This window comes from Jaculus jaculus, chromosome 15 (genome assembly GCF_020740685.1).
Source record: "Jaculus jaculus isolate mJacJac1 chromosome 15, mJacJac1.mat.Y.cur, whole genome shotgun sequence".
Lineage (NCBI taxonomy): Eukaryota > Metazoa > Chordata > Mammalia > Rodentia > Dipodidae > Jaculus > Jaculus jaculus.
Genome location: NC_059116.1, coordinates 40671943 through 40744031, shown reverse-complemented (window position 1 = coordinate 40744031; position 72089 = coordinate 40671943). Strand labels below are relative to the sequence as shown.

Below are 72089 nucleotides of genomic sequence, written 5' to 3'. Positions count from 1 at the left end.
AACTTTTCACCTTCAAGAGATCCCAATGTTTGAGTGATTGTTTATGTTACTGGGCTACTGGCATTTTGTTCAGGAAATCTCTTCCCATTCCTATATCATGGAAGTTCCTCCTATTTTATTTTTTATACCAGTGGTAGCAGAGTTGCTAGTCATATGTTGAGATCTTTGATCCATTTGGACTTGATTTTTGTACATAGTGAAATGTGTGGATCAAGTTTCATTTCCCTGCATATAGTTATCCAGTTTGTCCAGCACCATTTGTTGAAGATGCCATCTTTTTTCCCTCCTACAATGTTAGGACCTTTGTCCAATATCAGATAGCTGCACTTACTTGACTTAAAGTCCTGGTGTTTGATTCTGTTCCATTGGACTACAATCCTGTTTTTATGCCAGTACTATGTTGTTTTTATTACTATGGCTTTGTAATATAGTATTAGATCAGGTATGGTGAGGTCTGCAGTGGTGTCTTTTTTATGGAGGATATGATTGGGTATCTGATGCCTTCTGCCATACCAAATGAATTTTGAAATCATTTTTTCTATCTCTGTGAAGAAACATGTTGGGATTTTTATTGGAATTGCATTAAATCTGTATATTGCCTTTGGTAAGATTGCCATTTTCACAATTGTAATTCTGCCTATCCAGGGGCATGGGAGGTCTTTCCATTTTCACAAGTTCTCCTCAATTTCTTTCTTGAGTATTTTTATGTTTTAATTTTGTAGATCTCTCTCATCCTTGGTTAATATTATTCTAAGTTTTATTTTATTTTATTTATTTATGTATTTATTTATTTATTTATTTGTTTTGTTGCTATAGAAAATGGGACATTACTTTTTTCTCTGCATCTTTGTGTTTTGCATATAGAAATGCTACTGCATTTTGTGCACTGATTTTGTATCCTGCTACTTTGTTTTAGGAGTTAATCACCTTTAAGAGTTTTGAGATGGAAGCACTTGGGTCACTTATGTATAGAATCATGTCCTCTGCAAGTAGGGCTAACTTAACTTCTTCCCTTCTAATTTGCATACATTTTCATTTCTTTCTCCTCTCTTATTGCTTGAGCAGGAACTTCCAGTAGTATGATGAAGAACAGAGGTGAGAGTGGACACCAAGATCTTATTCCTGATCTCAATAGGAGTTCCTTCACTCTTTCCATATTAAGTATTATTTGGGCTTTTGGAGCTTTATATATAGCCTTTATTATGCTGAAATATAAACAGTCCATGACTACTCCCTCCAGTGTTTTGATCATGAAGTGATGTTGCATTTTGTCAAAGGATTTTTCTGCATCTATCAACATGCCCATGTCTTTTTTGTTTTGTGGTTAAGCTTATGTATGTCTTTATTACATTGACAGATTTCCTTACGTCTAACCAACCCTGCATTCCTGGGATGAAGCCTACTTGATCAAGGTGGATAATGCTTTTGATGCATTGTTGAATTCAGTTTGTGAGGATTTTATTCAGGATCTTTGCATCTATGGTCATCAGGGACATAGGCCTAAAGTTTTCTTTTATTGCATCATATCTTCCTAGTTTTGATATTCGGGTGATACTAGCTTCATAGAAGGACATGGGGAACATTCCCTGCTATCTGTTTATGTGGCACAGTTTGAGAAAAAAGTGGTTTAATTTCTTTCATGAAGATTTGGTAGAATTTAGCTGAGAAACCATCAGATCCTGTACTCTTCTTTTGTGACAGGTTTTGGATTACCTGTTTAATCTCCATGGGTAGGGTAGGTTTGTTTAGAAGATTATTCTGCTCTGAGTTTAGCTTTCATAGGTAATATGTGTCAAGAATTTATCAATCTCCTCCATATTACCCAGTTTTGTGGAGTAGAGGTTTTTAAAATAAGACTTCATGATTCTCCCAATTTCATTATTTCTATTGTGGTATCTCCTTTCTCATTTCTAATTTTGTTAATTTGAAGTTTCTCCTTTTTTTTCTTACTTGATCAAATTGGCCAGGGGCTTATCATTCTTGTTTATTTTTTCAAACTACCAACTTTCTGTTTGATCAAGTTTTCTTAATTGTTTTCTTAGTTTCCAAATCATTAATTTCTTCTCTAGCTTTAATTATTTCTTTCCATGTGGACCTTTTGGGGTTGCATTTTTCTTGTTTTCTAAAGTCTTTAGGTGGATCATTAGGTGGTTGTTTTGGGATCTCTCTGTCTTTGTTATGAAAGTATTTAGTGCAATGAATTTCCCCCTGAAGACCACCTTCATTGTGTCCCATAAGTTTTGGTATGTTGTGTTCTCATTGTAATTAATTTGTAGAAATTTTGCAATTTTATTTTTTTAATTTTTTCCACTACATATTTATTGTTTAAAAGTGTTTTCTTCAGTTTCCAGGAGCTGGTTGGATTCCTGATGCATCTTTTGTTGTTAATTTCTAGCAATACAGCATTGTGATCTGATATCATGCAGAAAATTATGTCGATCCTCCTGAATATATGGATGCAGTGTTTATGACCCAGTATATGATCTATTTTAGAGAAGGTCCCATGGGCTGCTAAGAAGAATGTGTACTCTGTGGATTTGGGTTACAATATTCTGTAGATATCTGTTAGGTCTAATTGATCTATGTTTTTGTTGAGCTCTCTTACTTCCCTGTTAATTTTTTTGTCTGAATTATCTGTCTATTGCTGATAGTGGAGATGATGGTATAGGTAGTTATTTCTGTTTCATTTTCAGATAGGTTTTGTTTCATGAATTGTGGTGCACCTGTGTTTGGTCCTGTTGGACCATACCCTTTAAAAGTAAGAAGTGTCCTTCTTTGTCTTTTTTAATTACTTTTGGTTTAAAGTACTTTTTATCCAATATTAGTATAGCTATGCCTGCTTCTTTCTAATTTCTGTTTTCTCAGGATATCCATTTCCACCCTTAAATCCTCAGGAGGTATCTGTCTTTAGTGGTGAGGTGGGTTTCTTGAACATAGAAGATTGTGTGGTCTAATTTTCTGATCCACCTTGTTAGCTTATGTCTCATGATGAGTGAATTAAGGCTATTAATATTTAGGTAATAATTGTGTGGTTTTATCTAATCCCTGATGTAGCAGGTAGCTTCAGATTCTCTGAGATGAACTTCCAGAAAAGACACAGTTATGAAGGAAGGGATTTATTAAAGTTCACACATTCAGGGGAAGTTCCCTAATGGCAGAGGAAGCTGGCCTCCTTTCACAGGACCAAACACAAAGAGAGAAGTCTAAAAGCCAAAAACCACACAGCACAGCACACTTCAGGAATTCCAGCTAGTCACACTTTTCATATCTATAGATTGAAATCTCAAACCCACCACCACACCTTATCATTTTCCACTCTTTCACCCTGAGGAGGTATCTGTCTTTAGTGTTAAGGTTGCTTAACACTAAACTAAATCTGCTTAACAGCAGATTGAGGGTGCTAATTTTCTGATCCACCCTGTTAGCGTCTGTCTCTTAATGGGTGAATTAATGTCATTAGTATTTAGGGTAATGACTGTGCGGTTTGATTTAATACCTGCCATATTGTGGTGTTTATGTGGTTTGGTGTTTTCTTGGACTTAATGGGTTTTTTTTTTTTTTTTGCTTTTTTTTTTTCTTCTCTAAGTTTAGTTATTGTTATCTACTTCTTGCAGGCACTTGAGGATGGAGTCCATACTTTGCTCCTCCACACCCTCCCACTGGAAGTCTTCTAGTATCATTAAACCCCTAAATGTCCCAATGAACCTTAACGTTTTTACCTTTCTTTCCCCATGAAGGGAGGCTGGGTGAGGTGGGTGCCATTTTGACTAGAAGACTCTTGTTTCCTTGATAGTAGCCATTCTCACAGGAGTGAGATGGAATCTCAAGTGAGTTTTAATATGCTTTTCACTGATGGCTAAGGATGCAGAAAAAATTTGGATGTTTGTAGTCCATCTATATTTCTTCTTTTTAAAACTCTCTATACAGTTCCATGAACCATTTTAAAATGGGTTGTTTGATTATAGATTATTAAGTTTTTTGAGTTCTTTGTATATCCTGGATATTAATCCTTTGTCAGATGTATAGCTGGCACAGATTTTCTGCCATTCTCTAGGTTGCCTCTTTCCTCTATTCAGTGTCCATTGTTGTACAAAAGGTTTGCAATTTCATGAGATCTCAGTGTTTGATTAGTGGTTTTATTTTCTGAGTTTCTGCTCTGATATTAGGGTGTTTGATCCATTTGGTCTTAGTTCTTGTGCAAGGAAAGAGATAAGGATATATTTTCATTCTTTTATATATAGACATGCAGCTTTCCCAGCACCATTTGTTGAACCGGCTGTCTTTTCTTCAATGAGTATTTATGGCACTTTTGTCAAAGATCAGGTGGCTGTAGATGCATGGATGTACATCTGGGTCTTCTATTGTGTTCCATTGACCTATGTGTCTGTTTTATGCCAGTACCATGCTGTTTTTGTTACTATTGTTCTGTAGTATAGGTTAAAATTAGGTATTGCAGTACCACCAGACTTATTATTTTCTTATTCAAAATAAGTTTGGATATTTGAAGATATTTTTTCTTTTGCCTCCAAATTAATTTTAGGACTTTTAAAAAATTTCCATGAACTATGCTATTGGCATTTTGATGTGGATTGCATTAAATGTGTAGATTGATTTTGGCAAAATTGAAATTCTCACAATATTCATTCTTCCAGTCCAAGAACATGAGATGTCTTTCAATTTCCTAGTGCCTTCTGCAATTTGTGTCTTGAATGTTTTAAGGTTTTTATTGTAGAAGTCCTTCACTTTCTTGGTTAGGTTTATTCCAAGGTATTTTTTTTTTTTTGAGGCAATTGTTAGTGGGAATGATTCCCTGATTTCATCCTCCACATGTCTGTTGTTAATATATAGGAAGAGTACTGATTTCTATGCATTTATTTTGTATCCATATACATTGCTAAAAGAGCTTATCAGCTCTAACAGTTTGCTGGTAGTCTTTAGGGTCTAAAAAATAATCTTCAACTTAGTCATATATACTTAAAAATTAACTCAGAATCAGAGTGAATGTGAAATATAAAACTTATGGAAAATGTACTTGGGATTAAGGTGTAAATTCTTAAATGTGGCACAGTTCACACAAGAATGTAGTGATGAGAGCCAGGTGTGTTGGAAAACACCTTTAATCCCAGACCTTTGGAGGCAGAGTAAGAGAATCACTGTGAGATCCAGGACAGTCTTTGACTACTGAGTGAGTTCCATATCAGCCCAAGCTAGAATGACACTTTGTCTCAAATTTGATTTAAAAAAAATGAGCCTTTCTAAAGGCTTGTGGTCTGAGTTTTTGCTTGTGATATATGTTGGTCTTGAAAGTGGCTCTGTTTTATTATACATTAAAAAAAATCTTCCAAGGAAAGTAGTAATTTTGTAAAAACATAAAAAAGGAAACAAAGAAAAAAGACACATTGGGGCTAAAGAGATGGCTAAGCGGCTAAGGTGATTGCCTGCAATGCCTTATGACCTGGGTTTGATTCACCAGTATGTTCCTAAAGCTGGATGCACAGGGTGGCAAATGATCTGGAGTTCAAAGTACCTAAAGACCCTGGCAAACCCATTACTTCCCTCTGATTATCTCTCTCTGTCTCTCTGTTTGTCTTTCTCCCTGCAAGTAAGCAAATAAAAATAAAAATGAATGTAGTAATAAACTGCATTTTATCAGAATTAAGAAGTTTACTCTACGAAAGACTAAATGAATGGAAACACAGAATAGAGTAGAACTTAAAATATGCAAGCTATATATCCACATTTGCTAATAAAACACTACTAACAAGAATTTATAAAGCACTCTAAAATTCAAATAAAAATAAAAAAATAATGAGATACTAGGAATAAATGAAGAAGTTCTTCACTGAAGACAATACATGCATTGAAAACAAACCAACAGGAATATGCCCCCATATAACCAGTCACCTGAACAATGAAAAGTCACACAGCAATGAAATGCCATTACACACCTATCAGAATGACTAAACAAGTAAACATAGCACCAAATGCTGAATAGAATTCAGCAAAATTGAATCAATTAGACAGAAAATGTAAAGTGTTACAATCACACTGGAAAACAGACATGTAGGCTTTATAATAATTTGTGCCTCCCAGTGAGGGTTGTGGTGAAGATCCCATCAGGAGATGTCTTCCCACTATCCACAGAGGGGCCTACCTTTGTGCTCTCTCCAAGGCAAGATGATAATTTTTCCAGTAAAGAAATGTTTCCTCCTCTGCTATAATTCAAAGTTTTCACTGCTAACAACAATATCATTATATTTCATAGATACTTCAGTTTTACTTTTAATCAATATTTTAGTTTGTCATCTACTGAGTCGCTAGTACCACCGTCATACATTGCAGTAGGACTTACAGGACTTGATGCTCACTTTATATATGCTGTCACTGATCTCAGAAGACATTACTCTATCCTTACATTTTATTTGACCCTAAAGTACCATGTGCTACCTCACATTATCTTTTTGTGATGGACATGTAGACAAGCACATCTTAAGTGTCCATCACAGGCAAGATCCCAGGAAGAGGCTGCTTTCGATCAAGATGCAGACAACAGATGATTGCCACTGAAAAAAGAAAGACAGATGTGCTCTATGGTGGTGTACTTTGGAATTTTTCTCCAATAAGGAGAGAGGAGTTTTCATTTTCTTCTGATATATGAAACAACACTGGCTAATGGCAACATTGATTTCATAGTAGCAAATCTACAAGTACCTTATTAAGAATGGGATTTTTCATCCTATGGTTCTCCAAAGGATACTAATAAGCTGCATTGAGCTTCAAGAACAGCAAAATGTGGGGCTGGAAAGATGGTGTAGTGGTTAAAGGCACTTGCTGGCAATGTCTGCTTCCCTGGGTTTAGCTCCCAAGTCACTCATTTAAGAGGGACACAAAATGTGGCATAAGGCATTCAGGGTCAAGCAGCCAGGAGTACACAAACACACACACAGACACACACACACAAATACACTAAATACATAGAAAAGAATAAAAAAGGCAAAGAAAAATTTGCCCTCTCAGTTACTGTTTCCAATATTTCAACTATAACAAGTGATGGCATATGTAAGCATAATGAAATATATAACACATCTGAGTTATGATCTGTCCACGACCAGCAGTGCCTCAGAGAGTGTCCTTCTGGTTGGGGAAACAAGCCCTTCTCAATGATAATGGCTGTGCATGTAAAGAAGCTGGTGTGAAGCCACAGATGGCTCTAAGTCACCGCATGAGTCTCCCTTGTGTCCTTCACTTCCTTTGTAAGCTTCAGTGTCAGATGATCTCCTGGTGACAACCCCTCTGCTTTCCTTACTGACTACAACCAATGACTAATGTATCTTAGAATATCCATTTTTAATGCTGGAAGTTGTGGTGAATGCTGATAATTCCAGTGCCAGGCAGTAGAGACAGATCCTTGGGGATCACTGTGTTCAGTCTAGCCTGGTTCCTGAGTTCCAGTCCAATGAGAAACCTTGTTCCATAAAAGATGATCAGTGTTCTTAGAAATGGTACTCAAGGTTGTTCTCTGGCCTCCACATTATTGTGCACCTATATACACCCATACATACTTGAACATGCACACACAAAGACACACATTCTTTGAAAAGATGAAATGAATTTTAATCATCTAATATCAACCACCCCTGCTTTAAAAGGAAATACCTAGTAAATTCAGCACAGCAATTCTGGAGATCAACTTTCTGAAAATTGTCAATGCTTCAGTGTACATCTATGTGTGATTCATTCATTTTCCCCCTAAATTGGTTTTGCCCTTTAAGATAATTATCTTTGATTTATAATTACATAGCATATATTTCTTTTCTTACCTGTAATTCATTATTGATAATTATAGCAGGTTCAAGATGTAAATACAGTACATGAGAATTGAAGAGAATTGCTTGAGTAACAAGTCTTATATGATCTTACTTCTGAGGGAAATTATTTTAACTGTTTTTGTTAAATAAAATCAAATCTGCATTTTATATCTCCCAACTCAGTGCCTTGGTTTCTGCTGATTCAAGTATCTAAAATTATTTATTGTTCAGATGTGGCTCATCTTAGTTTAAAGCTCACATATTTTTTTTCTCAAGAAAATATTTGGAAACTAATAGGTATATTGCTACATGCTATATGTGTGTGTATGTGACCAAGTATATGTAGAGGACATAAACAATCAGTGTCCTTGTAGCCCATTCCAGGCATCCTGCATTTCATTTCTTACAGTGTTCAGGGATCAGAAAGGGAGAGAGGGAATGAATGAGGCTATGAGAGCCTCTAGCTGCTGCAAATGAACTCCAGATCTGTGTGCCACTTTGTACATATGGCTTTACACGGGTACTGAGGAATTGAACCTGGGTTTTAGGCTTTTCAGACAAGTGCCTTAACCACTGAGCAGTCTCTTTAGTCTCAGAAATCCTATTTTAACAAGTTCTCCAGAAATGTGTTTGGCCGTTGGAGTTTGAGAAACCCTGCATTGATTATACTTTGACTTCAGGAAGTAGTTATGGAGCACTTTCCAAATCAAGGGCTTCTTTCAAGTGGGTCAGCAAGAGTAACAACTAAGTGGTTGAAGTGGATATTTGAATATGTGATTCAGAAAGCATTAGTGAGGATTAGCAATCATGAGGATTTTTTTTTCCAATGGAAATAATTTGTGATATGATAGAAGATTTGGTTATAGAATTGTAGAAGCAGAGAAGGAGGGACCAATGGAATAGACAGCAGTCAGAGAGATGATAACTTGGATGACATGGGCAGGGGATACTTTGGCAACCTGGTTAAGCATGCAAAAATGGCTATTATTAGAACCAAAATTTCCCTGGGCCATGTTGGGTTCATTTTTGGTCTGCTTCAGTGATGAGGTGTTGGGTTCCTCTGGATCTCTGGCTCTCTGATTTGGTAGGAGTTGATTTTTCTCTGTGTTGATCACCTTCCCCCTTGTGCTGGTACCTGGTTCACCAGGAAAACGGCACCCTTGCTTGTTTTGCCAATTTTTCTTAGTTTCAGCTGGGGCCCTTTTGAAGTATGATGGGGTGGCTCTATCCTTAGGATCTTCATCTATCTGAAAAACAGAAGCAGATTCTCCAATGGAGAGTAAGTTAACACCAGGACAAATGAGATAACCCTTACTTTTTTTATATAGAGAATTTAATAGGTGTAGGCCCTCTTGTAGCCCATGATTGATGGTAGCTTGATAATGGAGAGTGGGCTTATGTTTGGATATGGTTTTGACTTGTTTCCCAGCTCCAGCTATGGGTCCCATACAACTGAGGGGATCAGTTAGCCAAATCAAGAGCAGTTGGTTCCCTACCATGGCTGTGTGCCACTATTGCACTTGTGTGGGCATCACACCAGGTTATTTGCTGCTAAGTAGGTTGGGTCTTATAAATTTTATTTATGCATAGTTTTAAACAATTTTTTCCACATTTGGGATTTATTTTCTTTTCAAAAATTTAAAGCATCTCACAGCTAAAATATATAATATTCTCCATAACTGGACATTTTTCTTACTTTTAACTTATACCTATATTTTTTAACTTACTCTCTTAAAAAGATTTTTGATGGGTAAGCCAAGAATATCTCAATAGCCTAGCATATCTGGCTCTGCCATGCACAGTGTGTTTCCCTGCACCTGAGAGACTTTATGGAATTTGCTGAATGGATAAGTAATACTTTTATTTATAGCTTATACAAAACACCAACAACAAACATAAATTTTAACATTGCATCTGGCTTCATGATTTTTTTTTTTAAAAGTAAAGCTTTTGAGAGATGGCTAGTTGTACCATAAAAAAAAAAAAAAATCAATTTCTAAGGCTGGAGAGATGGCTCAGACATTAAGGGGAGTTGCTTGGAAATCTGTTAGATCAGATTTCGTTCCCAAGTACATACGTAAAACCATACTCAAAGTTATGTGTAAGTTTGGCATTTAGTAACAGGAAACTCTGGCATGTACTGGTGCACACCACAAACAGAGAGATTATATTTACTTATGTCGCTGTCTCTCATAAATCCCCGTGCACAAAAGGCCATGAATGTCTTATTGGTTGTGTTTGCTTGGGTTTTTTTTTCCAAGGGAGGGCCTCTCTATAACCCAGGCTGACCTGAAATTAACTGTGTAGTCTCAGGCTGACCTTGAACTCATGGAGGCTCTTCTACCTCTGCCTCTGCAGTGCTGGAATTAAGGGCATGAACCACCATGCCTGCCTTTCACTGTATCTTTAATTGGATAAGTCCTCAAGGAAGAGTTTGAGGTAGCCCAAATTTGAGGAAATCTTAAACACAATACAAAATAGTCATAGCTACAAGAGAAATAAATGATTTGTAATAAAGAGGATATGTTTGTGAGAGTAGCTGGGGTAGGGATTTTATTACCCTGCAGGAAAGACAGTTCTCTGTGGGCAGAATGAACAGAAATAATTGTGATTTTTCATGTTGCTCTAGGATTTGGATGTTTCATTTTGGGAACACAGCGTCTCCATCTTCCATCTTTCCTCCTAGGAAGAGATCAAGTTATGCCTAGAGCTCCAAGACAAACAACTTCTCTGACCTGTTTTTGCTTCTTAGAAGTATGACAGTGATTGTGGATTTATTAACCTTTTATGAATCTCAATGGAGGGATTCTTTTCCTAGAGATTCTAGAACAAATGAAAAGAGAGCAAATGCTGGTTTCAATCATATGTTTTGTGTGTGTGTGTGTGTGTTTGTTTGTTTGTGAAAAATAAGAAAGGGATCATCACCTCAACATGTCAAGTTAATAACAGGCAAATCTGTCCCATACAAAGGGTATACAACTTCATAGTTTTGGAAAACAATCATGGTTGGGGGCAAAGAATAAATTCTTTGACATTTTTCCTTATCTTCTCTTTTCTGTACAAAATGATTGACAGCTCTATTACATACCAGCTGGTTAACCAGGAAGATGAGTTTTTTCATCAGAGAGGCTTATCCCAGAAAACACTAAGCTTGCATGTGCTGTGAGTGGGACCAAACAAGGTGACCTTTAAGATTTCACATCTTCTCTTGCTCTGTACACAGATACATAGTTCATTTTCATACAGAAGGGCTAGCTAACTTTACACCCTCAGATCTTTCCTTGGGGACTTTTTTTTTTAATTTTAATTAATTAATTTATTTATTTGAGAGCGACAGACACAGAGAGAAAGACAGATAGAGGGAGACAGAGAGAATGGGCACACCTGGGCCTCCAGCCTCTGCAAACGATCTCCAAACGCCTGTGCCCCTTTGTGCATCTGGCCAACTGGGAACTGGGGAACCAAGCCTCGAACCAGGGTCCTTAGGCTTCACAGGCAAGCGCTTAACCGCTAAGCCATCTCTCCAGCCCTCCTTAGGGACTTTGAAGCAAGCATGAAGAGTAAAAATTGTCATTTTGAATTGTGTGCAGCCTACACTTTAAAGGATTATACCTTTTTTAAATTATTTGAAAACCATTTACAAGGCACTGGCATATGAGAACACTTTGAACTTCATGGAATTGAAATACTCTTTCCCTGTGATGTTCCATATCACAATTTCAAACTATAAAATCTGATCAAAGTTCTAATATGTCAAGGAGAATGCTAATAAATTATATAGGATCTCTTTCAGTTTCAAAACATCCAATAAATACCTTTATATATCATTTTCACAAACTGGGTTCTCTACCCCCATAACCACCACCCAGATTATCAATGTCAGGGAGAGCATTTTGTCTGATTTGGTGACAGAATCTTATCCTCACAATAAGTGAAGGTTTTTTGGCTTAATCATCACTATTTTATTAATAAGCATGTAGATTGTTCCCTATAAAAAGTCACATAGACCACACGGTCTATTCTGTGCTCAGTGTGGGCTTCAGCAACCTTGAGAAAGAAGGTGCTTTTGCACTGCAAAGCTCAGAAAAGGTACCCTGGGTGCCAGTAATCCACGTCCAGGAGCAAATGTGAGTCACAATGTCCTACCATCCAGACACATCAGTCAAGAGCAGTGAACAATCTCAGTTTGACTCTAGCCAGGCTCCCCCACGTCCAGTGAAGTCTGGCCAGGAAAATGCACTCTGGAGACGTGCAACTAGATAAATTCATCACTATGTGCACATCATAGAACATGTGTACATGAACAAAGAAAGCCATGTCATCCCTAAATTGTTTAAACTATGAGAACCCATTCATAGATCATTCATTACTTAGTTTGTTAAATGACAGTATTGCAAATTGAACTTCAGACCCTGACCATTCTAGGCAAGTCCTCTACCACCAATCTAGACCTGAGGCTTCAGTCCATTATTGATTGAAATGTCTTTATACAACGTACACCTACAATGTCAGAGACTGGTAATTACTTTGGGGTCAGTGACCTAAACCTAGTTTAGAGGCAGTGAGAATGCTGATAATTCTCTGTGTTGAGGAATATGGGTTGTCCATTGTAGGGTTAGCCTTCAGTTATGGGTAGGAGGCAAAGTCTCTGTGTATCATGACCCAACATGTGGCTGACATTCTTTCTGCTCCCTCTTCCACAAATTTCCCTGAGCCATGCTGGGTTCATTTTAGGTCTGCTTCAGTGAAGAAGTCTTGGGAGCTCTGTGTCTCTGGATATCTGTTTTGGTAGGAGCTGATTGTTCTGTGTGTCTATCTCCTTCACTGTTGTGCTGGTACCAGGTTCACCAAGCAAACAGTATTCTTTCTTATTTCCCCCAATTATTCTTAGTTTCAGCTGGGGCCCTTTTGAGGTATGGTAGGTTCATTATCTCCTTAGGATTTGTGTCTATCTGAAAAAGAGAAGCAAATTCTCCAACAGAAAGTAGTTAGCACCAGATAAATTGGATAACCCTTGTTTTTGTTTTTTAGATGGAATGTACTATGTGTAGGCCCTCTTGTAGCCCATGATTGGTGGGAGCTTGATAATGGAGAGTGGGCTTATTTTTGGATATGATTCTGACTTGTTTCCCAGCTCCAACTATGGGTTCTGTTCCACTGAGCAGATCAGTTCACCAAATCAAGAGCAGTTGGTTACCCACCATGGCTGTGCACCACTATTACACTTGTGTGAGCATCATTTCAGGTTGTTTGATGCTGAGTAGCCTAGACCATGAGTTACCTGGACACATATTCATCATGTTCCCCCAGGTGCATATGTAGCACCTTCTGGCACTAGACATACTAACAATCTGGAGACTGACTCTCTTCCAGTTTCCAGCCATATCACTCCATGTTATGTGCCAACAGCATATGGTGTCTTCAGCCTTAGGGACTTGCCATTAAACTTTGGTGGGACATCAAGTACTCTGACAGAAATCTGTCTTCTTTTGGGAAACCTTGTAGGTCTCTCTGATCAAGAACTCATTATGGATGATAGCCACATGCTAGTACTGGGAGTGACAGGTCAGTGTCCAAGGAGTGAAAGAAGAAAAGGATAAGTAACATAAAAGGTATAGAGATGTGGGAGAGTGAAACAGAGAGAGAGAGAGAGAGAGAGAGAGAGAGAGAGAGAGAGAGAGAGAGAGAAGAGAGAGAGACATAAACAGAAGGAGATTAAGGTCAGTCTTCATCTTACACTCTCCAGGGAAGTACAGGTTGCTAAAACCCATTCAGGGCTCACCTCTTGAAACACTTAAACATATACTGAGAAGTGGACCTCCTTCCAAACCCTGTTGAAAGACAAGGGTTATCACACCAAAACAACTGATATTGGTAACCATTTACAATATTTATAGTGATACATGCAATCTTGTTAGTAATTCCCATATTAGTAAATATTTATGTAGATGCATGAGACACATTTATTAATGTTTTATACCTGTACAAATTACTGATGAAGTTCAGCCTACCAAAGGAAAAAATGTAACAAGGAGATCATCTTAGCAATATCTTTCTATCTCTAGTTTTTCCAATTTTCTTTCTAGTTATATAAAATACCAGGAAACAAGTTCTGAAAAATCTGAACCCTCAGAACTTCTCATTCCCTGTTTCCTTGATAGTTACATTATCTCTAATATCCTTAGGGCACACTGAAAACCTGAACCAACCTCTAGTCACTTTGACTACTTCATGATCCTATGTGTAATGTTCTTCTTTATAGCTCTGTGTCAAACTTTGTTTGACTGAAAGTAGATTTAACTTTACTAAGAACTCACATTAATCCATTCATATGATAGACAACAATCATTGGGAACAAGGAAATCTCACTGTGCATAGAAATAAAAGGCATGTTATAAAGAAATACATAAGGGCTGAAGAGATGGCTAAGCCATTAAGGTGCTTGTTTGTAAAGCCTAAGGACTGCTGTTTAACTCTTCAGATCCCATGTAAGCCTGACACACAAGGTGACATAAATTTGCAAGGTTGCACATGCTGCCAAGGTGGAACTCACATCTGGAGTTTGATTATAGTGCCTGGACGCCCTGGCATGTAAATTCTCTACCTCTCTTTCATAAAAATGTACTAATCTGTTATGCTTCCCTAAAATCAGGATGAGAAAATAAAGGTATGTTGTCTTCAATCTACATAGTAATATTAGTTTAATTTTTTTTAAATCTACTTGTTAAAAAACTGGATGTATCCCTAAGTTTCAAAGAAAATTTATATCTTATCTTAATAAAATAATGTAATAATGTAGCACTTGGAGATAAAGATGAAGCTTAACAGCCCAGCACTGGAGGCCAAGATTGAAAAGACTTTCACAGCCACCATGAATTTCCCTTGGCTGCTTTGGTAGACAGGGAGGAAGATGACCCACACACTGCAGAACACCAGAATGCTGAAGGTCAGGAACTTGGCTTCATTGAAGGTGTCAGGCAGGTTCCTGGCCAAGAAAGCCACAGTGAAGCTCACTATGGCCAGAGATCCCAGGTATCCCAGGATGCAGTGGAAGGCAGTGACTGAGCCCTTGTTGCAGATGATGATGATGTGTCCATGTTCAGAGTGTGCATCTGTGTTGATAAAGGGAGCAGAGGTCCCCAGCCACACTGCACAGAGGATAAGTTGGATCAGGGTGCAGGTGGGAATGATGAAGTTAGGTGCCTCTGATACCAGCAGCCCCCTCATCCTTCTTCATGAATTGGTGACCTTGAAGGTGAGGACCACAGTAATTGTTTTGGTCAAGATGGTAATGACAGACACAGTGAAGATAACTCCATATTTGGTGTGCTGAAGGACACAGGTAGCAGTATTGGGACATCTGGTGAAGAGCAAGGAGCAGAGGAAACGGCATTTGAGGGAGATGAGCAGGGTGTAGCTGAGGGTGCAGCTATTGGCCTTCATGATGGGAGGGTGTTGTTGCTTCACAAAGACCCCAAGAACAAGAGCTGTGGGTGCAGAGAAGCCCAGGGCCAGGCAAGCCACAGTCATCCCCAAGGGGTCTTCATAAGTCAGAACAGTCACAGATTTCTGCAGGCAGTAGATTTGCTTTGTGTTGATCTTCTGGACACTTCACATAGTGCTTCAAATCTGATGTAGAGAGCAAATACTCATCGTTACTATTTCATTTTTCTCTCCTTGTCACAGATATCTAACATGAATATGTGCCATATGTTATAAAACTTCCATTCTAGTAGATATGACAGCAATTTAAGTGGATTATCCTGATAATATGACTCAGGATTAAACATTCCCATATATATGTAGAGGACAGCATCCAGAAATCAGTATTCTTTTTGTAGATCTTATATACTATGAAATATTTGAATTTAAATTGTGTGTGGAAACATTCAGAATGGCACAATAATCTAGAAGTTTATTTAAATAACAGGATATTTGACTTAGAGGGGAAAGTATCGAGGATTTTTTTTAAAGAATATTTATCCCTACTTAAAGACAGATAGCCCTACATCTCTCAGTTATGTTTAAAAAAAGCTTCAAGGGCTGGAGAGATGGCTTCGCAGTTAGGCGCTTGCCTGTGAAGCCTAAGAACCCCGGTTCGAGGTTTGATTCCCCAGGACCCACATTAGCCAGATGCACAAGGGGGCGCATGCATCTGGAGTTCGTTTGCAGTGGCTGGAAGACCTGGCATGCCCATTCTCTCTCTGTCACTCTCAAATAAATAAATAAAAGTGAACAAAAAAAATTTTAAAGCTTCAAAATTGTTCATCATTTTACATTGATAGATGAAAATAATAACTTTCCAATAAAACAAAATATGTAAGGATTTACATGTCCCTGAGGTTTTATTTTATTGTTAAAAGTGAGATCAAAATAACTTAGGGGAATCTAAAGATAAGAGCTGAATGAGAATGAAGGTAACAGAGAAAAGTGTTATCTTCACAGAGCCAGTACTTTTCCTCACATCATCTTGTGTGATGTCAACCAAAACATTTTCATTTAGCTTTTTTGTTGTTTTAAAAACACAATTTTTCACAATTTTTTTTGTGCATCTACACCAGCTACTTTATGGGAAATAAAGGAATGAGAAAGATGATAGTGAAAGATTAGGGAAAACTACACTGTAGTAGTCAAGATGTGCCAGAAGCAAACTGAGGGTGTCTAACTGAGGACATATTCTTGGTATATAGCAAAATTTTGGGAAAGAGTATTAGGTTTGCTTTTTAGTAGAAAATTCTGGCCTGTTGCTGGAATAATAGCACATCAATTGTATTTTCATCTTCTATTTCCAACTATACAGGTCTCTCTCTCTCTCTTTTGTTTCTTCTCTCTTTTCATCTTTTTTTTTTTATTAGCTATGGACTTACTTAGTATATAAACAACACATGTTGGTACCATCCTTTCCCTCCTTGTTGCCTTATTTTTGAACAGGCATTCCCCATTGGGGATTCAGGACAACCCATGGGGATTGTGAGTCATCCACTATGGGGTTGGAGAGGCAATGTCTCTGTGCAAAATGTCCCAAGTTGTGGCTCTGACAATCTGTGGTGGTTTGAATCAGGTGTCCCCCATAAACTTAGGTGTTCTGAATGCTAGGTTCCCAGCTGATGGATATTTGGGAAATAATGCCTCCTGGAGGGAGTGTATTGTTGGGGGCGGGCTTATGGGCTTTATAGCCAGTTTCCCCATGCCAGTGTTTGGCATACTCTCCTGTTGCTATGGTCCACCTTACGTTGGCCAGGGGGTGATGTCCACCCTCTGCTCATACCATTGTTTTCCCCTGCCATCGTGGAGCTTCCTCTCGAGCCTGTAAACCAAAATAAATATCCTTTTTCCAGAAGCTGCTCTTGGTTGGGTGATTTCTACCAGCAATGCGAACCGGACTGCAACACAATCTTTCTGCCCCTCCTCTGCAAAATTCCCTGAACCATGCTGGAAGCATTTTAAGTCTACATCAGTTATGGGCTCTTAGGAGCCTCTGGATCTCTGGTTTGGTAGGTGTTGAATGTCCTCAGTGTCTTTCTCTAACATTTTTGTGCTGATATCAGCTTAACAAAGAAAGCAGCACTCTTGCTCATTTCCCCAGTTCCTCTGTAGTTTCACCTGCAGCCCAGATGGAGTGCACTGGATCCATTTATCTCCTCAGGTACAGCTCCCCTCTGAAAAAGAGAAGCAGATTGTCCAATGGAGAATGAGATTAGCACTTAGTTAAATGGGACAACCATAATTCATTTAAGGGAATTAAAAGGTTGTAAACTCTCTTATAGTCTAAGGATAATGGGAGCTAAACAATCATTATCTGGATATGATTGTGACTTGTTTCCCAGTTTCAGATATTGTTTCCTTTCCACTGAGTGGATGTTAGCTGATCCTAAAGCAGCCGGTTACCCACCATGGCTGTGTGCCACTATTGCAGTTGTGTGAGCATGAGGTCAGGTTGTTTGCTTCTGAGTTGCTTAGACTTTGAGTTGCTTAGACAGATGTTGGCCACTTTCCCCTGGTCGCTCATATAGTGCCTTCCAGCACTAGATGGGCTAATTGTCTGGGAATGGCTCTCCTCTGCATTCCAACCAGGTCTCTTCTTGTTCTGTGCCAACAACTTATGTTGTCTTCAACAGTAGTGTCTTACCATTAGCCTGTGATTGGTAATCAAGTGCTCTGACAAAAGTTTATCTTGTTTGTTTTGGAGAGAAATAGTAGGTCTCCCTGATCAACAACTTATTGTGAATATAGATCATATCCTGGTACAGGGAATTTTTGTCTAGTGCCAAGGGAAGAGAAAGACAAAGAAAAAAAAATTGAAACAGGAGAAATCTGAGGTTAGATTTGGTCTCACCCTCTCCAGGGCACTTCGATTCAAGTGTTCCCCCTAAGGTACTTTTGAGGGTTCCACCTTTTAGTCTGATGTCCAGTATATAGGATTTAATGGTACCACTTCAATTAAGGTTCAGTTTTGTGTCACCCACCATCCTTTCCCTTCCCCCAAGCACTATCCTCCCTATTTCTTTTTTTTAAATTATTTTTATTTATTTGAGAGCGACAGACACAGAGAGAAAGACAGATGGAGGGAGAGAGAGGGAATGGGCGTGCCAGGGCTTCCAGCCTCTGCAAATGAACTCCAGATGCATGCGCCCCGTTGTGCATCTGGCTAACGTGGGACCTGGGGAACCGAGCCTCGAACCAGGGTCCTTAGGCTTCACAGGCAAGCGCTTAACCGCTAAGCCATCTCTCCAGCCCACTATCCTCCCTATTGTCTAAGCCTGGAGATGCTATTCAGGTATGCCAGCAACTCCCGCTGATCCAGGTTAGGAACTGCATATGAGTGAGTATGAGTGAGACCATGTGGCAGTTGCATTTCTGTGACTTAGAATGATCTGTTGCAAGTTAGACCCTATTTCTACATATTTCAATGTGTCACTGTTTCCTTACTGCTGAGTAGAATTTCAATATGTAGATACACCACATCTTGGCTATCCATTCATCCAATGACGGGTACCAGGGTGGATTCCATTTTTTAGCTATTATGAATTGAGCAGCTATAAACATGGTTGAGCAAATATCTCTGAACTGAGATGTGTAAATTTTATGGTAAATGCCCAGTATGGGAGTAAATGGGTCTGTTGGTTACTCGATAATCATCCTTTTCAGGAGCCTCCATATTGATTACCATAGTGGCTGTACCAGCTTACATTCCCACCAACAATGAATGAGTGTTCCTATTTCTCCCCATCTTCACCAACATTTGTTTTCATTTGATTTTTTAATGTTTGCTATCCATACTGGTTTTTTTTTTTTCATTTGCATTTACCTATTGGTTAGGTATGTTGAACATTTTCTCAAGGGTGTATTAGATGTTTGTTGTCCTTCCTCTAAGATTTCATTATTTAGTTTTTTACCCCACTTTTTAGAGTGAGTTGTTTGATATTTTTGTTGTTGTTGTTGTTTAGTACTTTTGAGTTCTTTGTAGATTCTAGATATTAGGCTTCTGTCAGTGGTATAGCTGGCAAAGATTTTTCTCCCATTCATTGTGTAATCTATTGGCTCTGTTTATGGTATGTTTGTAGGTACAAAAGCTTTTTAGCTTCATGAGATCTCATTTTTTGAGTACTTGTTTAATTTCCTAGGCTACTGGGGTTTGTTCAGGTAGTCTTTTCCCAGTCCTGTATCATGGATAGTGCCTCCTAATTTTTACTTCAGTAATTGAAGAATTTCAGGTCTTATAATGAGGTCTTTAATCCATTTTGACTTGATATTTGTGTATGGTGAAATGAGTGGGTCTAATTTCATTTTTATACATGTGGTCATCCAATTTGTCCAACACCATTTGGTGAAGATGCTGTCTTTTCTCCAGTCTATATTATTGGCACCTTTGTCAAAGACAAGGCATCTGTAGCTACTTGACCTAAGGTCTGGGTCTTTAATACTATTACATAGTTCTATATTTCGTTTTTATTACAGTACCAAGTTGTTTTTGTCCTTATGCTTTTGTAATATAGCTTTACATCAGGTATGGTGATACTGCCAGAGATGCTTTTGTTTCCTGAGGATATGTCTGGATATTTAAGGCCATCTGCCATTCCATATGAATTGTGACACCATTTTTTCAATCCCTGTGAGGAATGATGCTGGTATTTTATTGGTATGGCATTAAATCTGTATATTCCTTTTGGAAGAATTGCCATTTTCACAATATTACCTATCCAGGACCATGGAAAGTCTTTACAACTTCTCAAATCCTCCTCTATTTCATTCTTGAGTGATTTAATGTTTTCATTATATAGGTTTTACATCCTTGGTTAGTATTTTTCCAAGGTACTAATTCTTTGTTGCTGTTGATAATGGGACAGTATCACTGATTTCTTTCTCTGTATTTTTGTCCTTTGCATATAGAAAGCCTATTGAGTTTTGTGTGTTGATTTTGTATCCTATCACTTTGCTGAAGTAATTTATCACCTTCAGAAGTTTTGAGATGGAGACTTGGTTCATTTATATACAGCATCATGTCATCTGCAAATAGAACTAACTTGACTTCTTCCTTTCCAACTTGAATCCATTTCATTTCTTTTTCTTGTCTTGTTGCCAGGGCTAATCGTTATAGTGCTATGTTGAAGAGCAGGGGTGAGAGTGGGCACCCAGTCTTACTCCCAGTATTTCTGGGAATTCCTTGAGTTTTTCCCCATTAAGTATTATTTGGCCTTTAGGATCTTTATATATAGCCTTTTTTGTGTTGAGATATAAACCCTCCAGGCCTATTTTTTTCCAGTGTTTTGAACATGAAGTAGTATTATATTTAGTGAAAAACCTTCTCTGCATCAACTGAGATGATTATGTGGTTCTTATGGTTCAGTTTATTCATGCACTGAATTATGAAGACTTATTTTTTTAATTTTTTTGTTTATTTTTATTTATTTGAGAGCAAGAGACAGAGAAAGGCAGAGAGAGAGAGAGAGAGAGAGAGAGAGAGAGAGAGAGAGAGAGAGAGAGAGAGAGAATGGGCATTCCAGGGCTTTCAGCCACTGCAGACAAATTCCAGATGCATGCACCCTCTTGTGCATCTGGCTAATGTGGTCCTGGGGAATCGAGCCTTGAACCGGGGTCTTTAGGCTTCACAGGCAAGCACTTAACTGCTAAGCCATCTCTCCAGCCCATAGACTTATTTTATTATGTCAATCCAGCCCCGTATCCCTTGGATGAAACCTACTTGGTTCTGGTGGATAATAAATTTGATGTGTTGTTAAATTTGGTTTGCAAGGATTTTGTTCACGATCTTTTCATATAAGTTCTTTTGTAACATAGGCCTATAGTTTTCTTTCCTTATTGCATCTCTGTCTGCTTTTGATCTTATGGTGATGCTAGCTTCATAAAAGGATTTGGGGAGGACTCCCTGGACTCTAATTATGCATAACAGTTTGAGAAAAAATTATATCAGTTCTTCAATGAAGGTTTGATAGAATTCAGCTGAGAAGCCATCCAGTTTGGGACTTTTCTTTTTGGGAGATTTTTGAGTACCTTTTCAACCTCCATGGAAGTGATAGGTTCAGGAGATTAATATGCTCTCAGTTTAGTTTTGATAGGTGGTATGTGTCTAGGAATTCATTCATTTCTTGCAGATTATTTAATTTTCTAGACTACAGGTTTTGGAAGTATGCCCCAGTGATTCTTCCAATTTCATTGATGTCTGTTGTGAGCTCTTGTTTTTTACTTCTTATTTTGTTAACTTGAGAATTCCTTTTTTTTCTATATTAATTTGTCCAGAGATTTGTCAATGTTTATTTTTTCAAAGAAATGGCTCTTCATTTCATTCATATATTAATTGCTTTCATAGTTTCCAGTTCATTAATTTTTGCTCTAACCGTGTTTATTTCCTCCCCTCTGGAGATCTTTGGGTTGGATTCCTCTTGTTTTTCCAGGTCTATGAATTTTCCCTTTATGACAGCTTTCATTGTGTCACATAAATTTTGGTAGGTTGTGTTTTCATTATCTTTGAATACTTGGAACTTTACAATTTTTTTTTGGATTTCTTCCACAATCCATTCATTTTTTAAAAGTGTGTTGTTTAGTCTCCAGGAGCTGGTGGAGTTCTTGATGTGTCCCTTGCTATTAGTTTCTAGCTTAAAAGTATTGTGATCTGACATGATGTAGGAAGTTACTTCAATTTTCCAGACTTTATGAGGGCATACTTTATGACCTAATATATAGTCAATTTTGGAGACAGTCCTATGGGCTTCTAAGAAGAATGTGTATTCTGTATAATTGGGGTGGAAATTTCTGTTTACATCCATTAGGTCTAGTTGCCCCATGGTACTGTTGAGCTCTGTTATTTCCCTGTTGACTTCTGCCTTGATGATCTGTCTATTGATGATAGTGGAGTATTGAAGTCTCCAACTATGATGGTGTTGTGGTTTATTTCTGTTTGATTATTGAGTAGATTTTATTTTATAAACTGTGGTTCACCTGTGTTTGGCATGTATATATTTTTGATTATGGTATGCTCAGTTTGGATCATTCCTTGATGAGTAAAAAGTGGCCTCCTTTGTCCTTTGTGATTACTTTTGGTATGAACTCTATTTTATCAGATATTAATTTAGCAACTTCCACTTTTTTTTTTTTTAATTATTTCCATTTGCTTGGAGTATAATTCTCCATCTTTCACCCTGAAGAGATGTCTATCTTTACTAGTGAGGTGGGTTTCTTGAAGACAGCAGATAGAAGGGTCCAATTATTTGATCCTTCCTGATAACCTGTGTCTTGTGATGGGTGAGTCAAGAACGTTAATATTTAAGGTTATGACTGTGAGGGTTGAATTAATCTCTGCAATGATGAAGTGTTTATGGGGTTTTGTGCTTTCTTGTGTTTTGTACTATTTTGATCCTGGTTTTGATCTTCTTCTTTTTGTCTCTTGAGATTTGTTATTTGACTGTTCTGTGTGGATTATTCTCCCAAGTATTCTCTGTAGGTTTGGCTTCATATTTGTATAATCATAGGGCTTACATTTGTCATGGAATACTTTTCTTTCACCATCTATTATGAGGGATACTTTTGCTGGGTAGAGTATCTTGGGTTGGAAGCCTTAATTTTTCAGACTTTGAAGCATTCCATTTTATTCCCTCTGGCTATCCTGTTTTCCTTTGAGAAATCTGATGTACTTATGTTGTGAATGAATGTCATTGTATGTTGTGAATTGTTTCTCTCTTGCTGCTTTTAACACTCACTCTTTGTTTTTATTGTTAAGAGTTTTAACTATGTTGTGTCTTGGAGAGTTTCTTCTTTGGTCCTGTCTGGTGTTATGTAGGTTTCTTGTATCTGGATGGGCCTCTGTTTGAGAGGTTTGGAAATTTTTCTTCAATAATTTTGATGAATATCATCTCTATGCCTATGGTCTAGATTTCTTCTCCTTCTTATATACACATAATCTAGATGGTTGTTTGTTTTAGGTTTTCCTGCATTTTCCTCACATTCTGTTCACTTAAGTTTTTAACTTAGCAAATTTTTTGATCTCCCAATCAATTTCTTCTATATTGTCTTCAAGATTTGAAATTCTGTCTTCCACATGAGTAACACTGTTGGTGAAGGATTCTAGAGAGGTTTATATAATTTCTATAAGACTTTTGTTTTCTGTTATGTTATTTTGCATCATGTCTATCTCTTTTTTGAGGTACAATTTCAGTTAGAGTTATGATTTTCTTGATGCTTTCTGGACTTGATTCTTGAATTTGATTAAGTCTCCATTAAGCTTAATCAACCAGTTGTTGTGATCAACCATTTCTTGACTTTCCTTCAATTTATTCATATCTCTTGTGGGGAGGGCTTATAATGTTTTCTTCAATAAAGGCTGCTGTCAAAAGCTGAATGCTTTAGCAGATGATTCTGTTCAATTTCATTGATACAATTGTTGGTTCTTTAATGGCTGGCTTCTAGTTCATCCAACTTTTTGATCAGGGTCTCATTGGTTGTTTTGTTTTTATTGTTGGGAATGAATTGATGTCGGTTTCTCTATTGTTTCATTGGAGGCTCCCATTGTAGGCCTAGGCATCCTTGATGAAGATCTTTCAGTTTTCTGCCTTTCACTGCCTTTTATTTTCATTATTATTTACCTACTTTAGGAAGAATCATTTTTAAGTATTTCTAAATTTATATTTATTTATATGAGACAGAGAGAGAATGAGAGAATAAAAGAGAGAGAGAGAGAATTGGTATGCTAGGGCCTCTAGCCACTGCAAACAAACTCCAGACACACACGCCACCATGTGCATCTGATTTAAGTGGGACCTGGAGAATTGAACCTGGGTCCTTAGCCATCATAGGCAAGTGCCTTAACCACTAAGCCATCTCTCCAGTTCAAGAATCTTTATTTTATTGTGGAGGAGAAAGTTTTTGTCCTTTGGACCAAGTAACTTCTGACTCAGATGATCAGGGATGTTGGTACACAGTGGCCAGTCAGGGTTCCAGAGCAAATGTCCTGATTCCACAGGTCACACAGGGACCATACTTCCCCAACCAAGGCACAATGGAACCCACTAGGGCCAGGTGGCTGGGAAGAGCAAGGGAACAAGGATCTGGCCGACTTACTCCATGCTGTGCCCTCCATCACACAAACTGGTATATGGAACACAGACCAAAGAGGTAGACGGAGCTCAGAAATATGTGTCTGGCTTACTCAATCCTGACCTCTGAGCCTGCAGCCTCCACGTTGTCCAAGCAGGCAATCCAGACAGATGAGGTGAGAGGAGCCTAGAAACTAATATCTGCCCTACTCAAGTGCCTGCCCACACACTGTCCTCATGGCCAACTCAGACTAGGGAGGTGGGAAGAGCCAGAAAACAGGGGTCTGGCCTACTCACTGCAGACTGTCCATGCAGGCAACCTAGGAGGTATATTTCTTGATTAGCTGCCCATCAAATTTGAATCTGATCAGCCTGTCTGACAAACCCTGTCATTCACAATGTGCTTTAAATAGTATCCTAAGGGGTATAAGCCTTTTAATCTTAAACTGTACACCAAACCACCCTGACCTGCAAACTTGAAGCTAATATTTTTTCCCCCATGGTCTTAACTACTTTCCTGGTGTTTTGTTTGTTTGTTTGTTTATAGCCAAGAGTCTCTTCAGCTTGGAATTCACAAGAGGAACATGACAGCATGCACACACAGCCACACCAGCAGCAGAAGGAGCAGCATTGGACCAGGGAGAAGATGGGGCACATTGTGCACTCCTTTGATCCACCCTGTGGATATGAGCATCAACAACAGGACCTTCCTACTTGTAGCCACACCATTCTTAACCATCAAGAAAATGCAAAACAAGCATATACCAAGGTCTATATCACCCAGTGAAAGGTCAAGCCCCTCACATACACACATATAAAAAACTCTGGTGAGGATACAGAAAGAGAACATACTAACATTTTCCAGCTTGGGATATAATTCTCTATCAATATCATTAATGGAGCAATATTTTACTGATAGGATTTAATGAAATATGTATGAAAACCAATGGGAACAATGAAAAGCAAAATATAAAGTGAATATAACATGCAGCTAGGCCTTCCTGGGCACATGGCTGAAGGAGTAAAAGTGAGCACAGCGTAGCCCTGCACATCCACATTACTGTACCAACTGATGATGAAATCTGAAGATATAGGAGAATGAAAAGGAATAATGTACAGACCTAATTTTAAAGTCCTTTCTTTTTTCAGAAAATGCACATTGAATCAAGTTATTGTTAGTTCAAGGTAGTCAAATATTAAATCAAAAGAAAATTATACACATATTTCCTGGTGACGTCTATAGAAATCGGAGAAATGGGCTGTGATATACACTGCAGTATGGATTGAATTTGTGGAAAAAAATTTCTAGTCCCCAAGAACAGATATTTATTCTACTAGGAAGCTCTTCCTTAAGGACAACCTAAGAGGAAGAAAAGCTCATCTGTAGTCCAGAAGCTTTGTTGACATGTTATTTTCATCCTAAATATAATATAAATTATAAGTCATCATACTCAATTAGAATATTAGGTAATATTAATTCAAAAAATCAGTATGTACATATTTGTAGGAGAAAATCTTTCATTAAAGAATATAAAGCTGCTTATAAATTTGAGCATCCATTTGGCATTGTGTATTAAGTTCTTGGGAGGATATTTTTTCAGCAATTTCTCTAAAACTAAAGAAAAAAATTAAGTATCTAAAAGACAAGCAACAGGGAAGGTACCAGGCCTTAAGTGGTATTAACATAAACAATTGAACACTCTGTGGGAGGTGAAAAAAAAGTAGCCAGAAGGGATATTGATCAGAGAAAGTGGAGGGGAAGAGCTCACCAAAACCAAATACACATATAGATAGAGAATGAACACTTGCATGAATATATAAATGTAAACCCTGACAGAGTGGTACAGCCCTATAATCCCAGCACTCAGGATGCAGTTAATATACCACAAAATGTATAAAAATAAATTATACTTATGTCATAATTACATAAAATAAATTTATTTCAAAATATTATTATATGCCCAAATAGTATGTACTGGTTTTCCAGCAATACATTGAATCAATGAAAATTAAAATGTTATAGATACATATATGTAAGTAAAGGAGTTTCATCTCTTCCATAAGGGTCAGTAGATGTGTGTCGCTGAGAAGCTATGTGCACAGCAGGTACACTCCATTCCACTTGGTCTGAGGACATAAACAGCAAGATCCACATATGGACCTGTGTGATCTCCTCTCCTGTCACCAATGGAGATGACTTTATGACCTATATTTGGAGACCTCCCCCCCAAAATTAAAGAAGAACAATATATTCACCACACAGAGTTACATATTTCTGGAGATCTTGAGAATGAGATGTGCAGGGAAAATATGAAGAGAAGAGGCTGCAGGATTTGTTCACTTTTCAGTCACTTGGAGCTGCTATGTAACCAACAAAAGGCAATAAACATCTGTGCCTGAAAATGCACCTGCCAAGAACTTTCCAAATGGCTGCAATCAATGCATGGGAATGTTTTCCTTGTCCAAGTGGTCTTCTTATTTCTGTACTTTGGACAATTGGGACAGGCTAACTGACCCTAAAGTCCAGGGCCTAGTGGATATGTCACCTACACGTGAAAAGCTAGTATAATTGCAATTATGTTGAAATATACAACATTTTCAGAACACACATCTGGAAAAGGCTAATCACCAAGGCACATTGTTCTCTGAGCTGAGAGCAGCGAGCAGCTCGCCTCCTCTCCCGGCTCATGGGCACAAGGAGTGTCTCCACCCAGCGTCCAGTGTCCTAGGGGCTGCTGAGTAAACTGAGATCACTCTGCTTTACTCACCATTAAGTGTAGCAGTTTCTTCAAATGCTAGACTCTTCCAAGATTTCTTTTTCCACTAGTATCCATGATTATACTTTCTGTTTATCTGTCCCTGTTAAATAATACTATAAAACTTAGTGACAATTCAGTTAATACAGATATCTCATCTCTCAATATTCCAATGTTTCTAATTTTTGCATGTCCACTAAGGAATTTCTCTACAAATTTTTATGTTAGTTAAGTCACATAAGAATCTCTCTTCCTCCTCGGTTACCTATTAATAATTATCATCTGACCTAAAGCCCTCAAACCTGCTGCTTTTCTTCCACTTTGCAGATGCCCTCAGTACATTTAGTGTTAAACACAATCTTTCTTGAAATAGGAAAAGTATTGTACAGCAAAAGAACAGAATTTTTCTATATTAGATCTCATCTAGCTAATCAAAGGTTTATTAGAAAACTACACGAAGCATCATCAAACAAAAATTTCCTTGCACCACCTGGGGGATGGAGGCTAGAATGCCCATGATTGAGCAGCCAGATCCTACACCCAATATGAAGAAACAATTTGCAGCAGTTGGTTCAGTATCACACATTTGGTCACAATTTGCAAAGGTAGTTTACAAAATTAATGAAAGAGAAACATAAAAGTATATAGCATATAAATCTCAGAAAATATAAAGATGTAGACAAAAGCCTGTACAAAATGGGAGATAAATATGTATAAAGTAACATCAAAGAAAATCCTTTTTGGAAGGCAGTTATTCTCACCACTATACCACCAATGCTGCAACGATGATCCCTTTTGAATCACTCATCTGTGCTCTAAAATATCAGTAATACTGCTTATAACACCTTTCACTCTAGAGTTTGACCAAGATGTAAGCTGCCAGTGGTTTTAGTGAAATCCCATGTTATAAGAAGAAGACAAAATTTTACCATAATTCTCTAAAAGCTGCCTGATTTCATTAATTAGGTAAATATATAGGAAATCCATTTAAATCCTAATATCCAAATTTGTGGCTATGCATACATTACAGGGTGGCAAAAATACATTGCAGAACATAAAATCTCAGCCCACAGATCTCTTGTTCCTTTACACAATGTTAGATATGTAAACCAGAGAGCATAAATGTAATTAAATGATGTTTCTATAACATTCTAAAAAGTCACTAAACATGAATGTGAAGATTTTCCCTGTCAAGTGTGCACAGAGATAAGTGACACTTTGTGAGTCTTTAGGAACTAATGCTGATGAAGATTTACTGGAGGTGTGCAGAGAGTGTGGAAAAAAGTTAAAATCTACCCGATCTAATGAAATGGCAAAATAATATTCATTAAAAGACTAAATAAATTGTTACATAGTATGGTGTGGTTGGTGAGAATAAGACAAAAGACCTGCAATATTGTCAGCAGACCCAAACACCTCATATATCACACATGATGATAATCAGCAGAAAATGAAAATATTACAAAGGCACTTACTCTTCCAAAAAGTAATCCTTTAAGTCATCTCTTAATGGAGGCATACCATGCACAAAAATCATATAAAATCAGTGATTTTTCACGTCTTCTTCAGTGATTCTTCTCTGTATAGTTCTCCAAAAGCACTCAATTCCAGTCAAACTACCAAACCATGCAGGCAAGTTATGGAGCAACAGGACAAAACCAGAGAGAACATCTCCATTTCTGCCAATACATAAGCTTCAGCAGAAATGGATGAATATATGTCATATGTGCCTGCGTTCACTGGTGTCCTTTTTGTTACTGTATCTGAATGGAGGAGCTGTTCACCTTCCCCAGTGACTTTCCTCCCAGTGTGTTTTGCCCTGGGGATCTGTGTCTGAGGTCCCCATTCCAGTTACAAACACAGACTTGAAAACATGTTGTGAATGTCTTCTTCTGCCTCAGTGCAGTGACTTCTCCCATACCTGTGGCATTCCTGGAGAGGATCTCATTTGTGTGTGTTTTATCCAGGTATGGGACAATAAGTCACTTGTGTGAAGAGCATATGATATAAGTGGATTGCATCAGAGGACAGGTGTGAAGTGAAAAGTTCAGAACTAGCCCATGTCTCCCAGAGCTCAGGCAAGACCTTAGGCGATATGCCATCCTTTGTCAAACAAAGGGAGGAAACCTGGAATACTAGTCTGCTTCAAAACAGTCATCATTTGGGCAGAATGTCTGTACCTACTTCCCAATGTGTGGATTGTCAGTAATTATAAAATTACCAACGTCATGATGGATTGAATACTGCCTTAATGTAAATATAGACACTAAGCTTCATTCTGGATTCACACTGTATTCCTATATCATGGCCTCCATCCCGTCTCAATTCTCCTGAATTAATTGCTTTTGATGATCAATTCATTCATCTGTAATAATATCATTATTTTTGCTTATCCATTGTTTGTGAGTATCATAGTTTGGGGAGTAACCTATATCTTTGAACTCTGTGTTAATTTCTTTTTAGAGTGCTAATTAGCAAATGCAAAGTTATTGAAAATCAGAAATCAGGGCTGGAGAGATGGCTTAGTGGTTAAGTGCTTGCCTGTGAAGCCTAAGAACCTTGGTTCGAGGCTTGACCCCCAGGACCCACATTAGCCAGATGCTCAAGGGGGTGCATGCACCTGGTGTTCATTTTCAGTGGCTGGAGGCTCTGGGGTACCCATTCTCTATCTATCTTTATCTGCCTCTCTCTGTGTGTCTGTTTGCCACTCTCAAATAAATAAATTAATTAATTAAAATTATTTTTTTAAAGCAGAAATCAAATGGCTTCTGTTGAAGATGGCATTCTCCTAACCATGCTTCAGCTCCCAGAAAGATCTGTGGGGCTCCAGTGTGAGTAGACTTAGCAGACCTCCTGTGGGCAGGCACAGAGAAGCACAGTTAGGAATATGCCAATTTCCATGCTCTCAGGTACCCTACTATACCCCTGGGTACCTCCAACCCCTTCACCCAGCTCCCATGACCCTGACTCCCAGAGAAGATTCTCTGCTGAGCTAACAGGTTCTGCTAACTGCAACCTGTGTACCTCCCCTGTCTCCCATAGGCCCCCACCACTGTATCTGTTGGTGACATGCATGCCTTCTCTGTCTCCTGGAGTCCCCCTTATGCATGTGGCAGTGACACACACAGCGTCTGTCATGGCCCATGTGCCTTCCCTGTCTCTCAAACCTTCACCGTCCACATCTGTTAGTGCACCTGTATGTAAAGTGTCTGACAGTTGCATTCCATAAGGATCCCCCAAAACACTGTGTTAGTCAGGGCCACTTGCATACTGCATTGTTCATTGGTGCATGAGCACCTGTCTCTTGGAGGCCTCCTCCCATTGTGCCCATGAGTACCTGTACATACTGTCTACTGGTGTTCCACATGCCTTCCCAGTCTCCTGGAGGACCTGGCCCCTGAATTTGACCCAATCCTGGCTCCGGTAGGATGCATCAACTGAGCCCACTGCCTACACATGCATCCATCTCCTGCCATGCTCCCGTTTCTTGCATCCTTGGTGAACTTGCCTGAAGGCTGCCTCTGCTTCCCCACCTCAGACACTCAACACACTGTACTGCCTACAGCTGGCCTGGTATGCACCTCTCAGCCAGTCATCTGTCTCTCCCACACCAACCAACTCCTTGATCCACCCTGCGATGTGGAACCCAGCAATACCCACCATCTCTCCAAACTCTGCCCCACTCTCAGTAACTAGTTGGGACATCAAATCACCCCCAGAACAGGAAGACAGGAAAATCAAGCAATCATCTGCCAGGAAGAACCAGTGAGTCCTTCATAACCTGACCATCTTAGTTCAGTAGGAAAGCAAAGGCAAATGATACAGTCCCAATGCCATAGGCAAGACACAGTCAAGACCAGGTCAAAGGGATCTCAGACCTCCAATTCTACATTTGGTATTAAGCACCAGCTTGGAGCAGCTGTTGTAATTATCCCCTTCACAACATGCATATCATAAAATATGAAGTCATTATTAACCTATTCAATTCAAACATAAAATAGGACACTCATTGAAGATATTACAAGGGAAAATTCTTGCTTCTATCTTAATTAAATAAAATTTTCACACTATGATGGTCAGACCACAACACAAAAGAAGCAACATGAAACATCAAATACATGGACCTGCAACAAGGTGGCCTAGTCCCACAGTGAAAAAACTCCAATGAAAACATATAGGAGACAACAGGAATAGAATCCCAAAATGAAGACACAATATATATGACCCTGACCAAGCAAATGGTAGAAATGCAAGAAACTCAACAAGGGGGAAAAAATGCATAAGCAAAATCCATGCAGCTGACTTCACAATGCTTGACCTGATAGGGAAAACAAAACAAAACAAAGCAAAAACAGGGAGACCTCAAAAGAGTGTTAAGTGAACTGAAGGTGAGACAAAAAAAAAAAAAAATAGAGAATTTTATTAACCAGCTAGCTAAGAATAATGAAAACAACAGTATATGGAAGAACAAAACCCCAGAAGCATTAAGAAAATCAAAACATGACCTGAAATTTGAATTTGACAAAGGGAAGGATATTATACAGGAAAAGGCAACAGAAAATACAAACCAAATCTAGTGAAAACTTCTCTAGAAACCCTCAGGAACATAATTAATCATGTGGAAGATAAAAACTCAGAGCTGGAACACAAAACATAAGAAATAGTGTGGGAGTCTAAAAATGAATACTCAAGAACAAAATTAAGAAGGACTTGAGAAGATGGAAAGACCTCCCATGCTCCTAGATAGGTAGAATTAATGTTGTGAAAATGGAAATTCTATCAAAAGCAATATACATATTACCAGTGAAAATTCCAGTATTATTCTTCAAAGAGGTAGAAAAAAAATGATCTCAAAATTTATATGGAATGGCAGCAGCCCTCAGATATCCAAATATATCTTTGGCAAAACAAAACAAACAAACAAAAAAAGAACAACAAAAAAAAAAAAAACACCTCTGTAGTATCATGAAACCTGACCTAAAGCTATATTACAAAGCCATAGTAACAAAAACAGCATGGTACTGGCATAAAAACAGAAATATAGACCAAAGGAACACAATTAAAGACCCAGACTTTAGGTCAAGTAACTACAGTTACTTGAACTTTGACAAAGTTGCCAAAAATGTAGACTTAAGAAAAGGCAGCATCTTCATCAAATGGTGCAGGACAAATTGCATAACAATATGTAGAAATATGAAACTAGACCCATTAATCTTACCTGACAGAAACAATAAAGTTTCAGGCTGGATAGAGCTTAGCAGTTAAAGTACTTGACTTCAAAGCTTAAAGAATCATGCTTGACTCTCCAGATCCCACATAAGCCAGATGCAGAGTGATACAAGAACACATATGTGCAGAAGGGGGCATTCGATTGCATTTCCTGGAGGACCTGTTGAACACATTCATTGTCTCACATAAAATGAAAGCCAATCTGTTAGGCTTGCCTCAAAAAAATCAAGTCCAAATGGATTAAAGACTTCATTATAAGACCTGAAACACTTCTCCTAGAAAACAAAAAAGTAGTAAGAAGTCACCACAATATAGGAGTGGGGAAGACTTCCTCAACAAAACCCCACTAGCCCATGAAATTAAAACTTTCTCAACCAGTGGGATCTTATGAAGCAAAAAAGCCTTTTCACAGGCAAACAAACAATAATAAAAGCCAATAGATTACCCACAGAATGAGAGAAAATGTTGCCCACTGACAGAGGCCTAATATCTAGAATCTACAATGAACTCAAAAGACTTAACAATAAAAACCTCAAACAACCCAATTAAATTATGCACCTTCCATATCAGGATAAATTAGATGCTAAATCTGATGGATGGTCAGATTTGCCATTAGTGAATAAGCTGTATTTTGGGCTTGTTATTTGTTGCTTCTTGATTTATATTGATTTTGTTTCCTCTTCTATAATACACTAGGAAGGGTATCATCTGGTCACAAGTTGACTTGGAACCCTCTACAGACTAGAATCTTAGCCTCCTTGTTGTCAGGATTAAGGGAGTGGGTGAGGCATCACACAACCTAAGAGACAGAGAGAGGATCTGGTTGTCATAATACCTGCTGTTGGATAAATACTCTGTGCTGTTTATCATTGAAAGTGTATATTGTTTAGTTAAATTTTAGAAACTATCTGTATTTGGTTCCACCCAGCCTAGTTGAATACTCTCTTAGAAGGCAAACCCAACACCTAGAACCACTCTTGTAGACACTCTGAGAGGCTTCAGAGCCACACCTAGTGCCTTAAACTCCTACCCTGAAGATATATAACACCAGATTGATTGATACATCTAGTAACACCCAGCTAATTAGAAAATCCAATCATTAAATAACCCAGGATACAAAAATATATACATTATAACACAAAACACCAAAAATCAAGACAATATAAATCCACCAAAAGTATTAATGCATCAGAAATGACCTCTAGTGAGAACAAGTTAGAGGAAATGCCTGAGAAAGATTTCAAAAGAATGATTATAAATATGTTCAAAGAACTCAAAGGAGAAGTCAAAGGAAGCAAATAAGACACCTGATGAAAATTAATGAAATAAAGAGGTCAATAATAGACATAAATAAGGAAATATAAATAATAAAGAAAAACACTTAAAATTACTAGCAATAAAGAACACAGTTAATGAAATTAAAAACCACTATAGAAAATCTCACCAGTAGAATGGATGAAGGGGAGGCCAGAATATCTAAGCTAGAAGACCAGGTGGCAGATCTACTACAGTCCAACAAAGAGAAAGATGAACTAATAGAAAAGTATGAGTGGGAATTTCAAGATATTAGGACACTATGAAACGATCAAGCATAAGAATTTAGGGCATAGGGCTGGAGAGATGGCTTAGCAGTTAAGCCCTTGCCTGTGAAGCCTAAGGACCTCGGTTCGAGGCTCGGTTCCCCAGGTCCCACGTTAGCCAGATGCACAAGGGGGCGCACGCGTCTGGAGTTCGTTTGCAGGCTGGAGGCCCTGGTGTGCCCATTCTCTCTCTCTCTCCCTCTATCTGTCTTTCTCTCTGTGTCTGTCGCTCTCAAATAAATAAATAAAAAATTAAAAAAAAAAAAAAGAATTTAGGGCATAGTAGAAGGAGAAGAGTTTCACTCCAAAGGCATAGTAGGCATCTTCAACAAAATCATAGAAGAAAACTCCCCCCAATTTGGGAAAGAGGTGCCAATGAAGATACAGGAATCCTTTAGAACACCAGCCAGACAAAACCTGGAAAAAAAAAAACTCTCCTCGCCATATTATAATCAAAGTACCAAACACACAAACCAAAGAAAAAATATTTAAATCAGTCAGAGAGAAAAGTCAAGTTACCTACAAAGGCAAGCCTATCAGGATTAAAGCAAATTACTCAACACAAACTTTAAAATCCAGAAGTGTGTGGAGTGATGTATTTCAAGTCCTGAAAGATAACAACTGTCGGGCTGGAGAGATGGCTTAGTGGTTCAGCGCTTGTCATTAAAGACTGAGGACCCCAGTTCAAGGCTCAATTCTTCAGGACCCATGTTAGCCTGATGCACAAGGGGGCACATGCATCTGGAGTTCAGTTTCCAGTGGCTAAAGGCCCTGGCTCGCCCTTTCTTTCTCTATATCTGTCTCTTTTTCTCTCTCTCTCTGTCGCTCTCAAATAAGTAAAAATAAAAAAAAATAAATTAAAAAGATGACAACTGTCAACCAAGGTTACTTTATCTTGCAATGCTATCCATTCAAATAGATGGAGAAATAAGGACATTGCATGACAAAAACAGCTAAAGGAGTATTTGAAGACAAAGCCAGCTCTACAGAAAATACTTGAAAGAATCTTCCATGCTGAAGAAAAAGAAAAGCACACATATAAGGAACCAGGAAAAAAACAAACAATACTCAAACACTAGTTAACACAAGAGAGCAAAGATAAAACAGGAAGAACTACCAAAATATGGAAAGAATGAATACATATCATTCAATATTGTCTCCTAATATCAACAGCCTCAATGTCCCAACCAAAAGGTATAGGTTTGCAGATATGGTGAAAAAGCAGGATCCTTCAATTTGTTGCCTCCAAGAAACCCAACTTTATACGAAGGATGGACACTACCTTGAGGGTGAAAGGTTGGAAAACAGTGTTTCAAGCAAATGGACCTAGAAAGCAATCAGGGGTTGCTATCCTAATATCTGACAAGGTGGACTTCAGTCCAACGTTAGTTAAGAAAGATAAGGAAGGCCACATCACATGATCATCTCATTAGATGCAGAGAAAGCATTTAACAAAATCCATCATCCCTTCATGATAATAGTCCTGCAATGACTGGGAATAGAAGGAACATATCTCAATATAACAAAGGCTATTTATGACAAGCCTACAGCCAACATATTATTAAATGGGGAAAAACTGGAAACTTTTCCAATAAAATCAGGTACAAGACAAGGGTGTCCACTATCCCCACTTTTATTTAATATAGTACTGGAAGTCTTATCCATAGCAATAAGGCAAGAGACACACATAAAAGGAATAGAAATTGGAAAGGAAGAAATCAAGTTATCATTAGTTCCAGATGACATGATTCTATATATAAAGTACCCAAAAGACTCTACCAGCAAACTGTTAGAGCTGATAAACACCTACAACGATGTAGCAGGATACATGATAAATACATAGAAATCAGTAGCATTCCTATATGCTAACAACAAACACACAGAGGATTAAATCAGAGAATCACTCCCATTCACAACTGCATCAAAGAAAATAAAGTGCCTTGGAATAAACCTAACTATGGAAGTAAAGGATCTGTACAATGAAAACTATAAAACTCTCAAGCCAGAAATTGCAGAAGACACTAGGAAGTGGAAAAACATCCCTTGTTCTTGGATTGGAAGAATCAAGATTTTGAAAACGACAATGTTACTAAAAGCAATCTACAAATTTAATGCAATCTCCATGAAAATTCCAAAGGCATTCTTCATGGAAATAGAAAAAACAATCCAAAAATTCATTCAGAATCACAAAAAACCCTCAATTATCTAAAATAATACTGAGCAACAAAAATAAGGTGGTGGTATCACCATACCTGATTTTAACCTAAACTACAGGGCCATAGTAACAAAAACAGCATGACACTGGCACAAAAAGCAGACATGTAGATCAACGGAACAGAATAGAGGACCCTGATATAAGTCCAGGTAGCTATAGCTACCTGATATTCTATAAAAATGCCAAAATACTCATTGGAGAAAAGACAGTCTCTTCAGAAAATGGTGCTGGGAAAACTGGATATGTATCTGTAGAAGGATGAAAATAGATTCTTCCCTCTGTCCATGCACAAGAATTAAGTCCAAATGGACCAAAGAGCTGAACATCAGACCTGAAACTCTGAAATTGCTAGAGGAAGAAGTAAGGGAAACCCTTCAACATATTGGTCTTGACAAAGACTTTCTGAATATCACCCCAGTTGCTCAGGCAATGAAACCACATATTATCCACTGGGACCTCATGACATAACAAAGATTTTGTACAGCAAAGGACACTGTGAATAAAGCAAAGAGGCAACCACCAGAATGGGAAAAAATCTTTGCCAGCTATATATCTGGTTGAGGATTAATACCTAGGATATACATAGCACTCAAAAAGTTAAATAATAAGAAATCAAACAAGCCAATTAAAAGTTGGCACACACCTTTAATCCCAGCATTTGGAGGCAGAGGTAGGAGGATCGTCGTTAGTTAGAGGCCAACCTGAGACCCCCATAGTGAATTCCAGGTCAGCCTGAGCTAGAGTGAGACCCTACCTCAAAAGACAAAAACAAACAAAAAAATGGGCTATGGGGCTAATTATAGAGCTCTCAAAGAAGAAATACGGGTGGCGTATAAGCATCTAAAAAAATGTTCTACATCCCTAGTCATCAGGGAAATGCAGATTAAATCTACATTAAGATCTCACTCCTGTCAGATTGGCTATCATCATGAAAATACAAAAAAAAAGATCATAAATGCTGTTGGGGATGTGGAAAAACAGCAACCCTTCTACAATGTTGGTATGCAATCTGGTCCTGCCATTGTGGAAATCAGTGTGGAGGTTCCTAAGACAGCTAAAGATTGATCTACCACATGACCCAGCTATAGTACTCCTAGGCATATAGCCTAAGGACACATCCCATTTCCTTAAAAGTACATGCTCAACCATGTTTATTGCCACTCAATTAATAATATCTGGGAAATGGAACCAGCCTAGATATCCCTCATCTGATGAGTGGATAATGAAAATATGGCACATTTATACAATGGAGTTATGATACCCCAGCAGCATGTTGAATACATTTAGTCCTTCTTTTTCAGGCAAAGTATCCCATCTAGTATCCTATGTAGATCTCCTAGTACTTACAAATTTAACTGGCTTTTTGTTGTTATGGAGATTTTCTCTCAACTTTTAATTCACAACTAATTTTTGCTGTATATAATAGTTTGTGCTAGTAGCTTTTTTTTTCAACACATGAAATGTAACATTTTAAGGACTTCTGGTTTTTACAAGTTCAAATGAAAACATGACTATTGTTTTTATGGACTTTCTTTTACAGGTGTCTCAATGGCTTTCTCCTACTTGTTTTGGTGCCATGTATATATATATATATATATATATATATATATATATATATATATATATATATATATATATATATACACACACATATATATATGTATATGGAAAGTATATATATATATATATATATATATATATATATATATATACACTTGATTATAACAGATATGAATATTTTTGTTCTTTTACTTCTATTTATTATATTTTAAAATTTTAATTTATGTATAAGAGAGAGAGAGCGAGAGATTGAGATAAAGGGACAGAATGGAAATGCCAGGGCCTCCAACCACTGCAAACAAACTGCAGATTCATGTGCCACCTTGTACATCTGGTTACGTGGGCCTTGGGGAATTGAACCAAGGTCCTTTGGCTCTGCAGGCAAATGCCTTATCCACTAAGCAATCTTTCCAGACCTGTTTATTATTTTTTTAATTTGATCTGTTCATGATTTTGCAAATATTGTTCATGCTTCATTCATTCCATTTACATTTTATTAGAGTTAGTTAATTGGTCCAATCCTCCTACTTTATCTGCAAAGCTAAATATATTGTCTTCCACTTTATGTATTCTATTAGAGAAAATTCAATGGATCTTTAATTTTACATATTATATTTTTAATTTCACTTTTCTTCTTCAAGGTTGTTGTCTGCCTTAAATTCCATTTTCATATTCCAGGCTTACTTCCTCATTTCACTTATATATGTGTCTTGAAATTATTTAGATGTTTATGTGTCACTTCTTTGAATTTATTCAGGACTATAGTCAGACTTTACCTGTGTCCTTTGAGATCTTTGCACATGTTTATAACCATTAACTTGAGTTCTTGTTCTGGCATTTTCTCTACCTTTCCTGCATTGTGCTCTGTGTTACAGAATTAGCATTTCTTGGGAAGAGGTTGTCTTGGTTTTTGGTTCTACTCATCACACTTTAAGACTTACTAACTTACTATCTGGTGAAAGTGTTTTTCTCAAGTCTTTCTAACAAAACTTTGTTAAGTGAATATTTGTAAAAAAAAAAAAAAAAAAAAAAAAAAAAAACCAGAAAACTTGGAGTTGTGTGGGTCCCTGGATCTTTGGGCCATGGTTCCCAGGAGGCATCCAGGCAACTGTGGAGAGCAGGGTCTTGAGCAGAAGTGAGTGTGTCTGAAAGAAGCACACCTGGGAGACAGCTTCAGAGAGTAGCTTGGTTTATTTGTCAGGGGACTGCTATTATTTTTTTAATTTTTATTTATTTATTTGACAGAGAAAGAGGGAGTGGGTGTGGGGGGAGAATGGGCACTCCAGGGCCACTGCAAACAACTCCAGACGTGTGCTTCCCTTATAGCATTGTTGTTTTGGCTAAGGATTTCTTTGACTATTCTGGTGATTTTTTTCATATGAATTTTAGTATTTTTAAAAAATTCTTTTGTGCATCTGGCTATTGTGGGTCCTGGGGAATCAAACCTGGGTCCTCTGGCTTTGCAGGCAAATGCCTTAACCTCTAAGCCAACCCTCAAGTCCAGGACTGAGTTCTTATAAGCAGTTGAGAGAGAGCAGGAAGAGTGTTCAGAGGGGCCTGGGGGTTCAAACGTTGTTTGCTGATGCCTAGGAACATTCGTTCCAGCATGTAGGGAGTCAGGTGGTCTACATAGCGGCAGGAAGAGGGTTGCAGGGAGATGGGCTGTGTGAAGGGCGCTTCGGCTGAGACCATATAAGGAGCGTCGGAGGTGACTGGCCAAAGGTCACAGGGCTCTGAGCTGGGACAATTTCCTTTGCTACTGTGGTCATTTTCAGAAAATTCTAATCTATACATAATGCATTCCATTAACTTTCTATGTTCCCCTCTAGTAGGTTCACCAGTTTTGGTTTTAAAATAATGATTTTCATCCATTTTGAACTAATCTGTTTACAATATGAAAATACATCTAGTTTCATTCTACTACTGGTAAATTTCCAGGTTTACCAGCACAATTTGTTGAATAGAGTTTCTTTTTACTTAGCAGTGCATAGTTTTGATATCTTTAACCAAAAAAAAAAAAAAAAAAACGTGATAATAGCTGTGTTGGTTTAGTCCTGGGTCACCTATGACATTAATTTATGTTTCTATTTTTTAATGGTACCATTTTTTGTTACTGAAGCTGTGTGTTAGTACTAGAAAACAGGTATTGTGGAATTTATAGCATTGTTGTTTTTGCTAAGGATTTCTTTGACTATTCTGGTGATTTTTTTCATATGAATTTTAGCATTTTTATAATTTATTCATTTATTTATTTGAGAGCGACAGACACAGAGAGAAAGACAGTTAGAGGGAGAGAGAGAGAATGGGCGCTCCAGGGCTTCCAGCCTCTGCAAACGAACTCCAGACGCGTGCGCCCCCTTGTGCATCTGGTTAACGTGGGACCTGGGGAACCGAGCCTCAAACCGGGTTCCTCAGGCTTCACAGGCAAGCACTTAACTGCTAAGCCATCTCTCCAACCCAATTTTAGCATTTTTTAAAAGATTCTTTTAACAATGACAATGGAATTTTGATGGCCACCCCAGGACACTTTTGATTATCACGCAATTCTTCCAATATTTTTTTTTCTTTTTTCTTTTTTTTTTTTTTTTTTGTAACAGGGATGGTAAAATATCAGAGATACTCCACATTCACAGGAATCTAACCATCAAGGACCAGAGCTTCAAAAAGGGATCAACCAGGGCTGGAGAGATGGCTTAGCGGTAAAGCGCTTGCCTATGAAGCCTAAGGACCCGGGTTCGAGGCTCAGTTCCCCAGGTCCCACGTTAGCCAGATGCACAAGGGGGTGCACGCGTCTGGAGTTCATTTGCAGAGGCTGGAGGCCCCGGCGCACCCATTCTCTCTCTTGCTCCCTTCCCCCCTCTCTCTCTTTCTCTCTCTCTCTCTCTCTCTCTCTCTCTCTCTCTCTCTCTCTCTCCCCCTCTTCCTCTGTCTGTCGCTCTCAAATACATAAATAAAAATAAACCAAACTTTTTTTTTTTTAAAGGGATAAACTAATGTCCCTGCCCAGTTTATATCCTCTACAAGAATCCCAGAGGTAATTTGGGGCTTCTTAATCTGCAGGCCTTTGTCTTTGGCAAATCTGAAAGATATATTGAGAGCTATGCAATTTCATTGAAGACCCAGATCAATAATTTCTGGTTTTACAACAGCTTAAGTGGCAATATAACCTGGGTGGATGAGATATCATATAAATAACAGGTCAGATTTTGACCTCAATTGAAAAACAGAGCACTATCTTAGGTAATAGCAGTAGGAAATCAATGCTATATTATCCATTCCCAAGTTCCAGACTCCAATATTTTCACAGGGGCAGAGATGGTCCCCTTAAATAACCCCAACTGAACTCAAAAAGACTCATGGGACTCCAGGAATATTACTTGTTTTATCTTAGAAGGTATTTGAAAAGCCAGAGTAAAACCTCTAAACTATATCCAACTATGCACTATAATTCAGAGCGGACAGCAATCCCTATTATCTTCCTTCAGACACTTAAAGAAGCAATTGTGGACTCTGTTTACCATGGAGGAGAAAGTTTACTTTAAGGATAACTTCATGACCTAATTATCATCTGATAATTGCAGAAAATTACAAATTTGGTAGCTAAACTAGGCAAGAATTAGGACCAGTAAATTCAGTCTACAACTTGTTTATTACAATCTGGACTTAGGCAAGACTTTTGAGAGAGAAAGAAGCAAGAGTTGATGTCATCAACAGACGTTAGCAGTATTTAATGTCACTCAGAGGAAGACCCACTCCCCCCCCAACCCCAACCACAAAAGCACCTATAAGGTTTCTTTGCTCTGTGGACAAACAGGACATTTTTGTAAATAATGTTGCAAAATAAGTGAGAACATGGAAAACTCTTCCCAGCCGCTGCAGGATCCTGTCCTAACTGCTGAGGAGCGTGAATGATGATAGGCCCTAGGGCTATCTCTCAGGATCTCATAAGCCCAGTCCAGTTAGAGGAGCCTCAGCTCATGATGCAGTTGGCATAGTATGCTTTAGATCTTCTAGTTCGCATAGACATTAGATTTTCAGTTCTTCCCTTCTCTTCAGGACTCAGATGCAACTTCACTGTTGCCTTTAGAGTCATATTAGGCCAGTTCTAAAGGAAGATCTTTATTCAGCCTATTGCCAGATCTTGGGAAGACTATGTTTCCCAAAACTTAATTTTTATCATCCTAGAAATTCCAGCCCACTTATTATGGAAACATATTCCTTTGAAATGCCACTTAGAGATGACTTTTGCCTTTAATTAGATATCAGTGCCTTCTATTGATAGAGTACAATGGTGATCTTATGGTTTGCACTGAGAGAGAAACTATTGACTAAACTGTCTTTCCTACCCATGTCCAGATACACCTTATTTACCCCATTTATTTCCTCATAAAAGCAATATCCTTGAAAACTAGAGATAGTTCAGTGACTTGAGCACAAAACTAAAGACTTGGAAACACACACACACACACACACACAAAATCACGGACTCCTAAAAAAGTAATCCAGTTCATATCCTACTTTTGATATCCTGAAGGGGCCCTATAAATGGATTCTAATTCATATCATTGCTTGATCAGTGAAACACTGATCCAGCTCTATCCTATAATACCCAGCATTTGCACACTTTAACTCAGATTCCCTCTGGTGCTACACATTACTCAGTCTTGGACCTGAAATATGCTTTCTTCTGTATTGCTCTGCATCCAGACAGTCAGTATTTGTTTGCATGTGAAGATCCAACCCTAAAAATAGGTGAAGTAACTTTGATAGTTTTACCTCAAATCTTCAGAGACAATCCCTACCTGTTTGTCCTGGCCCTAGAGTATGTAGATAATCTTCTGCTTTGCAGGATGTCTGAAGAAAAGACCACTGAAGCAACTGAAGCCTTTTGCAATATTATATCACTGAGGGAATATAAAATCACAAGGGAAAAAGGCACAGTATGCCAATTCATGGTCACTGCTTTGAGAAGGATATGATTAGAAGGTGAAAAACATAAATTGAATTCTGAACAGATTCAGGACAGTCTAGCCTACCCTCATCCTCAGAGTGTAAAACTACCAAGAGCAACTCCTCTGACTTGGGACCTTGAGGCATATAAGTCCTGGCTACAATTTAAGAGTGCACTGATTAAGACCCCTACTTTGGGAATACCTACCCATCTCTAGTTTTCTCTTTATGTGACTGAAAGAAAAGACATTGCCTTAGGAATCATGACCCAAGCAATGGGAGGAATACTCTAACCAGTGATATTCAAAAAGATGATAAACTCTATTGTCTTAACCTTTACAAGAAAAATAACAAAGACTTCATTTACATGTCAAGATGTAAGTTGCGGGCTGGAGAGATGGCGTAGCGGTTAAGCACTTGCCTGTGAAGCCTAAGGACCCCGGTTCGAGGCTCAGTTCCCCAGGTCCCACGTTAGCCAGATGCACAAGGGGGCGCACGTGTCTGGAGTTCGTTTGCAGAGGCTGGAAGCCCTGGCGCTCCCATTCTCTCTCTCTCCCTACCTGTCTTTCTCTCTGTGTCTGTCGCTCTCAAATAAATAAATAAATTAATTAAAAAAAAAGATGTAAGTTGCTAGCATAAATTAAGTGAAATTTGTCCTGCCACAAAATATCATGCATCTACAGAGGTGACAACAAGCTCAAAAACAATTACAATAGGGTCTACTTTAAAAGCATGCATACTTGAGGCACTGCATTTAAGGGTGGGTTTGTAGGTCTACTGTGGCTGCAGTCAGCCCTCTGGAAGAATGATTGCCATTCATTTTTCTCATTGTCTTTTTGTCATTTATCTGTTTCAAAGGGAGAGAAACATAGAAAGAGGCAGGTAGGGTATGACTAAAGATGGGCACACCAGGACTTCTTGTTACTATAAATAAACTCGAGAGGCACACATCACTTTGTGTATTTGACTTTATGTGGGTACTGGAGAAACAAACTCAGGCTGTCAGGCTTTTCAAGAAAGCATCACTAACAGTGATAATTGGCACTTAATCATGGTTCATATGATCATATTAGTTTGTGTGTGATTGAGCATTACATCAAATAGATGCAGTAACAATTCCAAACTGGCTGTTAAAAATTATTGTTCTCTAGCTGGGTGTGGTGGCACTAGCCTTTAATCCCAGCACTCAGGAGGCAGAGGTAGGAGGATCACCACTAGTTTGAGGCCATCCTGATAATACAGAGCGAATTCCAGTTAGCCTGAGCTAGAGTGAGACCCTGCCCCCAAAAAGGGTGAAGGAGATCAACACAGAGATCAACTCCTACCAAATTAGATATCCAGATACACAGAGACTCCCAAGACCACATCAATGAAGCATACCTAAAATGAATCCAACATGGCTTTGGGAGATTTGCAGAAGAGGGGCAGAAAGAATGTCAGAGCCATTCATTGGGTCATAATAGACAGAGACGTTTCTTCCTACCCATAACTTAGGCCTAACCCCATAATGCATGACCCATATACCTCAATAAGGAGGGGTTAGGGGGAGGGGGAAGGACATGGATGATACCAACTTGACTGTATTCACTGAGTACAAAACTAATTAATAAAAAAGAAATATATATATTGTTCATTATAAAAATACTTTATTTACTTATTTATTTGGAAGCAGAGAGAGAAAAGGTGTGTGTGTGTGTGTGAGAGAGAGAGAGAAAGAGAGAGAGAGAGAGAGACAGAGACAGAGACAGAGACAGAGACAGAGAGAGGGAACACCAGGGCCTTCAGCCACTGAAAATGAACTCTAGACACATGAATCACTGGGCATCTGGTTTTATGTGGGTATTGGGGAATCTAACCATTTTTTTTAAAATTGAGAACTTTATTGTATGAATAGCTTATATATTGGTCACATTGCCATTGGGCCATATTCTTACATTCCCTTTTCCCATGACTGTTCACCTGAAGGCCATATTTAGTGGGAGGATATAAGTATGTATTGTGGTGTTGTCAAAGTAGCAGCTAATCTCTGTATGGGAGACAGTGTCTCAGAAAGTGCCTCAGAACCTTCCCATCCTGTAGAAAACCATTGTTGTTTTAAAAGTATGTTAAATGGACTAGAGAGATGGCTTAGTGTTTAAGGCAATTGTCTTAGAGTCTAAGGACCCATGTTTGAGTGTCCAGATCCCACTAAGCCAGATGCATAAAAAGTGACGCAAGCACAGAGTTGCACATGCCCACTACGTGGCGCAAATATCTGGAGTTCAATTATAGTGGCTGAGTCCCTGCTGCTCCAATTCTCTCTCCCTCTCTCTCTCAAATTACAAAAATTATGTGAAACTCTGCTTCTTTAATCTATTTCCTCCATGTTTCTCTTCTCATTATTTTGGGCATTTGTCCAGATTTTCACTCTATCAATGAAGCATTCTTCCAGAATGTCATTGCTTTCTGATTCACGTGGGATGCATCATTGAATTATTTCATGGTACTGGGGATTAAATGAGAGCTTTGAAATGATGGGCCAATAATATTATAACACTGATATACCTAGCAACTATTGTTGACACTGGTTCTAATGTTGAATTCATGCATAGGGAATGCATTAATGATGGCTTGGCTTGATAACAGTGCACATGTAATTGCAGTAGAAGTCCACTGTATCTCCTCTGGAAGTGCAAAGCAATACTCAGAGTCAACTAAGTTGGGGTGGTGATTCTGCCTTTTTATCTTACATGTACTCTGACATTTAAGCTAAGAACAGGATGTTTCTTCAAGTTTACTACTCATGTGTAATTGTTTGATTCAGGTATCCCCCAAAGCATAGGTTTTCTGAATTCTATGTCCCCAGCTGAAGACAATCTGGGAATTAAAGCCTCCTGGAGTCAGTATATTGCTGGGGGCAAGCTTATGGATGTTATCATCAGCTTCCTACCAGGGTTTGTCATACTCTGTTGTTGTTGTCTGATACCCTTTGCTCTTTTGCCTGACATCATGGAGCATCCCCTAAAGTCTGTAAGCCAAAATAAACTCCATTTCCCCACAAGCTGCTCTTGGTTGGGTTATTTTCTTCTAGCAATGTGAACCTGACTGCAATAGTAAAGATGGTGCCCAAAATGAGATCATTGCTACTAGAAACCTGACTGCATGGATTTGGCCCTTTGGAATCACTTTGCAGGAGAATGCGAAAGAATTTTATACTTTGGCTAAGAGATGCCTTGCTGTGCTATAAGTACAGCTTGGTGGAGTTTTCTCATCACAGTTGAAAGACCTGAATGAAGTAAGAACTATGGACTGTGAGGTTAGGCTTATGAGGGATTTGCCCACACTGGGCTAGAAACAGTTGTGTGAGAGGTTTGTTGTTATGTGAGTGTCCTTTCACTTGTACAGGGTCGCATTGCATAGAAATGGACTGGTGTGAACAGAGGGGTATGACACAGAAAAAAGTGAAATCTTTGCGCCCAAACTGCTACCTACTTAGCTGCAATTGTGAGAAAGATTACAACCATTGAGATTGGGCCAGCTGACCTGCATTGGGACAACAGGAAGAATGCAAAGTCTTTTGAAGGGGTCTGGGTGCTGAAGGCATGTCCTGTTCTTCGAAGTCTCCCATCTTGTATTATGGAGTGTAAAAAATTCAGGAAACAGAAAGTAATTGAATTTGTAAAATGGTTTTGTATTTTGGAAATAGCCATGTGCATTGTGAAACATGCATGTTGCACTACCTACATGGAGACCTGATGGAACCATGAGGATGCACCGTGGGTTGCAGTGGAAATTCAGTGGAGATGCCGGGAGTATAAGATGGCTACCAGGGAGCGCTGTTGGCACTGTGCTGTCGCTGTGTGAAGTTTTAAAGGACTGTGAGTAGCCTATCTGGGAGGGGGCAGAATTGTAACTCCAGAGACTTGTCAGTGGTTAAAATTATCAAGCTTGGAGACTCATCCCTGGTTAAAGTTGTAGGACATGGAGCTACAGAGTTTGATGCTTGCCCTGTTTAAATTTGGTATTGGGTGAATATTTCTTTGCTGTACTCAATGTCATATTTTAAAATGTAAATGCTCATTCTATGTAATTATTGGAATTATGACTCAGTTAAAAGATCTTAGACTTTGGGGATGGACATAAATTGAATTAACAAAACTATAGGGGCTTGTAAAATGGACTGAATTATTTGCATTTTAAATCATGTATATCAGTTTATGGGGGTCAAGGGAGGAATACAGTGGTTTGATTCAGTGTCTCATATAAATGTAAGTGTTCTGAGTGCTATATCCCCAGCAAATAGCAATCTGGGAATTAAAGCCTCCTGGAGGCAGTATATTGTTGGGGACAGGCTTATGGGTGTTATAGCCAGCTTCCTCTTGCCAGTATTTGGCACACACTATTGTTGCTGTTGACCATCTGATGTTGTCCAGAAGATGATTTCCACCCTCTGCTCATGTCATCATTTCTGCCTACAATCATGGACCTTCCCCTTGAGTATGTAAGCCAAAATAATCTGTTTTATCTCCCACAAGCTGCTCTTGGTCTTGTGTTTTTTTCCAGCAATGTGAACCTGACTACAACATCATGACTGGAGGTCTTTTTCCTATGGACCACTGAGTTTATACACTCTCACCACATTATACAGAGATTGGGCATCTTATCTTATCCATGAGCAGATGAATGAAATAGTTTATATCCTGTTGAATGTTTTGATATTCAAAACTCCCTGTTAATTTTCATTGCTAACTCTATCCTGTCACATTTGTCACATTACTTTAATTATTGAGCTCTTTCAGCATCAAAATATCCAAATATTATTTGCCTATCTGCCACAAGGAGCCATGAGGAATTTATCACAAGGGTAAGGTGCATATGATAGCAGACTGCATGCTTACATGAAAATCCAGAGTGAAGAGAGGGTATATTACTAAGATCCACTAGGGCACACCTCTTAAATAACACAATTCAGCACTGTTATGCTGAGAAGTATGCCTTCTCCAAAGAACTCTTGGGTGACACATGACATAAAGTATAGAAAATGAAGTTGTGAAATATTTACAATACATACAGTGATACAAATTCCCATATTAATACATATTTAAGTAAGAAGCAAAGGATTTCTTCATGAGTTTTATATCACACAAGTTATTGATGATGTTCAATTTAGCAAAGAAAATATAAACAATGAGGTCAGTTTATCAATTAATTCATTTCCCCAGTTTTTAAAATATTCAATGATGTACCTCTGTATTTATGTAAAGTGCCAGTACATAAATTGCTATATCTGACCCCTCATATTGTCTCATTCCCTATCTTCTCAGTAAAAAAACAAACAAAAAAAAAACCATTATCCAAATATCATCAGGGAACACTGAAAACTGAGCTAGGTCATGTAGCAATGCATAGTATTATTCTTTATACCTCTTTGTCAAAGCCCGTCTGAATTAATTAGATATCACTTGGAGAATTAATTTTTGTTAATCCATTCATATGGCACATAATTGTTATTGTGAACAAGGCAAACTCATTAATATGTAGAATGAAAATGTGTGTGTGTAATGATATGTCTTTGGTTTATGTAGTAACAGTTTAAATATTAAGAAATCATATGTGTTCAAGATTCTGTTTTATTAAAGTGTTTTTTAAGAGAATTTCTATCAGGTCTTAGTAAAATATGTAGCACTTGAAGTCAAAAGAGCCACTTGATGTTTCCTGGGATGTGGCATGGTGCCATGCATCCTATAACTCATTATGAAGTTATTGCAATGGTAATAATGCATGTAATATCTGACTGCATGTTTAATTGTTAATTCAGAGTTATGTAAGTACAGATTGGTAAAACCCATGAAGGCACAGCTCTGACCTGAAACACTACAGCACTCATACTCTTCCCATAATCTCTTAGTACACAAGGGACATCAAACTATAGCAACTGATGCTGGGCATCATTTCCAAAATTTGCAGTGATACATACCACATATTTAATTTTTCTCCCTCTCTCTCTCCCTCTCTTTCTCTCTTTTGAAGTAGGGTTTCACTCTACCCCAGGCTGAACTGAAATTCACTACATAGTTTCAGGGTGGCCTCAAACCCTTGGTCATCCTCCTAACTCTGCCTCCCAAGGGCTTGGATTAAATGTATGCACCACCATGCTTGGCCATGCCAAATATGTAGTAATTCCTATATGAATAAATATTTAAGTAATATGTAATGATATCCATCCCATTTAAACACAAATGTAAACAATGAGATAATTTTAACAGTAAAATTTTGTCCTTATTTTTTCCATTTTTCAAGGTTATGACTTCCTATTCATGTAAAGAATCAAGCTATAACATGAGATTCAGAAAATCAGAGCCCTCATAACTTCCTATTTCCCCTTTCCTTCATATATTATGTTATCATCCAACACACTTAAAAACTCACACAATCTTAGACCACTGACAAGTTCATGATTAGAGATGTATATATATATCTCACTTTGCTAAGAATTAATGTTAATCCATTCATATGATGTACAACTATCATTGGGAACAAGAAAATTCCCTGCTTATAGGAGAAAAGGGCATATTGTGATGAAATATTTGGATGGTAAAATAATGGAATATTGTCTTCAAACTACATAGCAACAGTTTAAATTTAAAACAAAATGATACATGTTAAATAAATTGATTTATCCCTGAACTGGTAGTAGTAAAATAATGTAGCACTTGGGGAAAAAAAAATGTTGTCTAGTGGCCTAGCACTGGAGGCCAAGATTGAAAAGACTTCCACAGCCACCATGAATTTCCCTTGGCTGCTTTGGTAGACAGGGAGGAAGGTGACCCACACACTGCAGAACACCAGCATGCTGAAGGTCAGGAACTTGGCTTCATTGAAGGTGTCAGGCAGTTTCCAGGCCAAGAAAACCACTGTGAACCTCACTATGGCCAGAGATCCCAGGTATCCCAGGACACAGTGGAAGGCAGTGACTGAGCCCTTGTTGCAGATGATGATGATATGTCCATGTTCAAAGTGTACATCTGTGTCAATAAAAGGAGGAGAGGTTCCCAGCCCACTGAACAGAGAATAAATTGGATCAGGGTGCAGGTGGGAATGATGAGTTAGGTCCCCTGATACCAGCAACCCCCTCATCCTTCTTCCTGGAGGGGTTACCTTGAAGGCCAGGACCACAATAACTGTTTTGGTCAAGACAGTGGAGAAAACCACAGTGAAGAGAATGCCAATGTGATCTGCTGCAGGATGCAGGTGGCATTGTTGGAACTTACAATGAAGAACAAGGAGGAGAGGAAACAGAAGTTGAGAAAGATGTGCAAGGAGGGTGTGGTTACTGGCCTTCACTATGGGAGTATCTTGGTGCTTCCAAACATCCCAAGAACAGGAGATGTGAGTTCAGAGAAGCACAGTGCCAGGAAGGCCAGAGCCGTCCCTAAGGGATCTTCATAAGCCAGAAAGGTAACAGATTTCTGCAGGCAGTGGGTTTGCTCAATGTTGGGGTACTGATACACTGGACACTTCACACACTGCCATGTGTCTGAGACAGAGAACAAAGGCTTATCAGTACAGCTCATGTTTCTCTCCTCCTCACTGCTGCCTCACATGAATATGTGTACTTGGTGATAAACGGTGCCATCTTTGTCATTGTTCACAGGAATTTACATGACTTACCATAATGACATGAGTAACATTTTAAAATACTTATCACACTTATGTTTGAGGATACTCAGAGATCATTTAATCATTTTCTTTATCTAGCATATAAAAATATTAGAATTATCTTAACTAAAAGCAAAAGTGGTCTTTGTACCCATACACTGTGATTACTATAATAAAAAATCAACTGGATAGTCATAAAAGTCAGAACTTAGCACACCAGCCATGCTGACTGTGTATATCAAGCTCAGTGTGAAAACTGATACACTTTATTGTCAAACTCAAGATCCACCTGTGTTGTGTAAACACAGTATGTGCATATACTCCTTTCTTCCCCATCATTTTGATAAGTAACAATAATTCCGTGATGAAAAATGTACTCAAGTACATACTTACTATCAAAACTGTTCTTCCAAACACCACCACCTTGAAAGAGGTTGTGCTTTTTTCATTTTAAGAGGACACAGCATCCACCCACCTTACTAAATTCTGCTTCCATAACTTAAAAAAAATGTATTTATTTTCAAAAAGATAGGTAGAAGAGAGAGAGAAATATAGAGAGAATGGGTGTGACAGGACGTCTAGCCACTGCTGCAAATGAACCCCAGATGCATGCTTTCTGTGTATCTGACTTTATGTTGGTCCTGGGAGTAGAACTCAGCTTGTTAGGCTTTGTAGGCAAATGTCTTGGCCTCTGAGCCATCTCTCCAGCCCCACCATAAACTTTTGTATTGATAATTCATCCAAGACTTCCACGGACTGACAAAGCCAGGACCACCAGTCCGAGGGAAAACAGGGACTTGGGAGGTGGGCAAGAAGTCTGCAAAGTGACAAATAGACACACACACAAGGTTGATGTATCTGAGTGTATTTTACTGAAGTAGAGCATCAGGTTATATACAATTCTGGCTGTATAAGCTTAGCCTTTGTTTATTTAAGCGGTACAATTTCTATGAATAGCCTGTTCCAGGAGAGGCACAAATACATTGAGTAAAGATTACAATCACAAATATAATAGTTAATATCTCACCAAAATCAGTATTAGACAGTCAGTGGTTACAAATGACGTTTGGTTTTTAGCCTGCTTCAAGCATCAAGTATTTTTAACAAAAGTTCTAACAGGGTGACTTCATAACTCTAGTATATTTTCTTCCTTGAACCATGCCATAAAAATGTAAACAAGCACCAAGGTGGCTTCGACCTAGCAAGTCTGTCCACAAAAGTTAAAGAATACCAAGAAACATGCTTCCCACCACTGTTTGCTAGCATATCCCCATTCCTATACACTCCTGTATAAGGTAGTGGTTCATTGATTGGTTCTGGTCCTCAGAATTCTGACTATGGCTTGAAACAATAGTGCGGTCTTTGGAGGAAACGTCACACCATTGGGTGACTCAATTTTATGGAAACTTGTTCCATATGTAAATTTTACTAAATTGTGAAAGAACATCATGCTGTTGTCATATGTCAGAGAAGAAAACAGCTATTAAGAGAGCAGTAAAAGACACTACAAGCCTGGAGAATGCACGTCCTTCCAGGAGGCTTTCTTCCTTGAAGCTTTCGCTTCAGCCTGGTGAACAAGTCAGGCAGACTCCACTGGAGCTGGCATGGCACAAGACCGTATTGAGAAAACAGGATGTGAAAGATCAATTACCAATTTTCCAAGGAATAGAGAGGAATAGAGATGACACATGTTGATAAGAAGGGGAACTTATTCCTCCTACCCATAGGATGGATTTTTCATCATGACATATTTATAAATTTAATTGTAATTACATTTGTTGATGAGATAAATTTGGGAAAGCAAAGAAAGAGAACAAATCTAGGAGGAAGAGGAAGAAGATCTTTGGTATATTGAATCCGATAATTTAACTATAGATAACTTTATTCATTTTTAATGTGTGTGTGTGTGTTACATGTCACTGTGTGTGTAAAGGTTAATGTGAGGTACATGGGCCTATGTGTGTACATAGATTTGGATTCCTCAGGGTGGCACTGGATGTCTTCTTTAATTGCTCTCTACCTTACTTTTTGAGACAGGATACACTATCTGGAACTTACAAATTTGATCAGCATTTACAAGGACCCTATGGTCTGTCCATAAGGAATGCTGCTTCCACTCTTGGCTTTTATGTGGTATCTCAGGAACTGAATTCAGGTCTCTTGTTTGGACAGCAAACAATTTACCAACTAAGACATCAAAACAGTCTAAAGATAGGCTTTTACCCACTTATACAAATATTCATTCTTTTCTAAATCACTGTCTAGGACCATGTCACCCTGAACATGTCCTATGTTCATAAAATTTATAGGCATATATCAGCATTTTTAATTTTATTTTAATTTTTAAAGTATACCTTAATTTTCTATAATATATTTGCCAATATATGTTTTATTTATATTTATTTATTTGACAGAGATAAAGAAGGAGAAAGAGAGAGAGAGAGAGAATGAGCATGCCAGAACTCCAGCCACTGCAAACAAACTCCAGTTGTGTGTGCCCCCTTGCACATCTAGCTAATGTGGGTCCTGAGGAATTGAACATGGGTCCTTTGGCTTTGCAGACAAACACCTTAGCTTCTAAGCCATCCTTCCAGCCCAATATACATTTTCAATTTAGTTTTTATGTAAAAATTTCTAGTGAATAGAAATTGGAAAAAATGGTAGCCTTGTGTTTAGCTAACATTATAGTAAATAATTAGTCTGTTAATTTGGATTATATATTTATGTGATAGTATCGATAGAATAACAACTCTTTATGATTTCCTTTCTACTACACTGCTATTTTTAATTTTTTATTCATGCATTATCCACTGTGCCCATATCAACAAATCTTTCCTACTTATATTAACATTCATTTTATACATTACATCTACATCAACTCCTCCTTCTTCAACTTCAAATAATATAGAACAGTTTTAACACATATTTTGGACATTCAGTCAACAATGGTCTTAACCAGTAGTGGACCCTGAAAGATTATGCTAGCCAACAAGGCCAAATATACCATCTGGTTGAGTAGTGACATGTCTGTTCTAGGAGAAGCTAACTGCTTACTGATTGGACTTGAGACCAGATTCACAGGAGGGAGTTCATGCTTAGTACTAAAAGTACATGTCTGAGGAGGTCATGAGCACTATGGGGGAAATTACTCCTGTTATCAGTCTAAATGGTTATATTATACCCACCTAAATGTTCTCTAAGTACATGGGTTTAGGCTACTCTCAGTTTTGATTAGTGAAACTTTCATTTTCATAGGAAAGTGAACTCTGAGGAGAATTTAAACTCATCAAAGTGTTTAAAAAAGAGGTATTAGGGCTGGAGAGATGGCTCAGTAGTTCAGAGCTTGCCTATGAAGCCTAAGGACCCCAGTTCAAGGCTCGATTCCCCAGGACCCATGTTAGCCAGATGCACAAGGGGACACGTGTGTCTGGAGTTCGTTTGCAGTGGCTGGAAGCCCTGGCACACCTATTCTCATTCTCATTCTGTCTTTCTCCCTCCCTCCATCCCTCTTTCTCTCTCTGTCACTTTCAAATAAATAAATAAAAAATTAAAAAAATTAAGAAGAGGTATTGGAGGTTTCCTCATGGAGTTTCTATTTCACCCTCCAAGGCTCTGAGACCCTTGCCAAACAGGTGCTGGAATGGTTGTAAAAGCTAAAGAAAGGGGGGAATGTTTTAAAATACTGTCTTACAGAAACAAAATGACCTTGGTAATTATGACATAACAGTGGCTGACACTACCTACACAAGATGTCCACAAGATGAGATGTAAAATGAGAAAATTAAAATAGCAGAGGACCTACTTGTAAAGTAAAAGGATTTAGTGTAGTGAGGTTTATGGAAGCAGAAAGCAGGGGATTATGGTCTGGGTTTTTATGAGTAAAGGTTGTTGGTAATGAACTTTAAAAATCATGCTTTGATCTTGAGAAGAGCTGACAGTTATAAATTCTAGCTTTTTCTAATTACACCAACAATTACTTCCACCTATAACTCCCCTAACATGTTAGGACTATTAGTTTAAAATTTCCTTTCCTAACACAGCTGTGGAAAATGCAAACGCTGCTGGCATCATCCCATGGCTCACTGTGTGTATGTTCAAGACCATCTCTAATAGGTCTGCTGTCGGTTTGCCTCTCCCTGTTTTGCCCTCCCTCCTTTCCATGAGGCAGGTAATGGCAGAAAACATACTCTTTCCTGACTGGTATTCTGTGAATGCATGCGAGAACAAATAGAGCATGTTGTACAACTCTTTGAGAAGAACTTTCTAGGAATGGGGAGGATAAAGAATTGGATAACTCATGTGCTGATGTGACCTTTGAGAATACTGAAAATAATCAATAGTACAATAATACCAGTGTGAAATTTTCCCATAAACTGATAATGTTACATGATGTAAAATGTAATGCATTCATCCAACTATAAAATTGCACATAGTTTTTATCAGTCCCAATGATGTTCAAACATCCCCATAGTCCAAGGTCTTTTAACTGAGCCCTAATACCTACTCCCACCCCCCGAAAATTCCATAATGGCACAGAATAAACATTTAACCTGCAAAAGTTGGCATTGGTCTTAGCAAAGAAATATTAAACCAATACAGGATTTAAACAGGGAAAATATCAAACTCTGTAGCTCCAGCTCCAACAACTCTAGTCAGGGACAAATCTCCAAGTCTGATAATTCTAACCAGCAACAAGTCTCTGGAGTTCCAATTCTGCCCTTCCAACTAGGCTACTTACAGTCCTGGAAAACTTCATCTGGGGCTGGCAGCTCTCCTTAGCAGCTGTCTTGTGGTCCCAGCATCTCCACTGGTCTCCACTTCAACCCACAGTTCATCTCACAGATTCATCTGGCCTCCATGCAGGAAATCCGGCTTTAAATGCCCATGGCTATATCCAAATAAATAAATAAGAACATGTTGCATATTCAATGATCCTCTCTTTCTTGCACTTCTTATGATCCATAATACCATATGGGATGCCAATTCATTAATCCAGGGGAGGGGATATAGTTAACTTTGTAGAACAAGACACTCCTTCAGCTTTCAGGCCCCTTCAAAATACTACATTCTTTTTGTTGTCCCAATGCAAGTCAGCTGGTCCAATCTCAATGATTGGAATCTCTCATACAATTGTAGCTGAATTGGTAGTAGTTTCAGCTCAAACATTTCATTTGTATTTTTATGCCATATCCATCTGCTCGTAACAGTCCATTTCTATGCAATGCAACCCTGAACAAATTAGCAGAACATGGGCATAACAGCAAGCCTCTCACAGAAAATGCTTCTTCCCCAGTCCAGGCAAAGCTTTTTCTCAGCCCCATGAGCAAAACCACACAGCCCATAGTTTTAGGTTTTTCAGCTCTGACTGGAATAGTACATCAATCTGTACTTACAGCACTGGAAGGTATCTCTTAGGCCAAGGTTTCAAATCCTCCTACATTCCTCTTGAAAATCATCTCCAAAAGGCCAAAGCCACACAGTAAGGTTTCAAGCAGCAATGACCCCACTTTCAGTAGCAAGTTTACTGTTGCAGGTCCATGTTGCTGGCAGAAATCTCCAGTTTTGGCTAACAGGTTTGAGGGGAATCTTATTAATACCAGGGGGGGGAAATGGCATGAATAGAAGTTAAATATCACCTCCTGGCCAATATTAGATGGACAACATTAACAGGAGAGTGTGCCAAACACTGGCAAGTGGAAACTAGTTATAATACCCATAAGCCCACTCCCAACAATTCACTGCCTCCAGAAGGCATTAATTCCTAAATTTCTGTCAGTTGGGGGACACCTGAATCAAGCCACTACATTAAATTTTCAGTGTGAAGTGCTTTTGTACCTATGGAAACTTAAAGCTTTATGAGGGAGTATGGTGGAACAAACAGCTAGTCTCAATTGTAAGGTTATAAAGGAGAAAATAAATAGAAACTTGTGTTACACACTGTACACTGGGAGCTCACTGCCACAGTATGAAACTTCCAACGGAATGCATCACTGCAGTATCTCACCAGCTTCCAGCATGTGACAGGCATGGGATCCAAGCACTCACAACACAGGCTATTAGAATGTGATGCAGTTAAACGACAGCCTTACTCTAAGGGGGGTTAAAAACTGTATGCATTGAAACTGTTCTCTTTTCATATATCAAGTAAGATACATATGATACATTACTACAGCTACCAAGAGAGAGATTTACTATGCTCAGCCAGAGAAATTCTGATTCAGGAACTCATCAGGTGATCAGGAAAATAAAACAAAATTCTTATCAATTGCAGAAAGGTAAAAACTAGGTGACAGTATAAAACTGAAAATTTTCCTGATTGATTATTCTTGAAAAGATTAAATCACACACTGGTTAATGATGTAGAAAGAAGTGGAGTAGAGTGACAAAAAAAAAAATACAAGAATATGATTCCTATATGTTATCTAGGAGAAAATACCTGTGCAGTGGATGCTGAAGTATAAATAAAAGAAGAATGTAACAAGGTGTATTTATCCTTTCATTCAAAGCATGAGCAAATAGCAAATGCACATATCTGAGATAATTTGTACCCAAACTTAAAAACACTAATGCAAAATCATTTAAGACTATTTTAGAGTGGACATTCCTATTTAATGGTGAAAACTTCAAAGAGTTCCCACTGAGATTGAGCACAAGACAGGGTGCCCACTCCCCCAGTGCTATTCATCATACTACTAGAAGTACTAGCACAAACAATAAGACAGGAGAAAGAAAGAAAATGATTCAAATTGGAAAGGAAGAAGTCAAGTAAGCCCTATTTGCAGAAGACATGATCCTATATACAAATGATCTGAAAGTCCGCATCCCAAAACTTTTAATGATGATGAATTCCTTTAGCAAAGTTGAAAGGTACAAAATCAATGCACAAAACTTGATAGCTTTCCGACTTCCACTCAAGATGGCACGTGTCTAACTACACCACACCTTCCCAGGGTAGGAAAGGCGAGACGTTAAGGGTTCACTGGGACTTCTAGAGGAGAGCAGTCTCTAATAGACCTCAAATTTGAGGGCGTGGAGGGGCAAAAAAGGGAATTCTCTCATTCCCAAGTTCACGGGTAGCCAACCATGTCTCCAATCCCCTCAAGCAGCAGTACTAGCCATAGGTCGGCTTCACATTCCTCCTGCACTAACTACAGGCAAGAAGACCCTGGAAAGCCTAGTTCCACCTGCACTGCTGTGCATGGGTGATTGATGTGCTCGCCCCACACTGCGCCAAAGCCCCTTTCTCCCTGCTTATGCCAAAACCCCTCCTTACCCTGCCCCACACCAAAACGACTTTCTACCCCACCAGCACCAAAGCCATTCACTCCCCTGCCCCATTCACTCCCCCACCCATGCCCAACCCCTCACTTTCCCTACCTGGAAGAAAAGCCCCTCACTCCTCTACCCCACACCAAAGCTCCTTGCTCCCCCACATCCCACCAAACCTGATTGATCCCCTACACCCTGCCAAAGCCCCTAGCTCCCCCAACCCACACCAAAGCTGCCCACTCTCCCTACCCCTAGTGAAAGCAGCACCACTCTCCACACCCACCAGGACCTCAGTACCACTCTTCCTGCCCCTACACTGTGATGGGCAGACCACAGCACAAGAGGAATAACTTGAAAAATCAAATGCAAGTAAATCCAATAAGAATGCCAAGTTCTACAATGGATGTCTCCACTTAAACCATAGAAGTGATATTAGGATTAGAACATCCAAATGAAGTTATGAGCAATGGAACCCTTACCAAGCTAGTAGTAGAACTTGCAGAAAAGCAACAAAGCACCGATAATCTTGTGGATGCTATCAGCACTAGACTAGACTTAATAGATAAGAAAATGGAATAGATTGAAAGGCATTTAAAGTATATGAAGGAGAGTGATAAAAAAGAGGACTTCAAAAATCAGCTGGCAAAGCTAAGTGAAGACATAAAGAAATGCAAGGATGAATTCCAAGAAGCATCAATAGAATCAGAAAAAGATGTGAAAATAGAATGTGTAAAAGGGATGTAAACTATACATAGAAAAGTAGTAGAAAATGCAAACTTAATTTAACAAGCCAAAAACTCTATAGAAGTTCTCAAGAATAGTTGGTCATGTGGAGGACAGAAACTCAAACATGGAAGACAAAACAGAAGAGAGACTTCAATGTTAAAAGTTTCAATAAGTTCAAAAACTTCTGTGAACAGAACATGAGGGAACCGTGGGATACCCTTAAATGTCCTAATATTTGGATCATGAGAATACCATAAGGGGAAGAAACTCAGACCAAAGGCATGGAGAACTTAAGAAAAATATCAAAGAAAACTTTTCCACTCTCCCAAAAGAAAGGCCCATCAAGATACAAGAAGCTAACAGAACTCCAAACAAACTGAACCAAAGGAGAAACTCTCCCAGAAATATTGTCATTAAGACTCTAAATATTGACACTAAGGAAAAAATCCTAAAACCAACTAGGGAAAAACAGCTCATCACATTTAAAGATAACCCCATCAAAATTACTTCAGACATCTCAATAGAAACCCTGAAAACCAGAAGGGCCAGGAATGGAATACTGCAAAGTCTAAGAACCTATGGCTTCCAACCCAAACTACTCTACCTAGCAAAATTATCCCTCAATAATGGATGGTGAAATGCCCCGGCCAGTGGGGAGTTGAACAAGGACTCAAGGAGAAGCTAACCTGAATGGGGGTAGGCAAACAGACACAAGAAGGAGACCAAGCTAGGTATTTGTCAAGGTCTCGAAGTTTATTTTTACACATAAGTTTTTATAGGGTTGTAGGGGGAAGGCGTCATAATCAGGCCATAGATCACAGGGTTACTGGCTAAATGCAATTTCTTTGTTTCTTCATCAATTACCAGCAGCACCAGGAGAGGCTATCACCCAGGCGTAACAGCTCCTTCATTTCTGGTAATAGACCATTAGATGAGGAAATAAAAACTTAACTTGCTATATGGAGGTTTCTGTCAACATGGCTGAGGTTTGGTTCATAGCTCCCAACAGTGAAAGAAAATAATTTCCATGACAAAACTTAGCTTTACAACTATATGAACACAAAACCAAACTTACAGAGAGTATTGCAGGAAATTCTCCACACAGAAGAATCAAGTAGTCAACTTCAAGTGCCTACAAGAAAGAGATCACAATAACCAAACTCAAAGAAGGCATAAGAAATATCAAAATCCATGGAAAAGCCAAGCCACATATAACAACACAATATGGCATTGATCAAATCAAACCTTTCAGTCATTACCCTAAATAATAATGGCCTTAGTGCCTTACCCCAGTAATGATAGCAAACATTAAAAAAAATCAAATGAAAATAAATGCTGGAAAGTATGTGGAGACATAGGAACCCTTATCTACTGTTGGTGGGAATGTAAGATGGTACAATCACTGTGGAAAGCAATGTGGAGATTCCTAAAATAGTTGACTATAGAGTTACCAGCATACCTAGTTATTCCTTTACTGGGCATATACCCTAAAAGCTCAATGCCTCAGTTCAGAGAGATTTGCTCAACCATGTTTATAGCTGTTCAATTCATAATAGCTAAGAGCTGGAATCAACCCAGATGTCCATCATCAGACAAATGGATAACTAAGATGTGGTATATCTACATGATGAAATTCTACACAACAGTAAGGAAAAATGACACAATGAAATTTGAAGAAAAATGATCTAACCTGGAATACATCATTCTCAGTGAACTCACCCAATCACAGAAAGATAATCACAACATAGTCTCACTCATCTACAGCTCCTAACCTGAATCTACCCTAGATGCTGACATACCTAGCAAGCATATCGAGAACCAGACAATAGGGTGGGTGGGGAGGGAGGGAAAAGGAAGGAAGGGGAAGGAGACAAAAAACTGGACCCAAACTGCAATGGTACCATAAAATTCTACATCCTAAATGGCAGATAAAATAGTTAAACCTTCACAAGGCCCTTAGAGGGAACACCTGAATCACAAAGCCCTGGAGAAGGTATGCTGAAGACTGACCTTAGTCTCCTTCTGTTTTTCAGTCTCTCTCTCTCTCTTTCCCTCCTCTCTCTCTATCTCTTTTATATTACTTGTCTGTTTTTTTCTTTCTCTCCTTGGGCACTGACCTGTAACTCACAGTACCAGCATGTGGCTATCATCTTCAATGAACTCTTAATCAGAGAAACAAGGATTTCAAAAAGAAGACAGATTTCTTTCAGAATACTTGGTGACCCACTAAAGGTTAGTGGTAAGATTCTACTTCTGAAAACACCGTATGCTGTTGGCATGTAACATGGAGTGACATGGCTGGAAGCTGGAGAGAGTCAGTACCCAGACGGTTGTTGTGTCTAGTGCCAGAAGTTTCTACTTGAGCGACTGGGGAAACAAAACATATATATATCTGTCCAGCCAACTCATGCTCTAAGCTACTCAGCAGCAACCAACCTGATGGGATGCTCACACAAGTGCAATAGTGGCAGACAGCCACTGTGGGTAACCACCTGCTCTTCATTTGGCTAACTGATCTGCTCAGTAGATCAGAACCCATAGCTTGACTTGGAAACAAGTCAGAATCATATCCAAAAATGAGCCTACTCTCCAGTATCAAGCTCTCACCAATTGTGTGCTACAAAAGCACATACACATATTACATTTACACATACTACATTCTTTCTTTAAAAAACAAAACACACACACACACAAACACAAAATAAACAAGGGTTATCCCATTTATCTGGTGCTAACTTTACTCTGTGTTAGAGAATTTGCTTCTCTTTTTCAGATAGACTCAGAGGAAAGAACCACCCCATCATACCTAAAATGGGTTCCAGCTGAAACCAATAATAATTGGGGAACCCAGAAAGAGTGCTGTTTTTTTTTCTTTTTCTTTTTTTTTTTGTGAACCTGGTACCAGCACAGCAGTGAAGGAGATAGACACAGAGAAAAATCAAATCCTACCAAACCAGATACACAGAGGCTCCCAAGACCTCATCACTGAAGCAGACCTAAAATGAACCAATCATGGCTCAGGAAAATTTGCAAAAGAGGGGCCAGAAAGAATTTCAGTGCCACACACTGGGTCATGATACACAGAGACCTTGCCTCCTACTCATAATTGATGGCCTATCCCATAATGTACAACCCATATTCCACAACAAGGAGGACCCCTGAGGAGGGGGGCAGTCATGAAGGAGTCTAACATTGGTACCATCTTGACTGTATTCACTGAGTACAAAACTAATAAAAAAAGAGATAGCTTTCCATATGCAAAGGACCAATATACAAAGAAAGACATCAGTGGGGCTGTCCCATTTTCAATAGCAACAACAACAACAATAATACCTGGGAATAACACTAACAAAGGATGTGAAAAAACAACATAATTAAAGCACAAAAACACTCAAGAAAGAAATAGAGGAGGACCTGAGAAGACGGGAAGACCTCCCATGGCCCTGGTTAGGTAGAATTAATATTGTGAAAATGGCAATTCTACCAAAAGCAATATACAGATTTAATTCAATACCAATAAAATACCAGAATCATTCTTCACAGAGATTGAAAAAAATTGTAGAAAAATGGTTGAACTTGGAACAGATCATTTTAAGTGAACTCACACAACCACAGAAACACAGTCATTATATGATCTCACTCATCTGCAGTTCTGAACCTGGATCAGCCCAAGTTGCTGACATAACTGAGTAGCACCTTGAGGCTTGAACAATAGGGAGGGCAGGACTTGGGGGAAATGAAAAGATGGAGGACACGAAACTGAACCCAAATTGAACTGGTACCATAGAATACTATATCCTGGAAGTCAGACTAAAAGGTGGAACCCTCAAGAGGACCTTAGAGGGAGCACGTGAATTGAAGGGCCCTGAAGAGAGTGAGATGAAAGCTAACCTCAAATTTCTCCTGTTTATCTTTCTTCTCTGGCTTTTTCCTTTTTCATTTCCCTTGGTGCTGGCCTATAATTCCCTGTATCAGGATTTGGTCTATACCCACAATGAGCTGTTGATCAGAGAGACCTACTAGATCTCCCAAAAACAAACAAGACAGTCTTCTGAGAGAGCACTTTATTACCCATCAGAGGATAATGGTACGATTCTATTGCTGAAGATACCAAATGCTGTTGGCATGGACAATGAAGAGACATGGATGCCATCTGGAGGAGAGCCAGTCCCTAGACAATTAGCCCATCTAGTGCTGGAAGGTGCTATATGAGCTACCAGGGAAAAGTGGCCAACATCTGCCCAAGAAACTCAAAATCTAAGTGATAGTGTCACACAGCCATGGTGGGTAACCATCTGCTCTTGTATTTGCTAATGTATCTGCTCAGTGGAAAGAAAACCATATCTGGAACTGGAAAACAAGTCAGAGTTATAACCAGACAATGATTCTAATTTCCATTGTCAAACTTCCATTAACCTTAGACTATAAAAGTGTCTAAATCCTTTTATTTCTTTCTAAATTAATAATGATTATCAGGCTGGAGAGATTGCTTAGTGGTTAAGGTGCATGCCTGCAAAGCCTAATGACCCAGGTTCCATTCTCCAGGTCCCACATAAGCCAGGTTCACACAGTGGTGCATTCATCTGGAGTTTGTTTGCAGTGGCTAGAGGCACTGGCACACAAATTCTCTCCATCTCTCTAATAAGTAAATAAGTATAAATAATTCTTAAAATCTATATGTTTAAAAATAAATAAAAAATAATGATTATACCATTTAACCAGCACTGACTTCACTCTTCATGAAAGAACCTTCTTCTCTTTTTTAGACAGAATCTGGACCTGAGGACATAAAAGGATCCAACATACTCCACCTTGGCCCCAGCTGAAACCACAGATGAACTATGGAATTGAGCAAGAGTACTGCTTGCTTAGTTAATCTGATGTCATCACAAGGGATATGGAGAAATATACTGAGGACACTCAAAGCCTACCAAGCCAGAGATCCAGAGGCTCTTAAGTGCACATCATTTAAGTAGACTTCAAATGCTCCCAGTGTGGCTCAGGGAATTTTGGATAAATGGGGGTGGAAAGATTGTTAGAGTCATAAGTTGGAACATTTTGCACAGAGTCATTGCCTCCCGCACACACACCACAATGCATATCCCATCATCCCCACGTGGTTGACTTGCATCCCCAATGAGAAAGTCCTCTTCAGAAAAGGGGCAAAGTGGAGGGAAGGGATGGTACTAACATGTGACATTTACATACAAAATATGTCCATATCTAATTATAAAAAATATGTTAGGTACAAATTAGTATATCAGGTTATTAGATACATAAATGTCCATCCCAACTTCTCTAAAAAAACTCTCAAAAAGTCCCTGAAGTAATTAAAAATTACTTTATGTTCTGACATTTATATTCGACATAGTGATACAAACGGTAACATTAATGTGTTTACACAAAATTTCCCCAATACCTAAAATCCTGAGCAGGAAGCATAATGCTGAAGGTTTCACTATTCCTGTTTTCATAACACACTACAAAGTTATATAAAGAAAATATGGTGGTCTCACAAGGTCAGATAAGCACACAAGTGTGGTTTAAAAGAAATCTTATAATTTAAACCACACTGTTACACCCTCTTAATTTAGATATATGGCACCAAAGTATCTATTTGACAAAAGACAGTTTGAGTACAAGTTAATTGGGAAAAATAAATATTCACAGAGAGAGGGGGCGGGGAGTTAAAACAGGGAAGTCTGGTGAGGACACAGGAAATAGAAACACTGCAATTTCCTACTGGAAATATAAGTGTCTATCAATATCAATATGACTAATGGTCCACTAACATTTTACTGAGGTGAATATAAAGTTCAATGAAAGCAGGAATGGACAACAAACTACACCATCTAAAAGCACCATAAGATCCAGTCTAGGACACATAACACAAGGCATTTAATTCAGCACAGCTCAAAGGCCCCTGTGCATCTACATCACTGTAAACACTTTTCTTATCAATCATATTAGAGAATCTTCTTATATGATCACTCAGAGGTGAGCAGATGTAGAATATGTGGTATACATACACAAAGATGCTCTGTTCATCTATCCTAAAGAACAAAATTATGTAGCTTTTACTAACATGGGCAAAACTGGAAATTAACACACATTATGCAAAGTTAACCAGACTTAGAATATGTACATATAAATACACATGAATGTAGCATTTTACATAAAAACAATGCATATCCATACAGACAGATCATGGGGTATTTAGGGCTGGAGAAGTGGCTCAGGAGTTAAGGTAGAAACTAACAACCCTATGGATTGCCCAGTACCCACATAAAGCCACATACACAAAATGGCACATCCATCTAGAGTCTATTTGCAGTGGCAGGAGGTGCTGGTGCTCATTCTCTGTGTCCATCTGTCTTTCTTCTCTCCTCTCTCTCTCCTTGCAAATAAATAAATAAATATATTTTTAAAAATAACAGGGTATTTAACTGGTACACAGAATAATTAAGTTCTGCACTTCTAGAAGATGAAAGGATCACTAGCAAAGTCAAAGTACTGACAAGAGTGGAAATATTACAATAAACTGATTACTATGTATACTCACTATGTTAATAAAGATGAAGATATATGGAAGAATAGGAATAATCGACAAAGGTAATTTTAAATGTATTTAATTTCTGAACAAATATACATAGAAGCAATATATTGTTAATGAGGCTCAAATATAAAATCCAAACCATATTATATGAATATTCAAGGATGATTTCTACAGAGATCTGATGGAATGAACATCTACAGGCACAGCTTAACTGAACAGATTTGCAGTGAAACTTTTTCTAATGTCCAGGAACATATATGCCTCTACTTGTTAAGCTCTTTCATAAAGACAACATAGAACAAAGAGAATCTTCTTTTTATTCATGAGGCTTCCTTAAGTTGTTATCTTCATCCCAAATATATTATGATCTGTAAGTAAATAAATAATAAATAATAAATACATGTAATAATAAATAATAATAATAAATAAATAAATAAATAAAATAATAAATAATAAATAAATAAAAATAAATAAATAATAATAATAAATAAATAAATAATAAATACGTTCTTAGAATATTAGATAATATTTTAAATCCATGTATGTATACATATATATATGTATATATATATATGTAATAAAGTGATTCATGAAAGTATACAAATTTGTTTATAAAACTGATATCAATAAATATAAGTATTGTGAGAGAACCACAATTTGACCAGGAATTTTTATAATAACAATCAATTTTTTAAAATGGGACACTAAGGGAAAGGGATAGAGAAACTAGCAGACCCTATATGAAATCAAAATTAATGTCTTGGGGTTGAAAGCAAGGTAAGCAGGAGGGAGATGGTTTAGGGGAATGTGAACAGGGTCAACCAAAACCAAAACCAAATACATATATGAATATGAATACAGAATACATATGTGTGTGTGTGTGTGTGTGTGTGTGTGTGTATGTATGCATGTATTGGAATATATATGTATACATATGTATTCCAAATCTGTGCCTATACATAGGTCACTGTAAAGCACAATAACATCACAATCACACAGCATACAATCTATCAGATGACAAGTCTCTACTTCCTGAACTCAATATCAGAACTATAACTCATAGAGCACTATTGTCATTAATCAATGCTGCCATGTCATTCTGAAGAATCACTGAATAACTCTCTGAAAACTTTTTCCTGTCAAGTATGGCACAGAGATAAGTGACCCTTGTGAAGTTTTAAAACTGATACTTAAGGAGACACTTTGGAAACAGGGCAGGAACCTTATGCCGCAGGTGGTCAGCATTGGGAACGTATTTCTGAGATGCCTGAGCATATGCAGCAGGACAGGGAAGAGCAAGGAGACCTGTGAGGAAGCTGGGAGAGAGGACTGCCTCTCTTGGCTCCAGCTGTCTCCATGGTGGCTTATAAAGAGAGCTCAAACAAACCCTGATATAAGACAATAGAAAAATACTGGTCAGTAAATAACAAAATCAATTTTGGCCAATTCTAATGGGTGTGGGTGGGGATCTGGCTGAGGTCCTAAAGTGTAGTTCAATCAATCACAGACAACTTATGAGTCTCCCATGATGGTACAAAAGAAAAAAAACTGCAAAGAAACTTACTTGTTTTCAAGGAGTCTCTCAAAATGCCTCCTGGATGTGAGTTGATCCTCAAGTACATAAGTAAGATAATAGCACTCATTCTACTTATATCTGTCAATCCATTGTCTGGGATTTTTTATCCCAGAGCACCCGCTTCCAGTCAAACTGCCAAATAGTGCAAGAAAGTTAAGGAGGAAAAAAAAATGCAATAATCACAGAGAACATCTTCTCCATGTTACAAAAACAGAAGCCTGAACAGAGGTAGAACCTGTGCTGTCATGCAGAGGAATATATACCTCGTGTATGTGTGTTCATGGGTGTTTTATTACTGTGTCTGAATAGAGGTGTCACTCAGCTTCCCCTTTTACCCAGATTTCTCTGTCCTCTTTTTAATATTACAGTATGTTATGAGCACAAATATTAATATTCTAATAGTGCATTTAACAATAATACTGAACGTTCAAGTAGAGTAAGACAATTTTAAGAATCCAGGTGTATGATGTACAACATCCTTTGATCCTTTCTTAGCAGATACCCTTTATTCTATAATAACAAGGAATGAAGTATTATTCTGAGCATTTGACATCCATTAAATTAAAGTTATATTTTACAGACATGGAATGGAAAGTATACAAGAAGAAGTAAGTTGTGTAAAGATGCAAATCAGTTTTTATTGGCTCTGGCTGTAGATATCATAATATTTCTATTTTTTAAAACTTATCTATGTCTTAAATCAAAGAATTTTTCCATGTCTCTGTCCTCTTTTGAACATATGGGACAAGGTGCTTGGGGATATGCATCTGAGGTCCCCATCCAGGTGACAAACACAAGCTACAAAATATATTTTGAAGATCCTCTCCTGACTCAGGTGCCATGATTTCATGATTGCAGCATGACTGTCCTAGATTACTCTCCTCTGAGAATATGATGTAACAAGTGTGTGTCAATAATCTATTTGCATGGAGACCTTTTGAAACAATATAATTGGATTACATCAGACCATTCCAAGTGAGATATGAAGTTAAAGGGCCAGAAATGTCCCATGTCAGTCAGAGCTCAGAAGGATCTGAGACACTCTGTCATCGTTTGTCAAAAACCCAGATGGGCCCTTCAACTCTGGTCTGGTGCAGAACAGTATTATGTCAGCCCCACATGGTTAATGCTAGTCACAAGGGCAGAATTCCCAATACTGTACCTACTTCCCAATATTTGAATTACCAAAAAGTATGAAATCCCCCTCCTCATAATGAAATGAATACTGCCATATCCAGTCCCACAATATGAACACAGACACTGAGGTTCATACTGGATTCCTACATCATGACCTCCCTCCCAGCTCCTCAATTCCCATGAATAAATTTGTTGTGACAATACCTTTATTCATCTGTAGCAAAACCTTGTTTGTGCTTATGTGATTAACCCATGGTTCTGGTAGTCAGTTATGTCTTTTAGGTTGTGGGTTAAATCATTTGTGAGATGGGTAATTTGCAAGTACACAGGCACTAAATAGCAATCACCCTTGGGATGTGTGAGAAATTTTATCTTTCATGACAAATAATAAATAGTATAAAGACTGTAGTATGTAATTTTTTAACATCTTTTATTATTTATCATACAAAATAGTGGGTATCATGTGGACATTTTCATACATTATAGCATTGCTGGTTTTTCATGTTACTTGTCCATTACCTACATTTGTACTTGTTCTTTCTATAGCACTTCCCAACCTCACCACAATGTCCCTCATCTACTCTAATGTCAAGTGGTTTTATATTGCTCTAAGTTCTACCTATAAGATAGTATGATGATTATCCTATAATATCCCTCTCACTACTCTCACATGTTACCCTTTCCCAATTCTGCTTAGACTACTTCTCCCAAGTATCCTTTACTGAGTTCATTGTCCATGTGTATATAAAATGAAATTGCAGATTCACTCTAGTGTGAAAATCATGAAAATATAAAATCTGTCTTTCTGAGTATTATTTTCCTTAACCTGATGTATAATTTGTATATTTTCAGGAAAATAACCTTTCATTCTTCATTAAGGTTGAATAAAATATTGTGGTTTTGTATATGAAGTTCCATTTATGCATCCATGCAAGGATGGGTGCATAAGCTGAGCCTGACTTGGACATTCTGACCCATGCTGCATGCTGCATGAGAAACCGACGTCTCTGGATAGTGCTGCTTTCCCTTCCGTGAGCGTCATCCCGCAGGTACTATAGACACATCTGCTGCTACTTCTGCCTTCTGGTTTTTAATTTATTACACAATGTTTACACTGTGACTACAATTCTTTCAAAAATATTCTCTCAAAAGATGTGTTTATTTTTCTCTTTCTTGCAGTAGAATTGCTGTGGGTTTCTCCTTAGTGGCTGTGCTGACTGACGAGGAGGGATTCTCCACACATCATGGATTTGGATCTTTCTGGTGGCTGAGGATTTAGAATCTGGTTTCACACAGGTATTGACAATTACACTTCTCATATTGAAAATTGCCTGATCAACAGATTTATCCAATGATTGGTTAGGTGGTTCCCAATTTTTGATGTTCAAATATTTGAGGTCATGATATCAATCTGTCACATGAATCACTGGCAGGAATTCTATTCTTTCTAGATGTTGTTCAGCGGGTGTGCTATTTGTATCCCTTGAGAAGAAAAAGCTATTTAATTCTATCACAAACACCTGTCAATCATTCTTGCACCTTCATGAACTGTTGACTTCCTTTCAAAAATCCACATGCTCATCTTTGTCTTGCTGTGCCTCAAGATATTATGTTCAGCCTATAACAAGTGTGCAGCTCTTAAACTCACTCCTTTATCCTTTTTTTGTGTAACTTTTACACAATGTAAAATAATGAGTCCCCAGTATATTTGTAACATATAGATGTATACCCAGATTTCTTTCCATTGTTTCTTCCATGATTGTTTCTGGACCATTATCAAAATCAAATGTGTAAGTCTGCATGATTGTGTTCCTTTATCACATTTCCCATCACTTTGTCCAACATATCATTCCATGCTTTTATTTACCTATTGTCATGGGGATTGTGGAATATTCTGAAATCGGGTATTGTGCCATCTCTAACTTTTCACATTCGTTTTACTGATGATACACTTCTCAATGCAAAATGCTTTGGCTCTCCCATATATATATTGAGGTGTTTTCAGATGAGAATAATGTAGGAATTTTGATGGGAATTGCATTGAATCTCTATGTTGATTTTGGTAGAAAGTTATTCTCACAATATTGATCCTTCTAATCCAAAAGCTTGGGTGCTTATTTTTAAATTCAATTTTACTCAAGTTCTCTCAACTGGGTAGAATGAAGACAGATTCTATGCATGTTCATTATAGGATTGCCTGTAGCCCAGTTCCATTAAAGATCATATTTCTCTCTTAAAACTCAAGAGCCACACCTCCCTTGTCTGATATTCTCTTGGCTTTACAGTCTTTCAGACTATAGCCAGAATTGTCCAGTAATCCATTTTTTTCTTAAAAGAATATTTTATGTTTTTATTTGAGAGAGAGAGAGATGGAGGAGGAGGCAGATAGAGAGAAAGTGAAAAAGGTCAGTGTCTCTAGCCACTGCAAACAAATTCCAGACACATGTGCCTCCTTGTGCATCTGACCTACATGGGTCCTGGGGCATCAACCTGGGTCCTTAGGCTTAGCAGGCAAACACTTTAACCACTAAACCCTTTTCCCAGGCCAGTAATCCCTTTTTGCAGCACTGTAAGGCAACTCTATTCCAAACATCCAAATACTTTCTCATTCTCCCCACAGAGCAATTCCATAAAACAAAGACCTAGTGGTCATTATCATTCTTCTGCATCAGGTTTTCTCATTTCTAGAACATAATATCTGACCAGAAGCAGCTTAAATAATGAAAAGGTTTATTTTCTGCTTGTAATTACTATGAATAGAGTCCATCATGAAGAAGAAAGCAAGCTCCAAACAGGAAGCTGACCAATGTCACAATGTCAAATGAACTGGGAGGAATTAGGCAAAAGAGAATAGGAAGTCTAACAGTATTGTAAAACTTTATGGCTATACCCCTGTCACACTTTCTCCACCAATTCTCCACCTCTTAAATAGGCTCCACAATCTTTCCACATAGCACTATCAAATATGTTTTAAGTACTCAAATATACAAGCATAAGGGGTACAGTTTTTATTTGAAAGCATCACAATGTTTCACTGTGAAGTAACAATACCACAGTTTGAAATCACATTCTTCCACTGGGATATGACATAATGTCCATTGACATCTCAATTCCCCATTGTGTCATCATAGTACTATGACACTACAATGTGCTGCATTTTATTTTTGCAATATCCTACTGGGACATCAAAGTACTCTTCTCTGACATCATAAATACATTTGTAATATCACCACAGTGCAATCTCCCATTGCAATACCTATAATGGCACAGCAATAGCCCTACATCATATACAAAGCCCAACTGAAACATCAAAATGCTCACAGTAGCATTACAGTGTCTCTGTGTTCCATCACAATGTGCAACTGCAAATCACAATGCTACACTGGGTGTGGGGTTTTGATTCAGGTGTCTGTCAGGAGCCATTTGGCAGCAAGACATTAGCAAAACTATTAGCCTACATGTAAGAAAGATTATGTATATTCAGTGTCAGAAGCCATTTGGCTGGCCTCAATAGTTTTTTGTACTGAGAAGTGATTGAAGTGCAAAACTCTGTAACAGAAGGTTTTTCTTTTTCTTTTTCTTTTTCTTTTTCTTTCTTTTTTTTTTTTTTGATAGAAACTTGTGTGAGACTCATAGAACTTTTGTCCATGGAAAAGCTGTTTGTAAGAAGATATAAAAAGGAATGCTGTGATATAAACCTTGCTTCAGTCCTGGCTTTGGTCCTTGCTTCAGCCCTGGACTGGAGTCCTTGCTTGCAGTCTTTCTCCTATCTTTCCTTAATTCTCACTCCCCATCAGGCTCAAACCCTTTCAGGCTCCTGCAGGTGTCCGTCATAAACTTAGGTGTTCTGAATGAAGCTAGGTTCCTGGCTGATAGAGATTTGGGAATTAACACTTCCTGGAAGCAGTGTATTGTTGGGGCGGGCTTATGGGTGTTATTGCCAATTTCATCATGCTAGTGTTTGTCAAACTCTCCTTTTGCTCTTGTCCACCTTATGTTGGCCAGGGTGTGATGTCCACCTTCTTCTCATGCCATCGTTTTCTCTGCCATCATGGAACTTCCCCCTTGAGGCTGTAAGCCAAAATAAACCCCACTTTTACACAACCTGTTCTTGGTTGCGTGATTTCTGCCAGCAATGCAAACCTTACTGCAACAGTAAAGTAGTACCAAAGAGTGGGATTGTTGTTTGACACATGACTATGTGGCTTTGGCCTTCTGGAGATGATTTTCAAGAGGAATGTGGAAGGATTTGAAACCTTGGCCTAAGAGATGCCTTGCAACAGTATAAATACAGCTTGATGGTCTATTCTAGTCACAGTTGAATGACCTGTGTAGCAGACAGCTTTAGGTTCACTGAGATGAACTACTACACAAGGCACAGTTAGGGAGGAAGGGATATTTATTGAAGCTTACAGATCCAGGAGAAGTTCCATATTATCAGAAGAAGCTGGCCTGCCTTCACAGGTCCAAGCAGACAGAGAGGTGCACAATCCATAAAACCAAAAACCACACAGCACAGCACACTTATGGAACTCAAGCTAGGCA

General features: G+C 38.3%; 1 pseudogene; it reads right to left on the bottom strand.

The window, feature by feature from the left end:
* Positions 1-14582: 14582 nt before the first annotated feature.
* On the bottom strand, positions 14583-68586 carry LOC101609601 (annotated as a pseudogene).
* Between the last annotated feature and the right edge of the window lie 3503 nt (positions 68587-72089).